A 70,841-nucleotide genomic window follows, 5' to 3' on the forward strand; every position below is an offset into this window, starting at 1 on the left:
TTTACCTGTGTCTGTCTGTGTGCTCTGTGACCTGACCTTACAGAGATGATGTTCTGCTGTCTGTGAAGGTTAGCAGCATTACCGAGCTTCAACCATGGTGACAGCAAACAAAAAGACACCTGACACAGGGACCCTGCTACAGGGACAGTGTCACGGGAACGCCTGCCAGAACAAAGATTTCTGTACCCACCGCAGCAGGAGGTGGACAGTAACTGTTTTATGATGAAGTTTTCCTAAATAAAGGCTTAACGCTGACTTTGATAGAGATGATGTGGTGTATTTAACCTGTTATTTAGCTGACACATGCACTTTAAGGAGCTGACAGCTCTTTGAAGTGCGTGTTTCTGCTTTTTAGAGTTTTGTGTTGGGGTAATAAAAACCAGTAAAAACTTTTTCATATATGTGGGCATGTAAGATTAACATCGCCCTCCATCTTGGGTTAGGGACACAGTTTGGCTTACACAGAATTGTTGCCTGTTTGTGAAGCCGAAGGGAAAATCTCTGAATAGAAAAACTGTGTTAAAGGCCAAAGTGAGTGAAGGAAGCTTCATCTGAAAAATAACACCTTCTCGTTTCTTAACCACGCGTCAGTTTTCCTTTGATGTGTGGTTAAAATGAAGCAACACTGAAGAAAATGGAGGCTTATAAACGTCGACATAGTTGTTCTTTTTTCACATCTGCAACCTCTTAAAGACCTCTTAGCTCTGTGTTTGTTCTTGACAAGAAAGAAAACTGGACTGTGGTTTATTGTAAAAACGTCTTTCAGGCTGAAGTCAGTTCCTGTAAAGTGAAAGTTTCTTTAAGCTCTGCTCATCTGGCTCAGGTTTTGATTATTGTTTATATGTTTGTGTTTTTGTCTTGCTGTTATTTACTGTTTTACTTCATGAAGTAATGAATTAGTTTCATAGTCGTGCTGCTGCCTTGTTGTTAGATCTTTATCATTTGTGGTTTATAGTTTTCTACTCTCTGTCTGTAATGGGTTTTACGATGAAGAGCCAAGCTAAATAATAAATAGAATGAAACAATAAAATTCTCTTTATACTCTGCGTGTTACTGAGCTTTGACTTCTTCAGACTTTTGTCTTCTTCAATTCAGGTTCTGTCAGAAACCTCAGCTCTGCTTCTGAAGGTCAAGTCTGAGCGTCTGTGAAGGTTCTCAGTCATCCAGGTCATCGCAGTCTAAGGAGCTTGCAAAGAAAAGCGTCTGGACTTCTTTAAGTTGCTTGAAGACGTTTCACCTCTCATCTGAGAAGCTTCTTCAGTTCTAAGGTCAAATGGTGGAGAGTCCCTGATATAAACCTACTGGGAGTTTCCCCCCAAAGAGGGACCTGATGATCCTCTACCTAATCACATGAGCCGAGGTGTGAAAACGGGTGTGGGTCCCAATCAGCCAGGGTTTCGGGTGAGCTCATTGTGAAACCTGGCCCCACCCTTTCATGTGATTTCCTGAGGTCAGATGGCCCAGGATGTGAGTGGACGTTAAGGCGTCTGGGGAGGGATCTCAAAACTGGATTATAGATGGCAGACAGTTGGTGTCGTAAACCCCCGCCTCTGTCAAGTCTGAGCATATTTAGTCTACAACAACATGCATATCATACATGATTACATATTTACAGCCAGTTAATGATCCAACAGGCACGTAGAGGTCTGTCAGTGTCCTCATCTATCTGTGCACTCTGAAATTAACCTGTGATCAGGCTGTGGTTTTGCTACTTTTCTCCTGGTGTTCATTTCCACAGAGTTTAGCTGCTGCATTGACCTGTCAGCGCCCTCTGCTGGACAGAAACAAGCATAGAGGATAGATGTAGACTTAATGCCACACAGGTGAAACTCACTCGTGTTACAGAAGCACAGAGGTCAGCAAGAAAAGGTGAGTTAGAGTTATGTCACGCAACAAAAGGAAAACGTGTGTGTGTGGGGGGGAACTATTTACTATATACAAGTGAAATTTCTAATCTACATAAATGGTTATCAATACCTCTGCCTCCTTTTTACTTCAGACAATCTGATTTGACTTTTCAGAGTAGATTCAAATCTGCAGGGAGGCGCTGTGAAGATTAGACACACAAAAATAAATAAATAAATATTATAAGGCAGTGAGTGTTAATTTCTCCAGTTAGCAGTAGGCAGGGCTTTTCTTGTGAATAGTGGGGGAGAGTAAACATATTTTGCACATGACTTATTTACTGGTAAATGGCCCTCCACGTCTTAGAAGTTGCCTGAAGCGAGGTAGCTGAAGAGTCTCAGCATCTTAACACTGAAGGTGGATTAATGTGGTGCTCAGGTGAAAGGTGGAGCTTCCTTTGGAGGTTTTTCCAGGCACGCCAAACTGGGATGAGTGCCTGGATGCTGGATCTGGTCCGAGGACTCCTCGGGATCTCAGGAGCTCTAATACAGAGAATCATGATGAGTCTTAGGCTACACTGCAGGTCTTAATGCTCAATTCCGATTTTTTGATCAAATCCGATTTTTTTTGTCTGCTTGTTCACACTACAAATAAAATGTGACAGCAAACGTGCTCTAGTGTGACAGGGCTCTAGAGTCCAACCAAATGTTCGAGTAAAAAAAAAGAAAAACAAAAGACTCTGAAAGTCTCCGTGTGGTCAACAGCAGACACACATTGTGCCCCTATCGTGGTCTAAACCAATCAAAGATAGTCAGGGGTGGGACCTCTCTGATTGGCCGTGGTCCAGTTGAAAGTGCAGGCAGATAGAGAGGTGAGTAACTTAAATAAAGCCATATCGATTCATTAAAACCTGAATTGACTTTTAAATATAATGTATTTGGCCAGAAACACCAGAATCTCAGGTTAAAGCTCACAAAACAATTTCAACAAACAGTAAATGAGAGCAGGTAAATGGATTCTGCACAAGGACGTAAACACAGAGCGCGGACCCGATGCATCAGAATTACCTTTCTCTTTCTCGGCTTTCTCACCCGATGGCCGTACACGGACACGCCGTCGGGGCTGAAAGCCGACAGCTCACTGATTGTGGTGCGTCGGGTCCACGCTATACTCTTTTTGGGCTAGCTTCTGAGCAGCAGGTTTTGTCTCTCTCCAACCAAAATTCACTGAACCAGCAGCAAACTACGCTTCACATTTGATAAACATCCTCATGAATTCCCTCTTACTTTTGCATTTTTGTCTGTAAAGGTTCTCAGTCATCCAGGTCATCGTAGTCTAAGGATCTTGAAAAGAAAAGCGTCCAGACGCATTTTTGCTTCCACCACATTATACGCTGCGATAAATGCACTCCCCAAGTGTCCCCTCTCCCCATTGCCTTTTTAGCGGCAGGCAGCAGCAAACAGGTCGTCAGAGGAGGCCGACGTGATGAATAAGTTTAACATTACCCACAATATTATCAAAGAGTGCCAATGCACAAGCACAAGATTGTTAATTAATCATTTATAAATCAATATTGTCTTTATGGACAGCAATTTTCCCCACAAAAAAGTGCACATGTAAAACTGCGGTGTTAAGCGATGTGGTTAAAAAATTTGGGTGCACCAGTGCAACCGTAGCAAAAGGTTAGTCTTGAGCCCTGTGTGAACCCTCAAAGCGGCCGCATGCGCAAAAAGAAGACGTCACACACAAGGCGCTGTTTAGGCCCAGAGACAAAACAATATTGTTTGACTGATGGCCCTTAATATAAAGACTTGTTCCAGACTTTACGTTTCCCAATTTTACTTTAAGTTGTAAAGTTATTTTGTTATTTACATTTGGCCTAATAATTATCCTTATTGCTGTTTTAGAGGCAGCACCTCCATCAGGACAAGCTCTATGTTCGCATCTACACCTGCAGGTGGCAGCATTGCAGCTCTGTGCTGTTTGCAGACCGCTCATGAAGCTGAAGAGGAAGTTGCAGAAAGCAAACGCGTTCCTGTCTCCTGCTGCTCACCGACAGCTGGAAACCTTCCTCACATGCTTGACCTCTGCACGTTTCTTCATGACTGCGCAGGTGAGTCTTTTCTCACCTGTGCGAGTTTTCTGACGTTACACCACGCTGACTGTATCACATTTACCTGTCAGAGAAACAGAAGTTCAGACTAGCTGCAGGAAACAAACATTCAAACAAAACTCAGACATGTGATCGGAAACCGAAGCCGAACTCCGGCTCATGTCACGATGACGTCATCAGCGGTGTTTAGACTGAAACGCGTATGTTTGGGGTGAAAAATGTTCAGATTTGATGTTTTTCAAACGGACTTTTGGAGGCGAACTAAGGGCGCCATGGCTGATCAGCAGGAAAAGGTTAATCAAACAACGAAAGGTCAAACTTGATCCTCCAAAAGGCTCCTCCCCCTTTCAGCCAGCACACCTGCGGTGGTGTCTGTCCTCCGTGTGTCTGCAGGTCTGCGCTGATGGTGAAATCTGGAGATGAAGGGAGAGGATTAAAAGGATAAAGACACAAAATTAGTTTGAGTATTTTATCAGGTTATGTTGAGGGGAAAAACATATCCGGTAAAAAGTTGTAACATTTGTATTTTTAACGAGTTTTTAGATGGTTTTAAGGAAAACTGTCATTAATATTTAAACCATTTCTAATATTTAAAAACATCTAAGGCATTAAAGTGATTTATTCTCCCATTGTCGGTAGAATAAGAACCATAAGTGTTGGGTATCTGCTGAGCTGAATGAAGAATCTGACCTAAATACCGGTTTGCTAACTTCCAGGAACATGCGTCTCCTGAATACCTCCATGCTCTGTCCTCCCTCCTGCTGCTGAACATATGAGAGTGTAGGAGTCAATATCTGAGGCATGCTCAGATGCGAGCCGCACTGAATGAATAAACACGTCTGTAACAGTTTCGGTAAACAACAAAGGCCTAATGTGATTTTTAACTTTAATTTTCAGGTTCATTTGTGATTAAATGTAATTTTAAAAGACATTCTGCAGGATCAGCACCAGAGCCCCTTTAAAGGGTGGGTTGGATAAGGGGACTTTACTATTATTATTATTGTATTATTTTAAAAAGGGGTCAGCAATCACAGTTTAAAGATTACAGTCCTTTATGATTACTAAACCTGAACTCTGGGTCAAATTTACAGGCTTATTTAAGGATAAACAAGCTACTTTAAACCAGTATGTAACCAAAGATGTATACACAGTACACCTCAGAGAAATGTAGCCACAGGTGTCTGTGAAGGTTCTCAGTCATCCAGGTCATCGTAGTCAAAGGAGCTTGCAAAGAAAAGCGTCTGGACTTCTTTAAGTTGCTTGAAGACGTTTCACCTCTCATCCGAGAAGCTTCTTCAGTTCTAAGGTCAAATGGTGGAGAGTCCCAGATATAAACCTAGTGGGAGTAACCCCCCACAGAGGGACAAAAGGACCCCCTGATGATCCTTTAATCGCCTGAGCCAAGGTGTGAAACTGGGTGTGGGTCCCAATCAGCCAGAGTTTCGGGCGAGCTCAAGATGGCCCAGGATGTGAGTGGGCGTTCAGGCGTCTGGGGAGGTAACTCAAAACTGGATTATAGATGGCAGACAGTTGGTGTCGTAAACCCCCGTCTCTGTTCAAAGATGGTCGCTCACAGTGGACATAGATGGCTTCTTTCACTCCTCTTTCAAACCATCTGTCCTCTCTGTCCAAAATGTGAACATTGGCATCCTCGAAAGAGTGTCCTTTATCCTTAAGATGCAGATGGACTGCTGAGTCTTGTCCTGTGGAGGTGGCTCTTCTGTGTTGTGCCATGCGCTTGTGAAGTGGCTGTTTGGTCTCTCCAATGTAGAGGTCTGAGCATTCCTCGCTGCACTGTACAGCATACACCACATTGTTAAGTTTGTGTTTTGGCGTTTTGTCTTTCGGGTGATACAGTTTCTGTCTGAGCGTGTTGCTGGGTCTGAAATACACTGGGACGTCATGCTTGGAGAAAACTCTCCTGAGTTTCTCTGATACACCGGCTACATAGGGGATGACAATGTTGTTGCGTCTGTCCTTCTTATCCTCCCTCGCTGGTGTCTGGTCTTCTTTTCTGTGCCTCTTTGCTGACTTTAAGAACGCCCATTTAGGATAGCTGCACGTTTTGAGTGCTTCCTTTACATGTGTGTGTTCCTTCTTTTTCCCTTCAGGCTTAGAGGGAACATGTTCTGCCCGGTGGTGTAGGGTCCTAATTACTCCAAGTTTGTGTTCCAGAGGGTGATGGGAGTCAAAGAGGAGGTACTGGTCTGTGTGTGTGGGCTTCCGGTAAACTTCGATGTCGAGGTTGCCATTCTCTTCAATGTGCACAGCGCAGTCCAGGAAAGGCAAACAGTCATCCTTTGTGTCTTCCCTGGTGAACTTGATGTTCTTATCCACAGAGTTAATGTGCGCAGTGAAGGATTCCACTTCTTGTGTTTTGATTTTGACCCAGGTTTCGTCTACATATCTGTACCAGTGGCTGGGTACTCTTCCTTTGAAAGAGCCAAGAGCCTTCCTTTCCACTTCCTCCATGTAAAGGTTGGCTACAATAAGTGACACGGGGGAGCCCATGGCACAGCCATGTTTTTGTCTGTAAAAGCCTTCGTTGTACTTGAAATATGTAGTGGTGAGGCAGAGGTCTAACAGTGTGCAGATCTGATCGGGTGTGAAGTTGGTCCTGTCCTCCAAGGAGCTGTCTTCTTGTAGTCGTTTTCTGACAGTCTCCACGGCCTCCGTGGTGGGTATGCAAGTGAAGAGAGAGACTACATCAAAGGACACCATGGTTTCATCTGGATCCAGGGTAAGTTTCTGGACCTTGTCAGTGAAGTCGGTGGAGTTCTTGATGTGATGTGGGGTGTTCCCCACGAGAGGAGCAAGGATGGTAGCAAGGTGTTTTGCAATGTTATAAGTGGCTGAGTTTATGCTACTGACTATGGGTCTGAGTGGGACAGCTTCCTTGTGGATTTTAGGAAGTCTGTAAATGCAGGGTATGGCATCCCCTGGGTAAAGGCGGTGATATGTAAGGCGGTCAATGATTTTGTCCTTTTCAAAGTCTTGAAGGAAAGCTATAACTTTCTTTTTGTAGCTGCTTGTGGGGTCTCGCTTTAGGGCTTCGTAGGTATTGTTGTCACTGAGGAGAGTAGTAATCTTTGTGTGGTAATCTGTAGTGTTTAGGACCACGGTGCACCTTCCCTTATCAGCTGGTAAAACAGTGATGTTGTGGTCTTTGCTCAGGGAAGCGACGGCCTTCTTTTCCTGTATTGTGAGGTTGGATGGAGGGACTTTGGCACTGGAGAGCGTGGCTGAGACTTTCATCCTGATTTGCTCTGCTTCTGTCTGTGATAATTTATTAATCCGTATGGCAGATTCTGTGGCTGTGATGAGGTCCACTATGGGCAACTGTTGTGGAGAAATGGCAAAATTGAGTCCTTTGGCTAATACTCTCTTTTCAGGTTCAGTGAGAATCCTGTCTGAAAAGTTCTTAACCCATTTCTCCTGACTGGCATCAGGTGTGTTTTCTTCTCTGGGTTGTGTAGGTTCAGGATGAGGAGTGTGTGTTTTTGAAAGCAAGGTGTGAAATTTCCTGCGTTGTCTTTCTTTTCCTTTAGAGTGTTGGACCCGCTGAGCCTTGTCCACAAACTTGTAAACCTCTTCTAAGATTGGAGAGGGTAGAAGGGTTTCCAGTTCCTGCAGAGTCTGGCTGATCTTGATCTGGAGGGCATCTATGGTGAAATGGACCTGTCTTATCCTTTCACTTAAAAAGTGATTTTTTGCTCTCTGTAGAATCAAGTCTGCTCTGTATCCCCTGACCGTGGATCCAAGGCGCAGGCTCTTAGGAACAACTCTGCTTTGTCTGCATCTTAGGTTGAAACGGAGATGGTTCCTATGATCCGCTAGTTTCCTTGATTCCCTTTCATACTCCCGCACCAGTTGAAGGGTGTTCCTCCCAAAATGTACGGCAATATGTCTGTGAAGGTTCTCAGTCATCCAGGTCATCGTAGTCAAAGGAGCTTGCAAAGAAAAGCGTCTGGACTTCTTTAAGTTGTAGCCACAGGTGTAAAGCTGACGTTTAGGGTAGAAAATTCCCAACACGTGTCCATTTGTTTTGCAGTGTTTGAGTTTGTCATGCTTTAAGATGAGCTTCACAGGCTGGAGAACGACCTCTTCAGTTTCAGAGAGACACGACGGGTATTTCCCAGAGTCTGGGCTGCACAGGCCCAGCCACTCTGGCCTCCTCACTCATGCTGGTTACTACAAATTCAACTGAGCTTACACTGCATTAACTCTGTGGGCGTTTAAGTTTTTTCATGACCAAACTGTATGAATTCATGTGATTTACAGTTGAAGGGTATCATTAGAAATCAGCTGAAGGCCACAGTGACTTTTTTGGATGGGCCTTGACCCCCGTTTATGTTTTTATGATGCTTTAGCGAAAGTCTCAGAATTTGTAATAAATCTGGAGAATTGATGAGTTAAGAGGGTATTTAAGGGAACAAAATCAGAAAAGTATCAAAAAATATTTATTTAGTATTTGGGGGATAAAGTATGTAATTAATTCAGAATGACAGTTTTTGGTTAAAAAACAAACAAATAAATAAATATTTACTAAAATGTTAAAAAAACACAAAAAAACTGCCAAAAGTCAGAATTGTGTGGTTCAAAGCTGACTTTGATATCAATATCTTCCATCATCATTATTCATTATCAGCTGTCACGATGATGAGTAGGAGGAGGAAGTCTTCATCATGTCTCCAAACACAAACAGGAAGCAGTTTGAGTTTTCCCGTGTTAGCAGAAATGTACACGCTGATGATCGGAAAAATATTAGAAATGCTTTGATCCTGAAGCTTTTTGATGTTTAGTCTCCAATAAATAGATTAATGAACAGATTTCCCAAACGTTTGTTAAGTGTTCCTGTTCATGGTTTCCTGGGACGTGTAGCCTCAGTGTTACATCACAGTATCTTTAAGAAAGTCTTCATTTTGAGCTGGCAAATTCCATTTACAGCTTCATGTGATGGAAAAACATCTTTTAATGAAGCTCCTGTTTTATTTATGAAGCACATTTTTGACACAAAAGCTTCAGATAAATAAATATAACACGAACTCCACACAGGAAACAGGAAGTTTGAAACCCTGAGAATGACTCAGAACTCACTGTTTAACGGTAAATAATCTGATGGATTCATAGTTTTTCTCCTTCAGGTGTGCGTGTTGTACTTCGCGAAAAGCGTTGAGCTGGCAGGTGTGAAGGAAGAGAAGACTGTTGCCGTGCCAACACCAATCAGCAGCCACGACCTTTGGAAGCTGTTGCTACAGCGGCACCCAAGGTAAAAAAAGAAAAAAAAAGCGCACATGAACATACGTGTGAAGACGAGTCAAGGTCTAACAAGTGTTTGTGTGTCCAGACTGTGCGAGCTGCAGGACGGCGTCGTGTTGGCAGTGCGTCAGGAGTACGTTCCCATCGGCAACCAGGTGCTGACTCTGGGAGACGGAGACGAAGTCGCCGTAGTGCCGCCGCTCAGCGGGGGCTAAGAGACTTGAGACTGTAAGTAATTACTGATCAGAGATCAAGAAAAAGGTCCATGTCAGGTATTTGCTCTTGCTTCACTGCACAATTTAAAAATCAAAGCATATTTTCCTGTTGTGACTTTAAATCCAATAAATTAATGATAAAGAGTCAACAAGTTTGATCTAAACCACCATTTCTTTTCAAAGATGTCGAAGGAGCTGAGCGATGTCTTCAAGCTGAGCCGTGATTGGCTGTCTGTGCAGGAAGTGGTCGACTCTGTCAGCAGCCCTTCGTGTGGAGCCATTTCAGTATTTATAGGTTTGTTCCCATTTACTTTATTTACTTACCTGGATGACTGAGCATGCATCAAGAAGCAATATGGCACGTTTCTTTTATTTTTAAATATTTTAGAGGAAAATAAGTCAGAAGCATTTGATAAAGGGGAAAGTGATATATTTAATATAGGATGGGGATGTAAAGTGTCAAATGCTGGAGAGGAAAAGAAAATCTAGCATATTGATAAAATATTTAAAATTTTACTTCTTATAACTACTCAAATTTGTGTAAAGGCATTTTAGAAAAACAAAAGCTGAATTTTTATTTAATGTTCCAATACAGCATTTCAACATTTCATGTAAAATTGTGTGAAATGCCAGTATTTAAGAAAGAAGGTAAAGTAGAAACATTTGAGGACAAAGCTGCAGTTCCATTATTTTAGGAAGCTCTTCTAGTTACTTTGTTTTCAAAACAAAGTATGTTTTCTTTTATTTTCTTTTAAACTACAACACTTCAGGGTAATGCTTTACAATAATTGGAGTAACTGTTGCAAAAGCCAGATAAAAATACTTTACTTAATAATAACATCTTGTTGCTATGTCATTTTAAATCTGTTGTTTGATTTGGACACGCTGGTGAGTACGTCGACCCCGGAGGGTTAAAATACTCAGCTTTTATTTCTGAAGCATGACAGTCAGATTTCCTGCTCAGTCTTAATATTTTCTACAAGTATTTCTCAAAGATATTATTAGTGTTTTGTATTTAAAGTTTAAAAAAAATAATATAGAGGTTTGTTAAAGCAGATCAATAACCAGTAACAGTCACAGCAATGAGTCGTCCTTTTGAGATCAAGCTCCTCCTCACTGTGTGTCAGACTACAAAGAGCTGTTTAGTGGTTCAGGACCAGGTGTGGATGAGGGGAAGACATGAGTCCTCACATTGCTGGCTATACAAATTTGTGCATGCGCCTGTGCGTGCTATGTGTGTACACAGGTACCACCCGCGAGGACGAGGCAGACGGCAGGAAGGTGGTTGGACTGGAGTACGAGGCATATGAGCCCATGGCCCAATCAGAGTTCAACAAGCTGTGTGCTGACATCAGAGCGCGCTGGCAAAGCGTGACACACATCTGCGTCCACCACAGGCTCGGGTGAGGACGCTAAATGTGGCAGGTTGGCGGGGCCACACTGGTGTTACATTTGTAGTTTTTAACTTAAATAAAAAATATGACACATAGCTTCCACCATCAGGTGGGTGAAGGTGGGCGAAACCAGTGTTGTCATGGCGATCTCATCTCCTCACCGCCATGACGGCCAGCAGGCGATCCAGCACTGCATCAGCCAGCTGAAGGCTAATGTCCCCATTTGGAAGAAGGTGATACCTCGGAGCCAGTCTGATCAGCGCGATCGACACATCATGTCAATGATTATTGATTATTGATTGTGTGCTTGTGATCAACAGGAAGTTTATGACACGCAGGAGGTGAACTGGAAGGAGAACGCTGAGTGTTCGTGGTCCAATCAGAAGAAACCGCCAGAAAACACATTGTCTGAGGGAAAACCTAAATAAAAAAATGTGATAAAACACAGATACTTGTGGTGGGCGGAGCCATAATTATATGTTTAGACCATTTGAGTTTAACTCTAATTCTCTTCATTTAAAACACAATATTTCAAAAAACTAATGATCATGTAAAGCTTAAAATGTTTTAAATTTGTATTTTTGTATTGACGGAGTCTGACGGTCACATAGATTTTTTCCCCCTAAGATACTAAATGTATGAATGCTGTAAAATCTTCCAAAATGAACTAAAAACCATCATCAGAACATGAAGAAAAAACTGCTGTAAAACTTAGTGTCCAAAATATCTGTGTTATCTTGAAGGTAAAAGCATGTCTGTGCTGTCATTTGGTGTGATACCAATTTATACCACAAGGTGGAGCAGTGATTAAGGTTAAATCTGTGTAACCTTGAGTGAACCACGTGAGTTATTAGATTATATTCGTATCTACAGTGGAAGGCTGGGAAAAGTAAATCTTGGGGAGACGGAGGATCTGAAGATGTAATAAAGGTTAAAAAAAAACAAAAAACAGTACGCACACCTGCTGATAAAATGCTGCCCTCTGGTGGTAAAATTTTCAATCTGAACTTTGCAGTTAAGATTAAACTGAAAAGCATCATCTTCCTCTGGATGAAGGCAAGCACACAGGTTGAAAGATTTCTCTGTAGTCCACAGGAGGAGGGTCAGTCTGGTGTATTGGTGTTCCAGCAGGAAGCAGGGCGTCTGGTTCACGCACAAAATATGAACCAAGAATTCCTGCGAGTGGTGAACGTGAACTAGAGAGAGGACAAAAGGCTGAAAATCTGATAAGATGTGAACTGCTGTGCCTTGAGGTGAAGATTTGTTCCTGTCAGTTTGCTGATTAATCTGAAGATGTTTCCTGTCCTCGTTATCGGGCGTCAAACAGACGCGACGCAGGCTTCGTAAAAACATTTTACAAATACTCACGTGTGACGTGAATGATTGAATTTATCGTAGATTAATTGGTTTCTCAAACAAAAAGCATAAAAAATGACCTGATATCAGTCGTCACCTCTGAAACCAAGAGACCATAAAGACAGTAGAAGGTCTGAATGTTTGACTCAGCAAGGGAAATATTAATTGTGGCAAGTTTAAAAGAACCATTCTTGTGCCTGCAGGCACTCCTGCAGTGAGATAAGATCATGATGACTAACAGGCGGAGTGTATCTGCATGTGAATCGTGTTTGCGATCGTGTCAAACAATAAAATCTCCTGTAAAACCAACGACGTCATCCAAGAAGCTTAAGAAATCTAGAGCACGTGGTCACCAGAGATAAAAACAAAAGGACATGAAGTAAAGCGTGTAACAGTGAAGCAGATAATAAATCTGCACAACAGCTGGTGCTCACACTAGCATACAGCACACCAGCTGCATTTTACCACAGTGGAGCAGTTTTTATGATATTTATAAATACAGGAAAAACAAATTGAAACCTCTGTCAGAATCATGGTAAGAGGTCGAGTTCCAGGGAAGAAAAAAGCTCTTAAGATGTTATTTTTGGACAGAATATTACATTTGTGTATTCAGTTATGTCCAATTCAGTTTCTTTTAATACCGCCATGATAAGTGCCCAGAGGTGTTTCAAGAGGGTTAATCTGTCTTCTACTGGGGGTAAGTATGTCACTGTGTTACGTTCCAGATCATGTTAAACTGATGCTTGTGTTTCCTTTACGTGAGTAGAGACGTTTGCTCCACAACAAAATGCAGGGAATATAAATTAGGGATTACAATTTCAGCAGAAAACAGGAGATAACATTTCTGTGTCTTTAAATTTTTATGTTTCCTCAAACGAAACCTGATCTCTACCCTTCAGTGATTCACTCTTTCCTTCACTGGCTGTGTGTGAAAACTAGTAGACATTCGAGTTACCTGCTCAGGTGATCAAACTCAACAGGCTCTGAACCTGTTGAGTCACCTGATGAAGGTGAAACTAGACTACTTCTTCTTTTTTTTCTTTTTTTTAAGAAAAGGTTTCCATAGGTCATCGCCTCTCATTTCACCCATTGCTAAATGGGTGAGGAAAATGAAGCAAGCATTGGGTTGCTGTAACTAACCTGATCAATTAATACATGCCTGCTTCTCACAGGAGCCTTTACGTTGGCCGTTAAATGATCGTGCACCTTTTATCTAACCTCTTTTTTTCTTAACATGTTCAGAGGATAACATGCCCCATATGAATGATGTATAAAACGATTCAGCAATAAATTAGATGTTTCTGAAGCAAACAGTGGACAATGTTTGGATTTAGTTATTTCTGTTAAGTTATAGAGATAGAAATTAAACAGAACAACAATATGAAACCATTATAATAAATAATTATGATTGCTAAAACACCATAAACAAATAAACTTTAGTTACCCCTAAAATGGGAAATTCCCGAATTCCGCAACTCAAAACAGGAAACACAACCAGGAACAAAAAAAATAAACTAGATTAACTTTTCAGTAGATGTTACTACAAATAAAAGCGCTCAAGGAAGTAGAAAAGCTAGGTTAAATGTAACAGCTCAGCAACTACAAGTCTAAATAAAAATACCAACAACAACGAGTAAAAACTAATGCGTTTGATGTTTTTAAATGAACAGCTTTACTTTGAAATTGTCCCGGAAGTCTGGTAACAGTTTTTATCCCCCAACCCTCCGCTATTCCGGTCAGCTGACCAAGAGTCGGTCTGCTGACTGTCAAACCCTCCAAGTCTGCACTGATACTGGGAGACTACCGTCACCGGGCCGAACCCTGCTCTGGCCATGTTATCGGAGCTCCTTTCTCGGGCAGCCACCTGACACCCTCCGCTGTGATCCGGAAGTGCAACGGTTAGCCTAAACACGCCAAAGTCGCGGAAACAGCCGGATTCTCCCTGTCTTCCGTGACCGCTCATCTGGTCGTCTCCATCCCGAGCCCGTGTGACTCCAGCCGGCCCACCTCCCAGGCAGCTTCCGCTGACAGCCATGGCCCTGCTGGACCTCGCCATGCAGGGCCTCGCCGTGTTCGGCTTCATCCTGTTCTTCGTGCTGTGGCTCATGCACTTCATGTCCATCATCTATGTGTGAGTGCATCGCGGAGCGAGGCTAAACATTGCTAACAGCTAGCCTCGGCACAGCTCCTTCCTTTATTTCTGTCTGTCCCCGTGTGATTATGTGTGAACGGGGTTAAACTCGGAAATAAGCCGACCCCCTGCTCCTGGGGACGGGTTTGTGGATGTATGACAGGAGGTGAACCTGCAGCCTGGACGGTTAGCTCTTGGGCGTTTTCCTGGTTACCGCTAGCCGGGTAATGTTAGCTCGGACGGGATATTCCGGTTACTGCGGTCCTTTCAGGTGGTAGTTAACTAAATCACGTCATTAATTATAGTTTTATAAACCGTGAATCGATAACAAGGAACCTGAAGTAACCGTATTTCATCGTACAGAACATTTTAAATGGCGGTAGATGTTTAGGTGACGTTTCTGTAGCTTATTACGCACCTAATTTCCTGCTTCCTCTTAACGCAGAATCTCACTTAATTAAAATAGGATTTTAGAATTTTCATTCAGCAGCCGCTTTTCTTACATTATGGAGTGTATGTTTAGTGTTGTATTTAAGTGTTGTGAGCCGTTGTTTAATTCGGCTGTAACCCATTTTATCTTTTACTTTTTAATTCCATGAATTTCTATGTTTTTGGTCATGTTTATACTTCTGTACACAGAGCATGACTAAATCAGTTAACTTTTAGTAGGACAGAAGATAAGCATCGTACATAGAAGCCATACCTTTGTGCAGCACCATAAGGGAAGCTGAAAATGAGCATGGGCTTTGGTGCTGTGGAATTTGTGGAACTTATCTTTGCAGCTTAAATTTTTTTTTAATGATTTGGACTCAACAGAGTGAATTCATGCTGCAGGTCTTATAGCAGCACCTGACCTGGCAAAAACAAAACAAAACAACATATCCTGTAAATGGACTTTAAAGTTTAGGCTCCTATTCATTGGTCTGAACATGGTTCGTTCATCTCCACCGCTATAGTAAAAGTTCCAGGCAGTCTAGGATTTAAACCCTTTAATTTGCCGGGTTTTCGTAAAGATTAGAAAACTTAAAGAAGTTTCTTTTAAACCCCTCCAGATCTTTGAAAGAGCAAAAAGCAGCTCAGCTGACTTACTGAAGGTTTTGTGAGATTTGCTTCCCCTGAAATTCTTAAGAAGTCATGTGACAGCTTCCTTTTTTTCAGTAGGGAAAGAAAATTGGAGCATACTTCAAACAAACATGGGAAATGTGTTTTAGTTGGCTGTTAAAGGTGAAAGATAACGCGAGTTGATCTGCACAAGGATGTGGAACTGTTGGAGGTAAACATGCTTCCAAAGTTTCTTGGAAATCCGGGAATCTGTCACAGTATGTTCATACATACAGTGTGTTCAACACGTTCACACTTCCCTGGAAGATGTAGGGAGGACTGCAGCATTCATGCCTGCTTTCAATGGGATTAATATTTGGAATGAAAATGACACATCACACATGCGCTCTTCTAAAGATGTGTATTGCCAGAAAATAAAGTTATATGTTCACTTTGACAACATGTGAATCTATACAGATAACATGAGGATGAAATAATTGGGAAGGCTAATTAAAAGCTGAGCTAGTTTGTTTATTATCTTAACATAAAATTATCTGTAAGGACAGCAAAGCCATGTGCTTTCACCTTGATCGCCTTTCCCTCACTCTTATCCTTGGATCAAACAGACAGTCACTGCCTTTGGTCTTATTCATGACCATTAACAGGACGTATGCTCAATGTCAGCATGACGAGTGAAGCAGCCTATGTGAAACGGACTCTCATGAAGAGCCTTTTGTCTCACAGGCAGTGTTTTCACAGGAAAACACCAGCTAAACTCCTTCATCACATAGTTTAAACCTAAAGTGATGCCTTGAGCTGACAGAAAGCATCACTGACAGAAGCTGAGAGAAAATGAATCATATTTTAATCTAAATGAACTGTATCACTTAGGAGTAAAAAGGAGCTTTTAAGCATGACAGAAAGAGTGGTTCGATAAAATGTTGATATTGACTGTCAGATAAACATATCAACAGCAAGAAAGTGCTTCTATGCACAGCTATGTGCGAGTGACGCCTGTACCACAGACCTCTGGGTGTGAAGCGTTTGTAAGGGTGGTGCCCTGTAACTCCGTCCTGATGGTAGAGGATATATTCACCATGAGGAGGGTGTGAGACATTGTTGAGGATGTCACACCTTTTTCCAGCACTTGGAACTCCCAGAGTTGCATCATACCATGTTGTTCCTAACCTGCAGTGTTTACAGACATATTAAGGTCTGCACAAAACACACTCTGTACTTCTGTCCACCTCCAACCATCTCCACATCAAGTACAAACCTTGTAATCCTTCTCTAAATGACTCAAAGCCATCCCGCTCGCTCTAAAAGCAAAAATTATCTCTTCTGTTTTCAAATGGAGAAAACACAGAGTAACAAAGTCTGTTTCATCTTCTCTCATCAAACCACCAATCATTGCACCTTCAGTAAATTAAAGACTTCAGATGAGTTAATGTACTGCATTCACAGAGTAATGAATGGAGATGTACTGCAGTACACCCCGGAGGGCCGTCGTGGCAACAGATGATACTGCAGCTTTCACTCTAACGTGCAGTGATCAGTCAGCTAAAAAGGATTGAGCACATCTGATGATTGTGCTGTGCAGCCTTTGATATGTGCTCTTACTAAATGCAGATGAAACATGGCACACACAGGTTTGGTCGAGATGACTGTGTATTTTGTGCGGTACATGTAAAAGAGCATTTCCTGTATGGCCTGTGCTTTTGATATTTTTGGTACAGGAACTGTTAATGAGGACTTTCAGGCTCTGGGAACTCGATGGGTCTTATGAATGTTCTTATGAACCTCAAATATGAGGTCTTATGAATCAGATTTGGAACAGGCGACTGAAGAAGACCCTCTTTCACTCCTGCTGCTTTTCGAATATTAATAATTTTAAAAGTCTGAGAAACTTCCTCTGCTTTTACATTTACTTCCTGGCCAGGATTGTTCCACAATATCAACTATGGTCTGTGTTGAAATCTGTTTGTTTATTGTCTAATTTCCTCTTTCTGAGGAGAAAGAAGCGAGTCGCCTTTGTTCCCCTGCAGACAGCTTGTTTGTGCTTCCTCGTTTCTGCTTTTACTTCTCCAGCTACCCATAGTTTATCTTTTAAAAATCTCTATGTTGTGTCAAAACTTTCCCTTATCAAAAGAGAACTGTAGAGCCTATGAAGATGCCGTAGCTTTCTGTGAGACAGTGCACTGTCATTATTCTTATCTCACTGATTGAAGCTCAGGTTTGCTGGTTTTAAGCGGCTGTGTGTAGAGAAGTGTTCTGAACCCTGTAGTGCCTTGTTTATATTTGCTAAAATATAAATCCAGGTCCCTCTCCTCTCTGGTAGGATGCTCTGAAGTTCCTCAGTAGAGTTTACAGGGTATTAGAAACAACATTTGGTAACCTACTTACCTAACCGTATCTTATCTCTGCTGCAGCCCAAGTATTTGCTCTCTGATTAATATAAATAAGCTATAAAAAACTTTACAATCTCCATAGATGGGTCTAAAGGACAAGGACAGAACATCACTATGATAGTGTGTAGCTGTTGCACCATCTGTCATTAATATAAATACAGACACCTCCACCTGCTTTTTTTCACCACTCCATTCTTACAGGATCGCTGAACGCTGTGATGTGAAGGGAGGAACTCTTTGTGTCCTTTACAAAGTTCATTTCAATTTGTTTTTCTAATTTTGTAAATGTGTTTTTGGTTCAGTTAGTTCCCAGTTTTTATTTCTTTGGAAGTCTGGTTCTTGTTTTTATTTTAGTAACTAAAATCTCTTAACAGGCTTAGTTTGAGCTCACTAGGAAAACCTCAGTCTGGATATCGTGTTTGCGCTTCCAGTTAAAAGGCCATCATTGTCCTCCCTGGATCAGAACACTTTGCATTAATTTTAATAGTTAAAGTAAGCTGCTGGAGCAGGTCTGACACAGGAAAATATACTAGCTCCCTTCCAGTTAGCGCTGTTCGATATAACGATATATATCAGATGACGATATAAAAACGTCTGTCGTTGCATTTTACGCTATCATTTGTTTCGTGGTGTCGCAAAATAAACTGTTTACGGCAATATTTCTTCATCGTTTTGGTGGTCACTGTAGCGGCTATATTAATTTCTTAAAGTTCTCTCTTTCTCTTATATTTAATATAACCACACTAGAGACGGACAAGCGCCTGTTTTTATGCGTTGTGGTTAGCAACAACGATGGTAACAGCATCGCGTGTCCGCTTCTTTATGTTCCACATAAACCTTTCACATAAAGCTCAAGATCCTGTTGAGACTTTTCAAAATAAACTGAATCACGTGAAAGAGCAGATTATTTACAGATGAGAAGTAAAAAAGAGCCGGCAGGTGCTAAAAACTAAACCGTAGACTCAAACGTTAAAACAGGCTTTTCTCCACAGCACGCCGTGTAATAAATACAAAGAAAACGGCGGCCGTTACAACTTATGTCTAAAAATGTATAGTTTCATGCGTCGGTTAAAACACTCGACTCCAGCTACATGACTTGCAGCAGGAAACACTTCATGCAAGTCGAGCTGCCTGAGATTCCCAGAATTTACAGAAAATGTTACATTTTTGTGATTTATATCGTTATCAGGATGATAGAATTCTTATATCGGGATATGAGATTTTGGTCATATCGCACAGCCCTACTTCCAGTACAACAATAAAGTTAAATAGAACCTGGAGCTATAAATCTTTACCTTTCCTTTGGCCAAACTGATTTCCTAATAATAAAATAAAACACTGAAATAAATCAAAGGTCACCCGTTAGATAAAACGCAATCTGTATGAATGAATGATTTTATTTTTTTAGCCCAGTGATACATCACAGTCAGATTATGCTAACAGGAACTTTTTCACCCAGGTGCTGCAGATTTTCCATTCTTGATAAACCCAGAGACTCAAAATAGATTTTAAAATATGTTGGTTATGATGTTCTCTTTAAATAATGTTTTTATTTGTTTGTTTTTTCAAATGTTTCTTTGATTTTTACCTGCTGACCTTTGACCTCTTTCTTTCAGACGTCTTCACCTCCACAAGAAAAGACCAGAGGTCAAACAGCCGTTCATGCAGCTAGCTGGAGTTTCTCTGCTGAAGCCACTAAAAGGAGTTGACCCGAACCTGATCTCCAACCTGGAGACATTCTTTACACTGGATTACCCAAAGGTGAAGCCAAATACTCCCAACCCAGATAATTACCCCTTAGTACTCCCCCCAGCTAACCTATCATGACTGCCTGACTACCAAGACTCCTACTGTCCCACCCTACAGTCCCAGTTACCATCCCACTGTCCTGGGCTACCATCCCTGTCCTTCCACAGACTGACCTTCCATTGCCTCAGTCTACCCTGTAACATTTACTAACCTTTGAGCTCCAATAATAAACATCTGTCTGCTGTTGTACCGCTTCTCAGACTAATTGAAACATCTGGTTTTACAGTTTGAAATCCTGCTGTGCATTCAGGATCAAGACGATCCAGCTGTTGACGTCTGCAAAAAGTTGTTGGGAAAATACCCGAATGTAGACGCTCGATTATTCATTGGTGAGAAAAAATTACTTTAAATTATGCTTCTTTTTTTTTTTCTTTTTTTCTTTTTTCTTACATGTTTTTCATCTGTTAGCAGCTAACATTAGCATGTGATGTCTCTGGTTCTCAGGAGGGAAGAAAGTTGGAATTAACCCCAAGATCAATAACTTGATGCCGGGCTACGAAGGAGCTAAATATGGCCTGGTGTGGATCTGCGACAGTGGCATCAGAGGTCAGTTCTTCACCACTGATGTGATGGCTATCATTGTTTTCATTGTTGATTCTAAAGCTAACTCCCTTTGTGTTTGTGTGTTGCAGTGAAACCGGACACCCTGACAGATATGACTAATCAGATGACAGAGAAGGTGGGACTGGTACATGGGTTACCGTACGTTGCCGACCGCCAAGGCTTCGCTGCCACACTGGAACAGGTAAAGTCACACTAATGTAATGGGAATTATTTTCTTTACTTGTCTTGATGCTAACAAATGCTAACACTAACCTGTTTCCAGGTGTACTTTGGGACATCCCACCCCCGCTCATACATCTCGGCTAATGTGACTGGGATAAAGTGCGTGACGGGTATGTCATGTCTGATGAGGAAGGATGTTCTGGATCAGGCCGGCGGATTGGTCGCCTTCGCCCAGTACATTGCTGAGGATTACTTCATGGCTAAAGCTATTGCTGACAGGTTGGCACGTTAACATTAGCACCCTGTCGATGTTGCTGTCAGAGCTTCACTTCACACTTATCCTATCTCTCTGCAGAGGCTGGAAATTCTCCATGGCGACACAGGTGGCGCTGCAGAATTCTGGATCTTACTCCATTGGCCAGTTCCAGTCCCGCATGATCAGGTGACCTCAGTACTCATTACTGATTGATTAGTGATGGTTTTTAAATGTTTTTCCCTCCATTTTGCCTGTTTTTTTTTTTTTTTGGTTTTTTTTTTGGTCCATGACCTGCAGCAAGACATAATTTTATTTACATTTATTGTGTTCTTTAATTTCTTACCTGTTTTGTTTTTCACAATAAGCCATTAGCATTTAGTTTTTATTATTAGTTATAAGCAGCGTTATTAGGGGCGTGGGCTTTTGACTAAAGAGTGGTTGTAGCTGTTGGACCATAGCTCATAATTCTGAATCTCCTCTTTGACCTGAATCCTCAAAGCAGCTGATATTAATCAAGTTTTATGTCTGCAGGTGGACGAAGTTGAGGATCAACATGCTTCCCGGCACCGTGCTTGAGCCTGTTTCCGAATGCTTCCTCGCCAGTCTCATCATCGGCTGGGCCGCTCATTATGTGTTCAGGTACACAGTTGACCACACAGGGATGAGGTCATTGGTTGACTGGGCGTTTACTGTTCTTTAGCCTCAATCACCAAAAAATAGGTTAAACATTTATCACCTGGACATCATCCAGAGAAACTACAGTGGGGCAAAAAAGTATTTAGTCAGCCACCGATTGTGCAAGTTCCTCCACCTAAAATGATGACAGAGGTCAGTAATTTGCACCAGAGGTACACTTCAACTGTGAGAGACAGAATGTGAAAAAAAAATCCATGAATCCACATGGTAGGATTTGTAAAGAATTTATTGGTAAATCAGGGTGGAAAATAAGTATTTGGTCAATAACAAAAATACAACTCAATACTTTGTAACATAACCTTTGTTGGCAATAACAGAGGTCAAACGTTTACTATAGGTCTTTACCAGGTTTGCACACACAGTAGCTGGTATTTTGGCCCATTCCTCCATGCAGATCTTCTCGAGAGCAGTGATGTTTTGGGGCTGTCGCCGAGCAACACGGACTTTCAACTCCCGCCACAGATTTTCTATGGGGTTGAGGTCTGGAGACTGGCTAGGCCACTCCAGGACTTTCAAATGCTTCTTACGGAGCCACTCCTTTGTTGCCCGGGCGGTGTGTTTTGGATCATTGTCATGTTGGAAGACCCAGCCTCGTTTCATCTTCAAAGTTCTCACTGATGGAAGGAGGTTTTGGCTCAAAATCTCACGATACATGGCCCCATTCATTCTGTCCTTAACACGGATCAGTCGTCCTGTTCCCTTGGCAGAAAAACAGCCCCATAGCATGATGTTTCCACCCCCATGCTTCACAGTAGGTATGGTGTTCTTGGGATGCAACTCGGTATTCTTCTTCCTCCAAACACGACGAGTTGAGTTTATACCAAAAAGTTCTACTTTGGTTTCATCTGACCACATGACATTCTCCCAATCCTCTGCTGTATCATCCATGTGCTCTCTGGCAAACTTCAGACGGGCCTGGACATGCACTGGCTTCAGCAGCGGAACACGTCTGGCACTGCGGGATTTGATTCCCTGCCGTTGTAGTGTGTTACTGATGGTGACCTTTGTTACTTTGGTCCCAGCTCTCTGCAGGTCATTCACCAGGTCCCCCCGTGTGGTTCTGGGATCTTTGCTCACCGTTCTCATGATCATTTTGACCCCACGGGATGAGATCTTGCGTGGAGCCCCAGATTGAGGGAGATTATCAGTGGTCTTGTATGTCTTCCATTTTCTGATGATTGCTCCCACAGTTGATTTTTTCACACCAAGCTGCTTGCCTATTGTAGATTCACTCTTCCCAGTCTGGTGCAGGTCTACAATACTTTTCCTGGTGTCCTTCGAAAGCTCTTTGGTCTTGGCCGTGGCGGAGTTTGGAGTCTGACTGTTTGAGGCTGTGGACAGGTGTCTTTTATACAGATGATGAGTTCAAACAGGTGCCATTCATACAGGTAACGAGTGGGGGACAGAAAAGCTTCTTACAGAAGACGTTACAGGTCTGTGAGAGCCAGAGATTTTCCTTGTTTGAGGTGACCAAATACTTATTTTCCACCCTAATTTACGAATAAATTCTTTACAAATCCTACCATGTGGATTCATGGATTTTTTTTTTCACATTCTGTCTCTCACAGTTGAAGTGTACCTCTGGTGCAAATTACTGACCTCTGTCATCATTTTAAGTATACTTTTTTGCCCCACTGTATATTGATCTGTGTGTGTGTGTGTGTGTGTGTGCTTTAGATGGGACATGATGGTGTTCTTCATGTGTCACTGTCTCGCCTGGTTTATATCTGACTACATTCAGCTGACCGGGGTCCAGGTAATATCACATACTTCTAATTTAAAAGGAATATTTTTTTTCAACAACAATTACTTTTTCATTTTTAAGAATTCAGAAACACAAATATGAAGCTGCCAATTACTGATGTTTTCCGATTGATTTAATAATAATATGAAAAATATGAATGTTGTCTTAATTTTCTTCCTTTAAATAGAAAAGATGACAGTTTAGTAAGTAAGGTTAATTAAATTAAAAAAAAAAACTTAAGCCAATTAAAAAATAAAAACATTAAAAACTGGAACAAAAAGATTAAAATATTTGAAGGTTCAGTTCAATAAATAATCGTAAAAATGTTTAGATTTAAAAGTTGTTGTTTTTTTTAATGAAAAACAATACAAACAAATGTAAGAAAGTTAATAAATTTAAATGAAATTGAAAAATAAGGAGATTTTTTTTTTAAAAGTGTGACTGATTACTGGTTGATGACATCACCACAGGGCGGCCCTCTGTGCTTCTCGAAGCTCGACTTTGCAGTCGCCTGGTTCATCAGGGAGTCGATGGCGGTGCAGATCTTCCTGTCGGCTCTGTGGGACCCAACCATCAGCTGGAGGACTGGACGCTACCGGCTACGTTGCGGAGGCACCGCTGAGGAGATCCTCGATGTCTAGTTACCTCGGTGACGGGCCTCATCTGCCCCTCCACCCTCACCTCCTCATTACAGCGAGGAGAGGAAGAGACTGATGTTTGTTTTTGTTTTTGTTTTTCTCTTTTTTTATGAGGAAAAACTGAAGAGTGTGCATGTGTGCGTGTGCACATGAGCGTGCGTGTGTGTGTCTGTGTGTGTGCGTGTTTTAACTATTTATCTTTCTTTTGGTGCTAAAAGCTGAAAGACGCCAGAACAAGCCAATGAGAGAGCAGGAAGCAAGGAAATATGTGAGCGACACATGCACTGAATCATCTGGTCTCTGATCAGAGCAAGAAAACAGGACGACCGTGAGCCAATCAGGACAGAGGACTACACAATACTCCCACCTGATTGGCTGATATTATTTTGCATGGAAGGTATTGACGGGCATAAAATAGGCATGAACGAGAGCAGACGTTTTACTCTGAAAGTCCTCTGTGCTGTCAGATATTTAAAAAACTACTTAATTTGAGACTGCAGCACAAACTTGAATGTGACATTCGTCACATTCACATATCAGAAGAACAAGAGTCAGCTTTCACTGTTTTTCTATTGCAAAGCCTTCTCTTCTTCGGTGGTTTTTGAAAAGCTGGAGCTGGAGGACTGTGCTGTTTTCAGAGTAAAATATCTGAAACCTTCTGATTATCACGACTTTTATCCGTTTCCATTGTTTTACAAAAGTAAACAAACAAAAAAAACCTTTTGGATAAAAGAGGAAAATCTGTCCTGGGTGGTTCTGACTGGATGAGCTGAAGTCGTCCAGTTCTGGTTCTGGAGTCATAAAGAGACTTCAGCTGAAACTAATCTTCAGCTCCGGAATCATCTTTACGTGAAAGGTGAATTATATTCAGCTTCTGAGCCTTGTGAGTCACTACAGGAAAGCAGCTGCTTGGTTTTTGCTTCTGTCCATAAAATCTGTGCAGCTTTAGGATAAACATAAAAAAAAATGCAAACATGAGCAGCTGAAGGACTTGAGGCCGCTGACTGTCGTTTAGGAAAAAAAATGAAGTGAACAATGAACAAGTGAAGTTTTCTCTTAATTCATCATTAAGTTATTTGAAGAAAAAAAATCCTTGTAATGAAATGAAATCGTCAGAATGTCATTATTTTGTCATTGTGAAGGTGCAAAGGTACGGAAACGTGACAAATTATTGTCACAAAATCAACAAGTTCAATCATCAGTTCAGCTGCAAAACCCATAAACGGTAAAATACTCTTTAGTCCGATGTGAGATGCACATCATTATTAAAAATAAAAATAAATTAAATATTTCTTTGCCATTTCATTTTAAATTGTTAAAACAACACAAGTATAAAATTGATCTAAATTTTAAACTGAAAAGATTAGAAAACTTCTAAAGGGATTGTTGTCTTCTTGAGTAAAATCCAGAAACAAAAAAAATTACAGTGGGAAAAGAGTTGTCTTAATTAAAAAACTAAATTACCAAATGAGACAATAACTTTTCTGGGAGCTCAAATGTCTTTTTCTCCCCTGATTTAATCTCTGACCCTGGAAAACACTTGGGAATCTAGCACTGAATGAATTCCAGTATTTTTTGTAAGGAACGGTCGTAGCATTTCAAGAATTTCTCTTAATGTAAAAAAAAAAAAAAAAAAAAAAATGACCAAAAATCCACATTTCTGAAGTTTTCAGTCTGAACACTGTGTATGTGTGTGAGGATATGAGAGAAAGTGTTTCTTTAAGCTCAATGTTAGCGTTTAGCTGTTACCGTAGCCACTTGCGGTTTGGTTGATGACATCACTCTGTCGGATGAACCCTCGTGGCCAGTCAGATGAATCATGTTTGTTTATTGTTGTTGTTGTTTATTTTTTCTAAAGACTTATCTAATGTGGAACAGACCAATCACAGTTCACAACTGTGTCACGATAGGAACAATAAAGTTTTATCTCAACCTAAAATCTGTAAGTGTTTTGTGACAGGCTCAGTTGATTGAGTGGGGGGAGTCTTTGGCAGTCAGATGATTTTATTTAATTATTCAGTGATTCATGCTACAACTTCCTGTCAAAGTTTCAGAATAAATAAAAATTAACAAACTTTGTTTTGGAGCAGAGTGCGGCTTAGCTTAGCGCTGCCCCCTCCCATCATGCACTGGTCCATGTTAAAAATATTTCATATAATAACAATAAAGTCCCACCAGCTCCCACAATGCACCACAACTACTTTACATCAGCTGATACATTCAGGTATAAAAACAGTTTGTTTTAACAAAAAGTTTAAATAAAAATCAAAATAAAATCCCAACATTTTAAACAACCATTTCTAACCTTATTCTGAAAGGGAAAATATATTTTGAAGATTTCATGTTTTCACATACACGCTTTTTAATCCCAACTGTTTATTAATTAATTAACCAAGGCTAGAATAAATATGTAGACAACTGTAAACAAAAATGCTTTCAAAACATTAGCAGGGAATGTTATTTTGAAAGGCAATAGTAGGTGGGTTTATCGCAAAATTCTTTTTTTTAAAAACGGTGTGGTTTACATTTAAATTTAAATGAAGAAAAACAGTTTTCTAGGCCATTCAAACAGGAAGTGATTTCATAATGGGGGCAAATGGATTTGTCCAATTAAAAGGCACAGGAACTTTGGCTTGTTTTGACCCCACCCACCCACAACGCTTGTAACAATTTCACATAAAGTGCTTAAAATCTTTAAATAAGTGGAAAAAAACTCCAATATTAAAAGAAGTAAATTAAAAATGTAAAATGGGGAAAGTTGAACAGAAAATGAACTAAATGGCAGCGGTAGGCAGGTCTGAGGTCAGAAGGCAAACTGGGAATCGGCAGCTTCCTGTATTTTGTGGCTTTTTTCCCATTTTAAAAAAAAAAAAAAAAAAATCGAATCCAAACAGAAAATGAAAAAAATTATTAAAATAAGGGAGTGAAATTAATAAAATTAATTCAGTAAAAGATGGGACATTTGAAGCTCAACCACTCACAACTCAGCTTAATATACACACATACACACACACACACACACATAAATACCCACGCACAAACACACAGAAAGCCTTACATGTTGTACAGTATAAATACATTCATGATTAAAAAACCCACCCAAAATGTTGACCACCAACAAAAATATTTTAAATGAAGTAGAAAAATTCTACTTAAAAAAAAAAAAAAAAATCTAAAGACACACAAAACAATCCATCACCAAAACCTCCAAACACCACGTAAAAAACCAGAACCCAGCATAATAATTCAGAAAATAAGGCACAGAAGAAGATTTGAGATCGCAGCTTAACCCTAAAATAATAATTAAAAATAATAATCATTAACATAATTCCAGCCAATCAGACGGCAGTGTGCAGAGAGGCTGAAAATTCAAAAATAACAAGGCGGAAGTTTGTGAAGAACGAGAAAAATAAAAACCTGAAGTAAAAAGAAAAACGTTGGAATCTGAATTTTAAACATAAAAAAGGGTCAAATCATTTCATTTCATTTAAAAATATCTATAATAATTTACTTAATGCTCATTGGTAATTTTAAATAAAGATAAATTTAAAGTAAACCTTTGATAAAAGGCAGGTTTTTTCCTTCTTTTTTTTTTTTTTTTTTTACTTCCTGATTTCGTTTCCTGCATCACATTAACAAACACAAACTGACGTCACCTCCATGATGGACTTCATTACCCACAATGCACTGCTACTCAGTCTGCTCCGGAATGTGCTCTGTAACCTCTGTAGCCATGGCCATGACCCTCGGTTGTGACATCATTTGCCACCATGATACGAGGCTTGCTGTAGGCACAGAAAGATATCCCCGTGGTCTGTCTGTCTGCGCCGCGGGCCAATCAGAAGCCCTGCGCTCTGAGCGGCCGCTCAGAGGTCAAAGGTCAGATGGTGGACTTGGAAAAGGACACCCGGAGGTGCTGGTTGTGGTCCAGCTGGTGGTCGTGAAGGGCGATCAGAGCCTCAATGGCTTCCTCCACCGAAGCCAGCTGCATCAGCGCCATCTTCCTATCCTTCCTGTGACATCAGAGGAAGTGACATCATCACCCACAACCCATCAGAAAGGAGGGAGAGGAAAGGAGTACATAAACACTTACAAAAAAAAAGTTTAAAGAATTTTTAATATTTTTTTTTAACATTAGAAACTGAAGAGAAAACTGAACTTTTTAAACAGTTTATTTCATTATTTTTTTCTTTTTTCATTATTTCGTAAAGTAAACATTTCATACAGTAAACAATTATAGATTTAAATAATATTTTATAAAAATTTACATTTAAAATTATTCAGTAACATCTGTATTTAAAAAATATGTTTTTTGTTTTCATTTAAATAGTATTTTTCTTTTTAAATAAATCATAATAATCTGCCTTTTTCTGATTGGTTAACAAGCACAAATCAGTGAACGGAGTTGCTTTGTTACTTACTGGAAAAACTTGAAAGCTTTTACTGCAAATCCATTCAAAGAAAATAAATCCTTCAACGCCTCCTCGCTCACTGAAGAGCTAGGAAACAAGGAAACAATGAAGGACAACGATATTTAAATGCATATCAGTCTCCAAGAGTCAAACACATCAAACAGGAAGCGAGGCGGTCTTACGGGATGTTGGAGAGGTGCAACGTTGCTGACGGAGGGAAGATGTTGTTGAAGTTTTTGGAGCCCGGCTTTTTGAAGCGGTGGAGGGCAGAGCCTGAGAAGTCCCGAGTCAGTGCTTGTTCTTCTTGCCCAGCCCCTCCGCGAGGCAGCTGCACCACCGGGTGTTTGGACAACGTCACCCGGATCACGTTACCATGGAGACGCTGCCCGTTCAGGTGACTCATCGCTGTCATTGAAGAACAAAGAGATAAACAAGAATTTGTCTTCTGCTCATCCATTACAGTATTAAAATCATTAAAAATACAATTCCGAACTTTTCATTCATTATAATTCAATTGACCACTGTACTCCCGTGCATTTAGTCATTATTCATGACAATATTTATTATTATCAGGGCTCTAGAGTGCGACCAATTTGGTCGCAAATGCGACCAAATTTCTCCATGGTGCGACTAATAAAAAATACTTGGTTGCACCGGTGCGACCAAGTAAAAAAAATACTTGGTCACACCGGTGCAACCAAGTATTTTCTCGGAAAAAAAACGTTTCAGCAACCCTGAAAGTCTCCGTGTGTTCAACAACAGACACACATTATGCCCATGTCGTGTTCTAAACCAATCAGAGATACTCAGAGGCGGGGACCTCTGTGATTGGCCGTGGTCCAGATATTCCTGCAGACCTACTTGTGTTTACGTTTGAAAGTGCGGGCAGATAGAGAAGGGTGAGTAGCCCAGGTCAGAAGTGTATGAAGTTGGTATTGAGAAAATATGAAAAGAACAATTGATAACTTTTTCGTTAAGTTAAGGCCTGATCAGTCCAAAATTCTGAGCCAGCGCTCTGACACGGAGCCATCAACCTCTCCGTTTTTGTCAAACACTGGTCCGGAGACGGCATCAGAAAATGAGCCACATACGATCGACTCCCAGCCGGAGTCCACTGAAAGTAAAAGTGAGAAAATGTATAGATTTCGAATCGAGTGGCTTGACCAGTTTCCCTGGCTAAGATACAGCCAAGCTGACAATATGATGCACTGCATTTATTGTCGCGAGTGTGGAAAGACCATGGCCGGCAACACAGCATTTGTCACTGGTGCTAATACGTTTCGAATTGAAACGCTGAAAAAGCATACAGCATCGAGAAGACACATTATATGCCGCGATAAATGCTCTGCCAAAATGTCCCCGCTCCCCACTGCCTTTCAGCGGCAGGCAGGTGTAAACAGGTCATCGGAGGAGGCCGAGATGATCATTAAGTTTAACATCGCCTACAATATTGCAAAAGAAGAAGTTCCGTTTACTAAGTTCAAGTCAGAAATAACTCTTCACAGGAAAAATGGCTTGGACATAAACCCCACATACAGCAATGATGTTGCGTGCGCCCAGTTTATAGGCGTAATCGCTGACACACTGAAAAAAAAGACGTCAGTGGAAATTGCGAACAGTACATACATGGCCTTCCTGATCGATGGAGACACAGACATCGCCACAAAAGAATGTGTCATTGTGTACGCTCGTATCTTGCAAAAAGGAAGACCAGCGAATATACTGATTGGACACATTGAGGTCCAGCATGCCCATGCCCAAGGTAAGCCATGTCATGTCACGTAGCCTATGTATATGATTAATAATATTACGTCGTGTTACTGAATTAACCATATCTAGCATGTTCTTATCATTGAAAATTAAACATAGCAATAATACATGAATATAGAAACTCAAACTGAAAAAGACTGCATTGTAAACTCTTGATCTGATAAGTAAATGGTATTTTTTTTTTAAATTTGTTTAGGAATTTATGCTGCCTCAAAGAAAGCATTTGCTGCTCTTGGGGACCAGTGCAGTAACTGGTTGGATAAAATCATTGCTATGGGGGCTGATGGAGCTGCTGTTAATTTGGGCAGCAAAGGGGGTGTCAAGTTAATCATTTTGAAAGGTTGTTAGTTAATCATTTACAAATAAAAAAAAAACGTGAACATGTAAAACTGCGGTGTTAAGTAATGCAGTTAAAAAATTTGGGTACGCCTAAATTTTGTGCTGGTGCGCCTAAATTTTATTTTTAGGCGCACCAGTGCAACCATGGCAAAAAGTTAGTCTAGAGCCCTGATTATGCTGAATTAATCATCATCACAGATTAATTCACTGAACTGGAATTAAAAACTAAAGTAGCTCTGACCTTCTGTATCATCGCTCACAGCGTCATTAAAAATGAAGAAAAAAAATGTTAAAATGAATTAATTTTGTTTTTTTTTAAATGAACTGAATTGTTTCAGACCGAGTTGAGCCTGCGTGGCGTCGCTCATCTGAACAAGAGCGTTTTCCTTCTTGTTGAAGAGGATTTTCACTCTCTGAACGTCTCCGTAAACACCTGAAAAAACATGAAACAAAACTGTCAATGAATCAGCACAGAAACACCTTTCAAACACGTTAAAGAAATAAAATCTGAGTTTTCCTACCGAACAGGATGAAGAGGCAGTGAGGCGTGACGTTCTGCAGAAGGTGAATAAAATTAGTTCAGTGGAAAATATATGTTTAAAGATTATAACTTGAAGTTTTTGACTAAGTATCGTTCCTTTCCAATTCCACCGAAAGCAAAAGAAAATCAATTAAAAAATTTAAATGCCATATATCTGTCCAATGACTTCTTCACAAGAAATTCAATATACAGGGTGGGCCATTTATATGGATACACCGTAATAACATGGGAATGGTTGGTGATATTAAAGTCCTGTTTGTGGCACATTAGTATATGTGAGGGGGCAAACTCCTCAAGATGGGTGGTGACCATGGTGGCCATTTAGAAGTCGGCCATCTTGGATACAACTTTTGTTTTTTCAATAGGAAGAGGGCCATGTGACACATCAAACTTATTGGTAATGTCACAAGAAAAACAATGGTGTGCTTGGTTTCAACGTAACTTTATTCTTTCATGAGTTATTTACAAGTTTCTCTTCGTTCACAGCCATTGACATGTCGAAGAGGTTAACACGTGAGGAGCGGATCGAAATTGTTGATATCTGGTGAACGCAGTAACCGGGTCATTGCAGCAGATTTGAATGCAATACACCCTACGAGACCACCCATCTCCCATGCTACAGTTAGCAAACTGCTTGCTAAGTTTCGTGAAACTGGTTCAGTGTTGGATTTGCCAAAATGTGGACGCAAGAAAACTGTCACTAAGAAACATCAGTGGCTGTCCTAGCTTCATTCAGCAAGAGCCCACAGTGTAGCACTTGCCGCATGTCACTGGAGAGTGGCATTAGTCGAACATCCCTTCGGCGGATATTAGCTACTCACAAATGGCACCCTTACAAACTCCAGCTGCTGCAGCATCTCAACGAGGATGACCCAGATCGGCGCACAGAATTTGCAGAATGGGCAAAACAAAAATTGGAACAGGACCCTCAGTTCACGCAGAAGATTTTGTTCAGTGATGAGGCAAACTTTTATGTGAATGGTGAAGTTAACAAACAAAACCACCGCTATTGGTCTGACACTAACCCACATTGGATGGGTCCCTCCAAGACTGTTGGAACAACAAAAGTGATGGTTTGGTGTGGTATATGGGGTACAACGATAGTGGGTCCATTCTTCATCAATGGAAACCTCAAGGCCACTGGATATTTGAAATTGCTACATGATGATGTGTTTCCCTCTTTATGCACTGAAGCTGGCACGTTCCCTGAGTTCTTCCAGCAAGATGGTGCACCACCACATTATGGGTGCCAGGTCCGAGCATTCCTAGATGAACAGTTTTCTGGAAAGTGGATTGGTCGTCGTGGGCCATTTGAATGGTCCCCAAGGTCTCCCGATCTGACCCCCTTAGACTTTTATCTTTGAGGTCATCTGAAGGCAACTGTCTATGGTGTGAAGATACGAGATGTGCAGCACCTGAAACTACGGATACTGGATGCCTGTGCTGGCATTTCTCCTGCGGTGTTGCTATCAGTGTGTGAAGAGTGGGAGAAGAGGGTTGCATTGACAATCCAACACAATGGGCAGCACATTGAACACATTTTATAAGTGGTCAGAAACTTGTAAATAACACATGAAAGAATAAAGTTACGTTGAAACCAAGCACACCATTGTTTTTCTTGTGACATTACCAATAGGTTTGATGAGTCACATGGCCCTCTTCCTATCCGATTGTTCAGTCTGACGTCACTAGCCGTGTCTGGGTCTAAACTCCGCTGCAGGTCCATATATCAAACGATCACTATGGCATTACTGAGAGTTGAAAAACTGTCTAAAGTCTTTCATCTTTAATAAAATGATCAGCGTTCTGCTCTACCAGGTGTAACAATTGAGTTTAACATCCAGGCATCCATGAAAACGGAATTTATGACATTTAACGGCGTTAGAAGTTAGCAGGGAGTTAGCTCGCTAGCTTCTATCTAAATACAATATAGCATGTCCTCACTGCGGGGTTTTGGAAACAAATTAAAACGTACAGCTCTGCTATCACTTCTAGCATAAATGAAGACAGAAAACTAAACAGCAGTGACGTTTGTAGGGTTACTGAAGTTTGGCTAGCTGGTATATAATGATGTGCTACGAGACCGCTAGCGACACAGCTATGTTAGCATAATATAAACAAGCTAACTTTTTTTCCCGCTCGATAAAAGTTAACGTGAGTGTTCTCGGTGGTCAGGAACAAATGTAATCACATGGCAGGATGCTGTAAAAGGACCAAACTTCAGCCAGGAGAACAACTGAGATAATCCATCCATAATATGAGGTTAGTCATTCATATACTGCTGCATGGGCTGGGCTGTAGTTACATCCTAAGGTTTTAAAAACTGAGCTTAAATAAATGATTAGCGGTAATAAAAGCCGAGGGAGGTTAACAGTGATCACTGACTGTTTTAGGAGCTTTTTAAGATCAAATAGAAGAAAATACATAACATTAAACATGTTAATAACACAAAAGCCATATTAAACGCAGACTACTTTAGACCCGGAAGTAGGATTCGTCGCGTCATCACTGAACAACCGGATAGAAAAAACAAAAGTTGTATCCAAGATGGCCGACTTCTAAATGGCCACCATGGTCACCACCCATCTTGAGGAGTTTGCCCCCTCACATATACTAATGTGCCACAAACAGGACTTTAATATCACCAACCATGTTATTACAGTGTATCCACATAAATGGCCCACCCTGTAGATACGAATGCATGCACTTTCTGCTAGGGCTGCTCAATTAATCGAATTTTAATCACGATTACGATCTGGGCTTTCAACGATCATTAAAAATGACTGAGCCGATTATTAGCCCCTCCCTCATTTATCCGCGACACCTTAAAGGCCGGTCCGTGAAAATATTGTCGGGCATAAACCGGTCCGTGGCGCAAAAAAGGTTGGAGACCGCTGATTAAGAGGACCTGAGGGAAGCTCGGAAAGCTAAGCAGAAGTTATTTGGAGAGTGACTGCCGTTGGTTGAAAAGAGAGTTAAAAAAAAAAAAAAAACTTCAGTGGTGTTGCACACTATTTTATATTATTTTTTTAAAGTCATTGTTAACCCTTTAAAGCCGGTCAGAGCAGTAAGCTCCGTTTTGCGTAACTATTGTTAAATCCCTGTAGAACCTGAACCGTGTAAGCTAGCGCAATAATTTGTTTTGCATATGAAACCGGAGGAGTTGTACTTACATCTTATGCCATCAGCTTGTCCTCGGTCACGGTTTCGTTTCACATATAGCTTTGCAAAAATTGCATAAAAAGCGCTTGCAGGAACAAAAACATAATATTCCAGAAACACGCTTTGCCGTTCCTATCAGCTGTTCGTAACACTTCCCACAGTGAAATGATGCACATGCTGTTTTCTTTGCAAATTTGCATCATAGGATTGTTTTTTGTTTTTCCTGCAGTATATAAAAATTGCTGTATCTCCAAAATAAAACTATGAAGACACTCAAAATAAATTTCCTGTGGTGGGAAACTATTTTTTGCAACTTTATTGTATTTAAAGTTTTGAGGGATAAACCTCTTAAATTTCTCCAAGTAGAAATATATGTAAACAAAACAAAAGCGATTTTCAATTTTTTTTGTAGTTTATTGCACTTTTTTGCAATTTATGTAATTACTATGGACTTAATGCATACATATTATTAAAATATGGGCTATAACAGTTGTATTGATGTATAGCAACTTGAAATGCTCCCACAAATGGCACTACAGCATGTAAAAAAATAATATAAGCTCTGGTGGACTTGGTTCTATAGTAGGTCTTAAAGGGTTAAATAAATATCGTCAAATAATCGTGATCTCAATTTCAGTGAAAATAATCGTGATTATCATTTTTGCCATAATCGAGCAGCCCTACTTTCTGCAATACTGATATTAAGACTACAGAGCATCTTTTTTATTCATGTGAAAGTTCCAGATCTTTTGGGGATGATTTTCAGTACTGGCTAACCTCCATAAATATTGACTGCCCTTCTCTAACCTTTCAAGTATTAGATTCTAGTTGCAAAATTTTTCATTCACAAAGGTCGCTTATTGAAAATTACTCCGATTTTTGCTGGATTTAAAAATGAAGTGCTGCTGTGGAAGGCTTCATTAGACAAGTGTAACTTAAATAAAGCTCACACCTTACTTGATTGTATGTGCGTACTTTTGTTTTTTACTTTTATATGATAGATCACCTTACTGTACTTGTACTTGTATGTTTACCTACAGCCACAATACACACCCCTCGTCCAAAGGCAGCCTGTCACAACGCGCTCCATCCGGAGATGGACCCCAGAAAAGGAGGATGCTCTGAGAGACTGCTATGACACCACAGACTGGGATGTGCTCCTGAGCCCACATGGTGAGGACATAGAGGGGGCGACACACTGTCTTACAGACTACCTCAACTTTTGTGTGGACACGGTCGCCCCTGCTAAGACGGTACGGTGTTATCCTAATAACAAACCGTGGGTAACACAGGAAGTCAAAGCTGTCCTCAACATGAAGAAGAAGGCTTTCAGGAGCAAAGTGAAGGAGGAGATGAAAGCAGCACAGCGGGAGGTGAAACGCTGCCTGAGGGAAGCAAAGGACACCTACAGGAGGAAGGTGGAGCAGAAGTTGGAGAGGAACAATATGAGGGAGGTCTGGAATGGTGTGAAAACCATCACAGGCCACAACACCAAGAAAAGCACAGTGGGGGGGACTGTGGAGAAGGCAAACGAACTTAACAACTTCTTCAACAGGTTTGACCAGCCCACAACCCCCCCACCCTCACCTTCACTACAGAGTCCTCTCCCCACTCTCCTACCTCCCTCGCTTCCCCCCCTTCCTGACACCATGACACCCCCCTCCTCCAATCCCTCTCTCAGCAGCAAGACATCTCCCCCCCTCCCCTCTTCCCAAACATCTCCCAGTGTCACAGTGGATCAGGTCAGGAGACAACTGAGGAAGCTTCGCCCCAGAAAGGCAGCAGGCCCAGACAAGGTGTGTCCTAGGATGCTAAAGGCGTGTGCTGCTGAACTTGGGGAGCCGCTACAACGAGTCTTCAACCTCAGTCTGCGACTGGGGAGAGTGCCCGCCCTATGGAAGACATCCTGCATCGTCCCGGTCCCCAAAAAGAACCGGCCCAATGAGCTGAATGACTTCCGACCGGTGGCACTGACGTCACATCTTATGAAGACTCTAGAGCGGCTCTTCCTCAACTTCCTCCGACCACAGGTACAACATGCCCAGGACCCACTACAGTTTGCATACAAGGCGGGTGTCGGAGTGGAGGATGCCATCCTGTACCTCCTACACAGAGCCCACTCACACCTGGATGGGGGAAAAGGCACGGTCAGGATCCTGTTTCTTGACTTTTCCAGTGCCTTTAATACCATCCGGCCCTGTATGCTTCAAGAAAAACTGAACAGGATGGAGGTGGACCCCTGCCTGGTGGCTTGGATCTCCGACTACCTCACCGACAGACCACAGTACGTCAGGCTGAAGGACATCACGTCTGACACAGTGGTCAGCAGCACAGGAGCACCACAGGGAACTGTGCTGTCCCCTCTTCTCTTCACCCTGTACACCTCTGACTTCTGCTACAACTCTGAATTATGCCACATTCAGAAGTTTGCAGACGACACAGCCATCATGGGGTGTATCTGGGATGATCAGGAAGAGGAGTACAGAAGTCTGGTGAGGAACTTTGTCGCATGGAGTCACACAAACCACCTGCAACTCAACACCTCAAAGACTAAGGAACTGGTTGTGGACTTCGGGAGGTCCAGAGAAGGTCCACTGCCGGTTCAGATAGAGGGGGAGGAGGTGGAGGTGGTCAACAAGTACAAGTACCTCGGGCTGTGGGTGGACAATAAACTGGACTGGTCATGCAACACAGAGCACCTGTATAAAAAAGCCCAAAGCCGACTGTACTTCCTCAGGAGGCTGAGGTCTTTTAACATCTGCAGGAAGCTCCTGAGGATGTTTTACCAGTCGGTGGTTGCTGGAGTACTTTTCTATGCTGTGGTGTGCTGGGGGAGCAGCACAGCAAAGAGGGACTCATCCAGGCTGGAGAAACTGATCAGGAAGGCTAGCTCTGTGGTCGGCATGAAGCTGGACACTCTGGTGACAGTGGCAGAGAAAAGGACATTAAAGAAACTGATGGACATTATGGACAATGCCAGGCATCCTCTGCACACGGCCATTAACAACCAGAAGAGTCTGTTCAGTGACAGGTTGCTTCTCCCAAAGACAAGAACTAACAGACTTAAAAACTCCTTTGTCCCACACGCCATCAGACTGTTTAACTCCTCTCTGGAGGGGAGAGGGAGGGGAAACAGGAGGACAAAGGAGGGGGGAACAACTAAGCTGTAGTGCCTCTTCACCTCACTGTGCAATACCTTTTGTGCAATACTTTTGTAAATAGTCAACGGTGCAATAGACTCAATACTTGAAATGTGCAATTCACTTGTATTTTTATTTTTATTCCTATTTATTCTATTTATCCCCTTCGTATATTTTATTTATATTGTCTCTGTATTTATATATATGTGTGTGTGTATAACTCTGTAACTTCTGTCGGTGCTGTGCTTTTTTGGAAATCGAATTTCCCAGAGGAACCCACCCGAGGGATTAATAAAGTTCTATCTTATCTCTCTCTTATCTTATGCTGCTTTATGGTATTTCTGACCTATACTGTTCTTTTGTTCTTTATTCGATGGCTGCTTTGTTCTTAACCACTTGTACTTGTATGTAACTTTTTGTTGTCATGTAAAATGAGTGCTGTAATTGTTATTTTGTTCAAAAACAAAAAACAAGTTAGCTCAGTGAGCTGTGCTCTGATTGGATAGTGGTCGTGTCCAAATTCATGGGCTGCATCCTCCTGAGGCCGCATTTGTAGACCGATTACGTCACAGCGACACGCCGAAGGCTGTCCAAATTCGTAGACTCATCCGAATGTAGCCGACAAATGCGTCCTCCTTTTCCCCGAATTTTAAGGATGGGTCGGGTGTGTCCTTCGTGGCCCACCATATCCCAGAATTCATAGCGCGGCCCAGCCAAACTCCAGTTTCCAACAATGGCGGCCGCTACTAAGTTTTAAAATTACTCATACTAATCTTTCAGGGTCACAAAATAAACTTTTAACATATTTTCAGGCGAGGAAGTAGTTGTGTAAACTTCAAATATCTGCTCGGTTTATCAAGATATCGCATATTTGCAAAAGTGCTTCGAGGTTTTCGGAGGCGTCTGCTACCCACCAGCTCGATAGCTAGCCGGGAGCTCGAGGGTCACTGAAGCCGCCGAGAAGGGCACAACTCCCGGCACATCATTTTCAGATCACCGCGGACTTTCGCTGCTCGGGTTAAACGTAATATATAAGTCACTTAGACAACCTAAAAATGTTATTGTTGGGCTTTTTTCAGTGTTTTGTTTGTTCGTGAGTAAATCGGTTTGGCTGAGATTAAAGTTATTAGATAAGATTAGATAAAATAAAACTTTATTAATCCCCCGGGTGGGTTCCTCCTTGGTTTTTACACAGCTGACTAAACGTCAAACAGAAACCTGATTAAACATAAGTATGAGACAGTCGAGAATTTACGCCAGTGTCCCGTTATATTTTAGATAGCAAGGAGCAGACGGCTGAGTTTATTAAACTCCACCGAGACAGCGGTGACGCTAATCAGAAGGCTAGACCGTCCAATTTCACGGCCGTTTACTTCCGGCCTACCCGACCTTCTGAGGACCCGGCCCACGTAGACCGCGAAGGCCGGTGTCCTCAGGAGGATGCAGCCCATGAATTTGGACACGACCAGTGACTGTGTGAGCTAGCATGTGTGACCTCTGACCTCTGGGTTCAGGTTCGACACCAGCAGCACCGAATGGACAGCAGGAGGCGCCATCTGCAGCGAGACGCGAGGATGAGACACTAGCGAGCCGGGGACGGGCGCCATGGACAGACCTGAGGACGGAAAACACCAAAACTTTATTTCAGTGGTTTCCATATTCACGCTCAGCGCATCCAGCAGCCGGATTATTAAACATGGACTCATCTTAAAACATGTAAATGTCAATGGTCAAAGGTGATGTTCATGTGCAACTCACCTGTGTGTTGGTGGAAAGTGGGTGGGAATGCCGCTGCTCCATACGGAGGCAAAGCTACACCTGAAACACACATACAGGTTAGCTCACTAGCCCCGCCCCCATACAATGACTCTGAGGTCTGCATAGAGTTATAGAAATGACAGCTGCTGGTCAGTCGAGGTGTGTGCGCTTATTGAGTTGTAATGAATTTGTACAACTGAAACACCAGCGTACTTGATGATGTCACAGGTCCAGAGTTCTTTCGGCCGTCCCCTCTTAATTTAACTGTGACTAATATGTTATGAAGCTTAACTTTAATCTCAGCCAACTCGATTTACTCAGGAACAAATAAAACACTGAAAAAAGCCAAACATTAACATTTCAAAGTTATCTAAGAGACCTATATATCATGTTTAACCTGAGTAGTAAAAGACCGCGGGGGGGGGTTGAAAATGATGTGCCGGGAATCCGCTGTTCTCGCCGGCTCTAGTGATCCTCGACCTCCCAGTCTGCTATGGAGCTGGTGGGTAACAGACGTCTCCGAAGACGTCGGAGGCATCAGGGAATATTTACGGCTTGACTTATCACGAGTACACGAGAACACAAGTACGCAAAAGTATGCATATTGAGACAGGCCCTTACTCTTACCGAAGGTGGCGGCGGGCTCTAGCTCTCCGCTTGGCAGGTCGGCTCTGGTGAAATCCCGACTCTTGTCGTTGTTGTACTTCACGTTGAGCACGCTCAGTTTGGAGAAGTCGATCCTCAGCGTGCAGCAGCCGTTATAGATGTTCTGACCGTCTAGAGTCTGACAGACAGAAGGACACATACTGTGATCTGACTGGACCCGCACCAGTTCAGACCTAGAACTGGAGCTGGATTTCTAAATGTGTGTGTGTGTGTGTGTGTGTGTGTGTGTGTGTGTGTGTGTGTGTGTGTGTGTGTGAGAGAGAGAGAGAGAGTGAGAATGTGTGTGTAGGTGTATGACTCACAGCCTTGGCGTGCTGAGCATGCACGGTGTCGCTGAACTGCAGGAGAGCCTGAAACTGGTTGTTTCTGGTGAACGTGATGATCTTCAGCACGGAGCCAAACTTACTAAAGATCTGTGGAAAAATTTTATTAATACCACCAAGAACTGTTAGAAAGGACATGATAATAAAAACTTCAATAATAATAACAATAATAACACTGATGATATCTGCAGTCCTGACCTGCTGGAGGACCTCCAGAGTCACAGGGTAAAATAAATTCTCCACAATGATTCTCAGGACGGGACTCTGACCTGGAGCTATGCCCCGGCCCTCCCCACCTGAAGCCATGTTCCCAGAGTGCACTGCTCCTGCATTCATGGCCTGCAGCGTTGCCTGAGCCCTCTGTCAGCAAACAAACATATTATTGATTGTTTAAAGGACCATCTCGCTGCTTTTTGTAAACAGATGACAGATCAAACTTCAAACAAATAAACAGACACCATGGGTGGGGCCTGAGCTGCTGCTCCTCACCTGATTGGTCATATTGTCAGTCTTGAGCTCGCGATGGGTGGAGTACTGAATGTAGACTGGCTGACTCCTGATGGAGGGAGTGGCTGAGGTGTAGTAGTTCACCATGGTAACAGCGGCTTCTTCTGACGCCATTTCTAAAAACGCCTGAAAAGAAAAAAAACGATTACTTAAAAATTTCATGTGTTCCTCTCTGTGTGAGTCTGTCACGGTGGGACATCTTTTCTAAGCTAACATTAGCTAGAGCTGCTCTCTGTAGAAAATTTGTCCATTCACACAGAAGGGAAAAAAAGATTTGCTTGGATCATGTGACAGGTGTAAACAAAATAAAGCAGTGAGGGAGCAGTACAAAAGCCTTTCATTACTTTAATCCACGCTGAGATCAGACCACAAAGGAGACTGAAGAGAACACAAAGCCTCAGCCATCATGTGTTTGACTTTCACTACCTCACAAATTACACAACACAGTGAACCACACTGCTGTGCAGAAGTCTTGAACCGCCCCTTATTTCTGACCAGTTTTGGAAGACTGTTTTTTGTTTGTAAACCCGCTCTCTGTGAGCCATTCAAGAATGAAAATGCTCCAAACACAAAGAGTAACAAGTGTCTATGCACAACAGAAAACTTAGTGAGGAACCAGCTTTAAATAATTTTAGACTCTTTGTTACTCGCCTGTTACAGCCTGTCATAAAAACACACCACTCAGTGGAAGAGTGGCTTAGACCCTGCCTAACATTCACATACACTTGTTGCACTCTGATGGATGTATCGTGGGTAATTTAGGGTTCAGTATCTGTCCCCCCGATACTTCCACATGCCTCAGAGCAGCTGCAGGTGGAACCATTTATCTCTGCACACGTTTCACTGAACCAATTTCCCATCGTTCCATCAAAATACAAAGAAATGAGGGCTGACTTGAAACTTTTGCACAACACCATATTACAACACAAGCTGAAATAAGAGTTCAGCTCTGGTGCCATGACTCACACCTGAAACATGTCATTACTTGTTTCCATGAACATGTCACTGTTAGTGACAGACCCATGAGACGATTATTAAAATAACTTGTAGTGTCCAATGCATCAATGAAGGATTATTTCTCTCTGGATGAGAGGTCAGCTGTAAGAACCTGAGAGGGCACTAAAGCAATGAGAAGCCATTAAAAAAAGACAATCTGAGTCACATGCGGCGTGATGACATAGACAAGATAAAATACAAATAAACAGTGTGCTGGTTGGCTCAGCTGGAGCTCTGCATATACAGGGTACAATCATATTAACTGTTTTTACTAAGAAACAAAACTGACATGCCCATTTTCCCACTAAATTTGAATTCAACAAAGAGGTGTTGTGGGCGGGAATTCATTTTGCTCCGTCTCTCCGCTCCTTCACTCTGATGTCCAGAGGCCTGCGCTACAAAGCAGGATTTGGTCTTATCCATGTGACTTCAGGTTTAACTCTTTTTTCTGTTTTTCAAAGGTGGTTCACTTTTTACTGGGATATATCGCTATGGTTACTTATGCTGCAAACAGGCTATGTTCCAGATTACACATCAACAGGTGTGAAACTCCCACCTACTGACTAATCAATTCTCTGGAAAACAGCATCGCCACTCCTGGCAGAGCCCTCAGACTGCTGCGCAGAGTCTCTCTCGCGGAGAGGGTTGGACCAAGTGACCCTGAATCCTCCCTTAGTTATGATGCAGTAGGTGTAGGCTGCTGGGGGATTCCCATTATGCACTGAGTGTTTCTTCTTCACTCACTATGTGTTAATAAACCTCTCTGAAATTAATCATTAGTTATTATTAATCTCTGGCTCCCCTCCACAGCATGTCTTTGTCCTGTCAAACCGGTCGCTGCACATGGCCACCCCTGCCTGAACCTGTTTCTACTGGAGGTTTCTACCTGTTAAAAGGGAGCTTTTCCTTCCCACTGTCGCTTAGGTGCTTGTTCATAGGGTTGCTTAATTGTTGGGGTTTTCTCCGCAGTATTGTAGAGTTTTTATTTTACAATATGCAAGGTGTGAGGTGACTGTTTGGTGCTGTACAAATAAAACTGAACTAAACTGAATGTCTCTGTGCTTCCCCAATGAGCATCAGTATAAACATAGATTGTTAGATGCAGCTTTACTTCTTTTCTTTTTTTTTTACCTGTTTAATGCAAACAAGTTACAACAACGTTATTATAGTATTAAATGGACTAAATCTGAAGTTGATTCAGTTGAATGAAATAGTCTAAAATCTGTGATGATTTTATCAGTGAGAGCTGCTCCACAGTTTGCAAAACGTCTTATTTTCCTAGACATCAAAAGTGCCTGGCACGTGTTCATCTGTCTGCTCTTCTATTCCTCCTAAGCAGTTACATTTTGTCGAATTTATGAGAAACAGTGCCATTTCCAAAAGCCTTCCATCTTCTAAACAGATACCTTCCAAACTCGTCCCGCCTTTGTACACAACTTATTTGTTCTGATTGGATGTCATCTTGTTTTTATTATTTGACAAAAGTCTCGATACATTTTATCATCATTTTCATGTTTCTGCACAAGCTTTTATTTAGATATTGCCTTGTTTTCGTCAGAAAAAAACATTGCAGTCGCACATTCACACAGTCACATTTTAACTGGCGTTCTTTCCAGGCTTTAAATAGGCTAAGCTGTTGTCCAGTCTAACTGACCGAAGCATTTAAAGCACTCACGCCTTCATAAAGCGCTGGTCCTCCACCACTACTTTCGTTAAGCAGGTATCTGTATACTGTGTTCAATCTTGTTAGATTTTTCTCATATTACAGCTTTATCTCCCTTTGCAGCTTTGTGTGACTGCTTATCCTGATTGCAGATGTTAGGGTAAGTGAATCCAGACGAAGGAAAGATAGGTGGGTACAACTCGCGTTGGGGGTGAGGGAAGGGAGACAGGATAGTGAGGGTCTATTGTAGGGTCTTTACCTTACGACATGTTGTGATTTGGTGCTGTATAAATAAAACTGAACTGAAGTGAATAACAAAGTGCCTTCTTGTGGCTAACTAAAGAGCTATATAATGACACACAGTGATTACTCACTCAGTACAACCTCACAAACCCCCACACAGCTACCAAATGTGTTAGTAATAAATTTGGATGCAAGATGACGTCGCAAGCAGTCGCAGCCGAACGCCGCTCTCAACAATTTAGTGGATTTCTTTTTATTTTGTGTATTTTTATTTCACTTTTCCTCCAATTAACAAGAGCACATGTGCTGTACAGTAAAACTGAATTGCTCAGGGTTCTAAACCACATAAACCTGCACACTTTCACCAGCAATGACTTAATAATAATAAAGAACAGGTTAAGAGGAATTCAGACAGTTGTGTACTGCGCACCTTGCTGGCATCGTTAGCGCTCACCTGATTCTTTGTCTTCAGTGTGATCAGCTGACTAACTCGACCAAAGGGAAGCGCCAGAGAAAGCACTTCCTGTTCAGAGACGTCAGGGGGAAGCTGACGCAGGTGAAGGACCCGAGATGGGACGCACTGAGCACGCTCTGAAACACACAGTCTATCAGTGCCATCCACTGCAGATAGACAGAAACAGACAGGTAAATTATGATGGAAAGGGTTCAGGTGGGAGGAGCTTCCCTTTCATAGACTTTCATAGACTCACCTGTGGACAGGTGAGAGGAGCTCATGTTCTCAGAGCTGCTGACAGACGAGCTGAACTCTGACTCCTGGAAACAAACACAATAATCAGTTATTGAAATGTCAAAGTTATATCACATTTCATCAATTTATTAATGAATTTATCAAATCAGCAGCACATGAACCTCCATATTTAAAATCCTGTCTTCTTTTGCAATTTTTTTTTGAGACGTGATTGATCTTTAAAGCCTGTTTCCTGAGACAGACTGCAGGAGATGATTGATGACTTCTTCATTTTCAGCTCTGAGCTTCTGTTTAACTTTACCGCTAACATTTTAACCATTAACCTTCTCCCGGGATCAGTTAAAGAAGCTTCGGGCTCTGCTGGTGACATTTTAGAACCCCAAAGTCGAACTAATTAACAGAAAATGAAAGTAATTCCTCTCTGTTTGTACACAGACAGAGAGGCTCTTTGCGTGAACACGCACATATCGCGAGATTTCAGGTAATAAAACACCGCGGCTGTCGCTACTGTTGCCCCGTGACACTTTCACGCCGAGCCGAACAGAACAGAGCAGAGTTGCACAGCACAGCGCACGAGCAACTAAACAGCGCGCGAGGAGCAGGAAAACGGGGCTCTGGGAGAGCATTTCAGTAAACACCAACAACAAACAGGCAGGGAGGGGCGCATCTGAGGCTCGCGCAGGTGCGGTTCAGTCACCAAGGAAACGAAGGGAGGAAGGAAGGTAAAAGTGCGGTGGGAACGGTTCCGAGAAGGTTCGGGACGGTTTCCCGTTCTCACCCGTCCATGGTCCGTGCTGAGGAAGAGGAGGAAGCGCAGCAGAGAAGGAGTTGTTTTGGTCCGCGAGCCTTCGCAGCCAGGCAGCCACCAAGGAGAACAACGAGCTCACTTCCCGTTTGGTGACGTCACGACAGAACATGGCGTCTGGAGGACACACCTCAGATAAAAAGAAATACAATAATTATAAAAAATAATTATAGTAACAATTAAAAGACTTAAGAATAAGTCAAATATATTCATTGTATTTAAAACAATATCAAATACATGTACAATTAAAAATACTATTACAAACAGATAAATGTAAAAAGATTTTACAAAATGACATTTAAAAGAAAATGCATGTTTTGTATGTAAAATTAACATAAATTAAAATGAAAAATAATTCCTGAAATATGGAATAAAATAAAAAGTACTTAGTTTATTTTTTTTTCAAAGCAAGATAAATAAAATCAATTTAAAATTGCTTATCAATTATAACTCCATTAAACACATTAAATAAATTTAATTTCTGCCTTAAATTCAAAATATGGTATAAATTTAAATAAATACTAATAAAAATTGCTTCAAGTAAAATAAAAATGTAATTTATAATAAAATACATGTTGAAATGTATTAGGCCTTCATTCATGTAAAATAATATGTGTTTGAAAAAATCTGAAATTCTACATTTGAAAACAATCGCAAAAATTATTGCAATGCAATTCTACCAGTTTTGGCAGCTTTTATGAAAATAGAACAAAAAAAGCTCTACTCCTTTTATTTAAAAAAAAAAAAAACAAAAAAAAAGAAGAAGCACTTTTTTCACACTTTTTGTTGAACTCCTGAGTGTTCTTGTTTGGGTGCCTAATATTTAAAGGGGAGAGCAGTGTTGTACTATTTTAGACTGTCATATTTGGTTTCCCTGCCATGGCTGTTCCACATTGGACTACCACCTCTAGTATTAGTATATTTTGGAGAAATTAATCGGACTGTTGTCTGAAGTGTAATCCTTTTTCTTTTTTCTTAACTTTATCTGACTGAAGACAGACCAGCTGTAGCCACTATGACATCACCCATCTACTGTACAGACACAGATACCTGCTAAATGCTGAATTGTAGAATTTCACTCATCAGAACTCCACCTCAGACTTTTAATGTCTGTTAGTACATTTGACTCCACAGCAGATTTTATAACACTATTTAATAAAAAGCTCCAACCGCTCAAACACGGTCCACAGGTCCAGTAAAAGGGACTTAAATTAGCTGAGGTGAAGCCTAGCAGGTAGCTAGAAACTACAGCACCTGTCTGAGGACCACCCCTAATAATGCAAACTCTAAGCCTCAATACAGTTTAATCAGGTGAGTTATAAAGGTGAAGATGCAAGGAGCAGAATCTGATGGTGAAGGTAGTGTTTAATTACCCAGGGTCAGCCGTCCAAAGCAACAGACAGTGCACAAGGAAGGTGGAGTGGACAGAGATGAGTGGGTGATGTGTGAAAGGGAGAGTTGATAAGCTCGTAGTGAGACCTGCTGTGATGGATGGTTCAGGGATGGTGGCACTGATTAAAAGAGGCAGGAGGGTGAGCTGTTAGATGTTAAAGATGAGATGTTAAAATCTCTTCTTTTGGTGCTGAGCAGGATGGGCGGGATTAGAAAAGGGCACATGAGCTCAGGCTCAGCGGTTTGGAGACAAAGTCTGAGGTGTTTTTGACATTAGACCTCAGACATTTGATGGATGTACTGAAGGAAAACATGCAGAGAATTGGTGTTTGAGGCCCCTAAAGGAGCGGCTAAAGAGGAAACAGGTGAGTTATACATGTAGTTCTGAAGAGGACCCTGGACAGACACCAAACCTCCTTGTATCAGTTTGTAAACATCAGTGACAACAGTGCAAACTGTTCCCTGTGTCCTTTTTGGTCTAATTGTTTTTGTTTTGTGTGCCCAGCCTTGTCAGTCTGTTGGAAGCACATATCTGGGAGGGGATGAACAAATTTCCTTTATTTGTCTCTTGATGAAAAAAAATTAGTTCATGGTGCCACAGGTGGACAGTTTGTTCCTGATTTTCATTACATTTCCTGCTCAGACTAGAAGTTTTTGTTATCAAATATCATAACCCAAGATGCTTAACTCTGTCCAAGCATGATTACAAAAGTATCCTCACTGTCCAATATGTTTCTCCTGCAACATTTTAGCTTCATGGTCACAGTCTGCTCAGCACTGCCACCTTCACCTTCACTGCAACCTTCAAAATATAAGACCTTATATAAGGTCTTATATTTTATATAAGGTCTTATATTCTGAAACACAGGAACTCTGCCAGTTTTTAGCACAATTCTGTTTTTGATTTCTTGTTTGTTGATTCAACATCTGCTAACTCTTCAGTTATTGGTGCAAACCAAGATTTCAACTCACTTTTATACACACACACACACACACACACACACACACACACACACACACACAAAATATAAATATATGTGCGTGTGTGTGTGTGTGTGTGTGTGTGTGTGTGTGTGTGTGTGTGTGTGTGTGTGTGCATATATATATTAATAAATGACAAATTAAAAAGGCATGAACATTTTTTTGGATCGAAAAAATACATTTTTATTAATAGAGATTTCACTACTGAGGTTAAACATGATATATAAGTCACTTAGATCACTTCTAAATGTTAATGTTTGGTTTATTTCAGTGTTTTATTTGTTCCTGAGTAAACCGGTTTGGCTGTGATTAAAGTTAAGCTTCATAACATATTACTCCCAGTTAAATTAAGAGGGGACAGCAGTAAAAACTCCGGACCTGTGACATCATCAAGTACGCTGGTGTTCCAATTGTACAAATCTCGAGTCTGTACTCCCGTGCGTTCTCGGCGAGTAGTACTTGAGAATTGAGAAAGGGCCTCTGTCTTGCTAGCTTGCGCTGCGCTCAGGGGATCTGCACTCGACAGTGCAGCCTAGGCGGAGTAGTCGAATGCAGATCCACTGAGCGCTCAACACAGACAGCATCGTCAGAAGGAAAGTTGATAAAATAAATTAAAAATTTTGTATTGTTCGATACATATGCATACCGAACCGAAAGCACTGTATCGAACGGTTCAATATCGATACGAGTATTGTTGCACCCCTAATATATATGTATAATAAATTGGTTACAAGATAGCTTTTAACTTCTTACACAGTGTGTCTTTGTCCTGTCTTCCTGCTCTAATGGCTACCTATCCCTGTTGTAGGTTTCTTCCTGTTGAAGGGAAGTTTTTCCTTCCCTTTGTCGCTAAAGTGCTTGCTCACAGGGAGCCATGTGATTGTTGGTGTTTTTAGTTTTCTTTGCATTACACAGGTCTGAAAAAAATAAAATAAAAATTCAGCTGCATTGGCGGTCCTAGCCTGTTTGGCGCCCTGGGCGAACACTCCCTCGGGTTGTGTGAGACTTTAAATCATCAAACTGTAAATTATTATAAATTTTAAATTGTTATTGATCCCTTTACCCCTGGTCCTAAAGTGTATATTTATTTTCTCACTCTTCTTATATTTATTGTTTGTTTACTTGCACTACTGTAACTGGAGCCTCGTCATCTTGTCTCTCTACTGGACTGTATGTAGCGGAGATGACAATAAAGTTTACTTTGACTTCAGCAGCAAGCAGGCGCACCGAGGGCTCTCGCGCTCACTTTTCACATACAGAATTTGGAAAAAACATCGGTGCAAATTATAAGTCTGTATCATGATCTCTGGTGTTTTCGTGTTCGTTGGTTTGTTTTTTATTTTGTTTTATTTTCCGAGTTGGTTATTAGACGCTGCTCCAGCCAGCCAGAGAATCCCCCGCCGCCCCGCCCTCTCCTCCCTGTGCCGCAAGCAGCAGGCGCACCTCGCAAACGGAGGGTGCCCTTACTCCCAGCAAATGGGCGATAGAAAACCGATCGGTACCTGCGCCATTCCCACTATGCGCTGGCTGATGTCGGGGCAGCATGAGTAGCCTACGAGCAAGTTTTTTGTTTTTGTTTTTTGCCGATGCCCGTGATGCCGCCCCCACCACGATGCCGCCCGGGGCAACCGCCCGTGTCGCCCGTATCAGAAACCGCTACTGTTCAGCTGCATGGAATACTTTTGGTAAATTTCATGTTTTTTAGGGTGTTGACTCAAAAAATGATCTTCAGTTGCCTCCATGACGTACAGTTTTCTTTTGTTTTCTTTTTGTTTTTTTGCAAAACATGAGGAGTTGACATTATAAAAAGCACAACAGCAATGACAAAAATCAATATTTGATTTTCAATACTATGCATAATTTTTCTGAGATTCCTTACCTTTCCCTATGAACAAAACAAACCTGTTGGGGATCATCTGAGCTCCTCACATCGCCAAACCTACGATACCCTCCCACTCCTACTGACCCCCCTCAATTTATTTCATTTTCTAGAAATATTACATTAATGTAAGAAATAATTATTGGTTATGGTTTTTTGACTCAAGTATACGATACCAAATTTCAGTTTTAAAAGGGACATTGCACGCTTAATTAAACTAAAAACGTGAGTTCTGCTAGCAAACCTGACGAGATGGAATTAAAAAATATATATTTTTGAATGTTTCAGTGAGAGGAAAATCTAAGAAACAGTCAAAAAAAAAAAGGTTTTTGGTTGCATACATGTGTTAGTGTCGGGTTTACCTTAGACTGCCACCGTTGGGATTTTGTACTATATATGAAAACAATTGAACTGAACAAAATGCAGTATTTTACACAAGTGAATGAATTTTGAGCAAACTCTAAGCAATTAAAAAAATTATAGTCCGATTGATGCATCTCGTCGGTATGCGGACCGGAAGTTATGTCTGACTTCCGGCTGTGGCGTGGGGCGCTTGAATTGGGTGAAAGGTGAAGAAGACGACCCGCAGCCAATTTGTGCACAAACTGTGATCGCTTCCTCTACATTTCAACTCACCTGAGCCCCACCATGCTCCAGAACACAGGGTGAGTGCCTTCTCCTGCACGCAGAAGTCCATTCAAAAGTTCGCTGTGTAAAGTCCGCGGTTCGCCCGAAGTGTCGTCACGGAATGCTACGCAGCCCTGGAACAAGCGGAGGTTTTAAATTAATAAAATGGTTCGATTTGAGGGTTTTAACGCAGCCGAATTAATGATGAAGAGTTCCGTTGTGTAAATCTGCTATACTTTGTTCTTCTTCTCTTGTCGTCTGTCTTTTTGAGCAAGGCATTATGAAGTCCAAGGTTATTGTATTGGATCTGGTGGAAACTGCTTATTCACAATGAGATTCTGCCCTTGCATGCAAACAGGCTGTTTCTGTTCAGAAACTTGTGTGGTCTGCATTTATTAACCACCTGATTTAGAGTTCAGAGCAGAGAAAAGCTGTAGAACTGTAGTGTATGTAAACAGTTTTAAACTGGTACCTCACGGGAGAGGAACTGAGCTGGTGGCATTGCTTTAAATTACAGGATCTTATCTGCAGCGTCTGGTCACAGGTGATCAGTCTGAATTCAGCTTAAACATTTAATTAGCTGCATCGGCATCCACTCGACAATCCCAAGGAATCAACCCACTAACGAGTGGCCATTTTAATATAAATAAACGTTTTCGACCATAGTGGAGCCGAACTAACTGTTATAACTGTGTCTTTCATAAATAATTCGCAATTTGGCTGTACTCTGTCTGCCCTTTGACCTTTGAGTTGTAGCGTTCAAAGCGTCAGATGTAGGAGTTTGTAGCAGCAGCAGCAGCTACCGTGTAACTACCTCTGTCTGTTAGCTCCCGGCCTAATTAAACACTCCCTCCTTTATTTGTTTTTTAGCAGGAAAAGTTTGCCTGAAGCTCGTTTTTGGACTGAGACTTATTCAGATGATTTTTTTTGTTCGAACAGCCGCTGAACGCTAGTGTAGTTAAGCTAACCTTACAGGAAGTGAATTTTCAAAATAAAACAATGTTGCTGTGTAGGTTTTACTATTAAAAACCAACAGAAACTTGCATATTTGGAATCGATAAACAATTCAGAGTCCTGTGTGTGTCAAATATATACATTTTATTAATTTAATCTCAAATATGGCCCGTACAAACCACCACCTGCCAACTCAATGAAATTTCTTTAGATTTTTTTTAAAGAAATTAACGCATTCCTTTGTTTCCTATTTTAAGAATATTAAACATTTAATTAACTTAAAACAAGAAATAAAAAATGTAGGGCGGATTATTTAGGTTCTTTTAATTTTCTTCTGTCTTATTTTCACTGAGGGGAGAAGGGAGGTCTTGGCATATAGGTTAACTTTCTTCCTGCTGCAGGAAGCTAGCTGGCTGCACGCTCTTCATCACTGGAGCGAGTCGAGGAATCGGGAAGGCCATAGCTCTGAAAGCTGCCAGAGATGGTGCCAACATCGTGATTGCTGCCAAAACTGCTGAGCCCCACCCCAAACTCCCCGGGACCATCTACACCGCAGCACAGGAGGGTGAGGCGCTGACAGGTCAATAAGGTAACGAGCAACCTTTGTCTCTGAACTTACATTTTGTGTGTGTGTGTGTGTGTGTGTGTGTGTGTGTGTGTGTGTGTGTGTGTGTGCGCGCATGTTGCAGTGGAGGCAGCGGGCGGAAAGGCATTGCCATGCGTGGTGGACATTCGTGATGAGCAGCAGATCGGAGATGCTGTTCAGAAAGCCGTTGACGCATTTGGAGGTAAAGACACTTTTTCAAAATCACCTTTAATCAGAACAGGAAGTAAATTCTATCCTGGCAACACACCACCTTATCAGTGACATCATCAGTTCTTGTCTGATTGGCAGGCATCGACATCTTGGTGAACAATGCAAGTGCCATCAGTCTGACAGGAACTCTGGAGACGCATATGAAAAAGGTCGACCTGATGCTGGGAATCAACCTGAGAGGAACTTACCTGACGTATGAGCACATACCTGCGTTTGTTTTTTTTAAACAGGAAGTGAGCTAAGACGCTTAAAGCTACAGCAACTCATCCATCACACGCAGACACGATTGGTAGTTCCAGGTCTGTGACAGGTGAGAACAGGTAGAGCAGGTAACCAGCTTGTCTCCTGTAAACTGTGAGTTCACATACAGGAAGTATGTTTACAGTGAGGAGTTACAGGTGACTGTTTGAGTGCCAGAAAGGCTGATCAGGGTTAATCATTCAGCTCTGAGTTGATAAAAGAAAGCTGTCATCACTGATTCACCATGACAACGGGCAAATAAAGAGCAGAGTCTGCATTTTTAATCCAGTGGATCAAAAAAAGATGATGTTTCCATGTGACCTGATGATGATGTGAGCACAACAGCATAGTTACATTTCTTGTAGCTTTAAACCAAAACGGTGTGACTCCCAAACACACACTACACCTCATGAGAACACGTACCACCAAAGTAAACATAAAGGTCGTCAAACGGTTTCACCAACAAAGTTTTGAAACTGACGGAGTGACACAACTCTCCGGTGGTGTTTTTGTCCTGCAACCTGTTGTTTGCCAAGTATATTTGTAAACCCCTGCACCGTGAGCTGAGCTGAAGTGCACTAAATATCAAAGAAACAAGTTTCAGTGCTTTTAGCGGGAATAAAGTAGCCACATGTTTTTATCAGCTCATAGCAGAGGAAGAAGACCACACTTTAGGAGACGAGCTGACACCGTCTCATCAGGCTGTTCAGAAACGTGAGTGAGTGGAGCGCATCGTGGAAATGCTGCTGGTGTCCTTTAATTTTCCACCAGCAGGTTGTTAAACGTTGCACTGCTGTAATAACCGATTTGCATGATTTATAGAAATTGTTCAGATCATGAAAGATTAACTTATCAAAGTGAGTTCAGTGTTCACTTGAGTTCAGTTTACATTAGTAATGTGTGTTTCACCCTTTAGGATAATTGACGAATGGAAGGAATTTTTCTTCACTTATAGAAATCGTAGACATGGAGCAGGGAAAGGTTTCACTGGATCACTGAAATAAGACATCTGTTGCTATTTCTTTAAATTTCCATATAGTGTGGTTAAAAGTCAAATTCTCTGGGCACCAAACGTCTCCTTATAGTTTCTGCTTTCAAACACTTCCCTCACATCATGTTTCCCACCAAGTTGAAGGTAGAGAAGTCACAAGTAAGAGGTGCATGTCTGTTTAAGCTTCTTTAACCCTCTGTCCTCAGATGGTCCTGCTGTAAAGTTGAAATGACACTAGGTGGCACTCAATGAGCATAAATGGGTGCTACAGCAGTCTTTCTATAACATCATAATCTAGCTCTCCATAAACACTCCTGCCTGATAACTTCACGAGCCGCTGGTATGAGCGGAGCATGATGGAAGCACTCATTAAACAGGTTTGGTCTAAACACCAGTCGTGCTTGTAATCTACCACACTATCAGTACACTGCTCTGTGTGCGTCAAAACACGATGTGCTGTGATTTGGGTGTCATTACTTAGTATTGGAGTTGAGGAGATGGACGGTTTGCATTTTGTGAGTCAAGTTAAGGAGGAGTTAAGGAGCCACGTGTCCTCAGAGTTTCATGAGACTGGAAAAACCAGAACTCGATGCATGCTGAAAACCTTCCAGTGCTGCCAGTACTCCTCAGCAGGCTGAGCAGGTTACACCTTTGCCCCGAGACGAATTCAGAGGCCTTGGTTTGAGTTGGGCTCAAGCTATTTGCTGTGTTTGTGTGTTTACGCCTGCGTGCTCTCTTGTCTAGCCTGTCAAAATACAGGCTGAAGAGCCCAAATAAAAAAGAGTGACTGCGTATAGGACTCAGATAAAAACAGATACTTTGGTGACTTCGAGAGTCAAACTTAATATTTTTAGACTCTGTTGAACATTTAAAATTTTGCCCTGCAGCATTTAATGACTGCATCATATTTGAACTTGGAACGGTGTCTAAACAGCTCATAGTGCAAAAACTATTTAAACTGCATTTAGTCCAGTTTTAGATTAAGTCATTTCAGATCAGGGTGAGCTGATGGATGATGGTCAGAGTGATCAGTGACAACTCGATTTTTAGCCATTTATTCGGTACACATCATTATTTCAGGCGAAACTTTCTCATATCCATCAGTGAAAAGTTGGCTGTGAGGCCACGATGGACAGTTGGTATGAGTACAGGTGTAAAAGGAAACTCAGGGCAGATGTTATGAGTTAATCTTGCTGCTCAGCTGATATTCGCCCACATCTGTTCACAGTAAAGAGAACTCATGCATCGCTGTGAACATGTAAACGTGTCTTCATCCTGGGAGTTGGGAATAAACTCGTGGTGTGGGCTGATGAGCGCTTTGTGTGTTTTGGGTTTCAGAGGGTGAACGTGTCGCCCTGTCAGCTGCGTGTCACTTCCTCCTGCCTCCCCTCAGTATCACTCATGAAAGTGACTTTAACATTTAAACTTAAAGTCATTTGTGTAAGGTTGACAGTCCTGTGAGGGGGGGGAAAAGATGCTCCTCCTTTTAAACTGATACTGTGTGAGATCTGTGTTGTGGGGCAAAGCATGACAACACCAGCAGAGGGCAGTATGAACTGGAGCAGAGTGTAGCGTATTCATGTAATCAGATACAGCTTTGTCTTTCAATGATTAGAAAACAAGACACTTAGGAAAACACTTGTGTTACTGGAACAGGTTTTCAAATACATGTGGACAGTAACATGTATGTGGTCACACGTGTTTGATGGGTCTGTGTTTCAGGTCTAAGCTGGTCATCCCTCACCTGCTGAAGAGTCAGAATCCTCACATCCTGAACCTGTCGCCGCCTCTCAACCTGAACCCCGTCTGGTTCAAGAACCACACCGGTAACTATAGCAACTATCTGGCCCTGTGTCCCATCATGCATCTGTACAACCTTTACATGTCTGATTTGTTTTTTTTGTTTGTTTTTTTTAAAGCCTACACAATGGCGAAGTATGGCATGTCCATGTGCGTACTGGGAATGGCTGAAGAGTTCAGAGGTCAAATTGCCGTCAACGCCCTCTGGCCGAGGACGGGTGAGCAGCTGTTAGCATGCTAACAATGCTAACACTTATTCTGTAATATTAACCCTGCTCTGTGTTGTTGCCATAGCGATTCAGACAGCAGCCATGGACATGCTGGGGGGAGAGGGTGTCAGTAAACAGTGTCGGAAAGCTGACATCATAGCGGACGCTGCCTACGCCATCCTGTCCCGTCCGAAAGATTACACGGGTCACTTCCTGGTGGATGAGGAGTTCCTCAGAGAGCAGGGCGTCAAAGACTTCGACCAGTACGCTGTCCAGCCGGGTCACCCTCTGCTGCCAGACTTCTTCCTGGATGAGACTCCAGAGTCACTGGTGGAGAAGATGGAGCAGCACGGTACAAACAAACACACTGCTGCCTGCCAGGCACTGGCTGTGTCCCAATTAAGAGACCGCACGCTTGAAGTACGCGCACTACGCGTACTACGTACGGTGCGTACTATAAGTACGAGAAGTGCGGAAGTGAGAGGCTTGTGAAATGGGACGGTCTAGCCTTCGTTGCGCTGTTCAGGTTGCCTAGCTACCATGATACTAACCGCGAGAAACGTTTCATACAGCTTTGTTTGACAGAAATGAAGGAGAAAAATGTTTTCTTGGTCATTCATTTTTGTCATGACATCACTTTGATTAGTTGAGTATCTGAGGCTGAGACCACGGGACTGTAAAACATGATTGTTGGGCTTCATTTCTGTACTGAAGTCATTTCAAGATTAGTGAGTAAATAACAATTAGCTAATGTTGTTCATGAGACTAAAGTCATCTCACTTTGGTAATGTAAATATTAGAGATGTACCGATCCGATATTACGTATCGTATCGGTCCGATACTGACCTAAATTACTGGATCGGATATCGGAGAGAAATAAAAAAATGTAATCCGATCCATTAAATATCAAAAAAGCACCTCACAAAACTTGCAACACGGCGTAACTCGGCTCATAACCGTAGCACGTCGGAGCAGTGTGTCACGTGATAGAGCGGCTGTGGCGTGCGAGATCTGTTGTCTGGTTCAGCATTTGGAGCCTCGCTACCAAACTGGCATTCATCTCCGAGGAAGTTATCCCAGAGAGAAGTAAAGCAAGTGTGTAAGTTCATCTCTGAATGTTTGTAAAGCATTCCAGCGTTAAGCTTAACAACCGATATATGGAGCGACTGCCTCTCTCTCTCTCCCTCCCTCTCCTGCTGCTACTTCAATCGTGAAACTGATCAATGATCAGCTGATCGGCTTTTCTGTCACGAGTCCGTCTCTCTTGTTTGTTTATCGCCCACTTCGCGCCAGAAAGAGGAAACCAGCGGCTGAACAACACCAGCACGTTTAACCTTGATAAGCTGTTGTTAGAATTTATTTAATATTACTTTCTACTCCAGGATCCTTTTCTACGTAGCTGACGCTGGTAACTGTGCAGGGGCGGATCTAGCAAAGTTTAGCCAGGGGGGCCGATAGGGCATAAACAGGGAAAAGGGGGCACAAAGACATACTTTTCTTTCTTATTCTCATTTAAAATGTTGAGCTTTTAATAAATAATTATCTGAATCTTACACCCAAAGTTTTAATCTGATGTAAAAAGTATAGAAGTCCATTACTGTATATAGTAACGTTAAGTCTAATATACCCTAGTAAGCTATAGTACTTTTTCCTTTGGGAAGGTACCATCTGTGCAGTCTGCAATTCTGTTGAAGAAAGATGTTGAATCTATTTAATTATTCTTGAAAAATAATTGATTTCTGTGCATTTTATTTCACACTTCATCAAATTAAAGTTTTTACGTCGATTAAGCATCATGAGGTGGAGGGTGGTTCCCTATTTATTTATTTTTTTTGCTGGGAGTTTGCAACCCTATTAATTAGGTTGCTTACTCTTTAAAATACCAGAATAGGGAGGATGGATGGAGTAGGTTTAAGTTTATTAGATTGATCAGTATTGAACTATGAAATATTTTGGGTGCAGTGTAGTTTTTGCATACAGGTATAACAGAATAGCTTTAGTGTTGTTGTTTATTTAAACTTGAGTATGAACTTATACAAAATGCAGCAAGATATTAAAAAAACAGTTTTAATTAAAAAACACACTATATCGGATTCATATCGGTATCGGCCGATATCCAAATGTATGATATCGGTTTCGGACATAAAAAAGTGGTATCGTGCCATCTCTAGTAAATATAATATGGCCAATATTATATGTATTGTCAGATTATTATGATATATATAGATGGATAAATAGATATATATTTTACAGGATATATTACAGCAGTGAGCTTGAACTCTGTGTCAAAGATTCAAGTTGCAGTTATTTATATTTCCTGTCACATTAAATCTTCACTTAAAGACAAGTATCTTTGACAGTGTATATATAGATGTATCATATATAAGAGACAAATATTGTTCTTTTATTATTGTTGTTGGCAACACATTTGGCTCATTGCTTACATATATTTATAAAAAGAAAATGTACAAGCTGTGATAACTGTTTCTGATAAAATGAAGAGTAGACTGATATATGAAATATTCCTTTATTAGGTGAGAAAATCAGACCATGTCATAACTGCTTTAAGTCATACAGAATAGATATCAGAGCCTTAAACAGGCTGACTTCTGCTAAATGGGTCAAACTGGGCAGAAAGTATACAAACACATAACATCCTTATAGAATATGATGTAACACTATAGATCAACTTACCTCAGAATATATAAAGCATATAAACAATTACAGCAATATGATGCAACAAACACAGCAGTGCTACTGATCCAAAATACTCAAAGCTTCATAGAACTGGAACAAACATTTATTTTTAGGTCCATTCTGCTGCTGATACATACTTTAGGTTTCTGAATATTAAACTTGTTGCTGCCTTTCATAGTGTGTAACTTGAAGGCCCTGAGTACTTTCTCCCACACTGAAAACACTGGAATGATACAATTATTTGAACATTACCTAATAAGACTGATTCAGGACAGACAATTAGTTATAACTTTCCTAGCAGTCCTTCACAAACAGGGAACAGTCTGTCTATTCTCTCCATCTGTCAGCTGCTGCTGGCTCTTCCTCCTCCTCTTCCTCACACACTGCTGAGTTTGTCCTGGTGGATCATCAGGGGTGCAAAGCCTCACAGATGATGTGCAGCAGTGGGTCCCTCAGTCTGTCCTCACTCTGGACACTTGCAGTTGTCACACATGGAAATCAAATGTGTATCACAGCTCAGGAAAAAATAGCACCGAAATAAAGCACCGAAATGTGCGCTGCTTTTCGGTCTGGTTACTACCGTTTATGTCAGAACCGGTGCCATCATGGCACCGGACACCGGTACCCATCCCTAGTTGTCACACATGGAAATCAAATGTGTGATAAGCTGCAGGATTCAAACACAAGTGTAACGTATAAATACACGTTCATACTTTTATTACACAATCAGAGAGAAAGAAACAGAGAGAGAGTGCAGGACAGACAGACAGGTGTCTCAGGTGTACACACTGCTACAAAACAGCACAAGAGAATTCAGTGTTTGTGTTATTACGAAACAAGAAGAGTTCCCAGATGGTGCAGTGGACACATGTGTGACTCCTGTGATTAAAGCATCTTTCTTTCAGCTTAACGAGTGAACCGTCAGCTCGTTCAAACACACGTTAAAGTCCGTTTGGCTCGACACCACCGAACAGAGGCAGCAATATAACATAGCTAACATTAACAGTGCAGTGAATCCTGCTTGTGCCGTGATATTCAGGACTGCAAACCGAGCAGCATCACTGACTTTCAGCCTGTTGTGTTTGTGGATATATGACTGACTTTAATTATCCACAAAATCATCACAATCTCTGTAAGATTAAGGTCGACTATTGTATTATTATATTTTAAAGGCTTTAAAAGCAAGTTAACGCTGAAAGTACAAACATCGCTAATGTCACATAACTTTGCCGACATGTGGCCAACAGTAATGTTTTAATGTTCTTCATTATTAAACTTTCGCACATAAATAAGTGACACAATATTCAGTACTTGCTTTTGACAGTTCACTCTTCGGCCGCTCCCTTCTGCCGTATTTTGCGGCAAAATTATCCACACCCACCGCCGCGCTATGAATTGTGGGCTATATGGGACCACGAAGCGTGCACCGGACCACGCTTGATATTTGGGGAAATCGACAGCGCATTTGGAGTACGCATTTGAAGTACACTTCGAATTGGGACAGCCGTCGTCGCGTGGCGGTAACGTAATCGCACTCAAAATGCGTACTTCAAGCGTGCGGTCTCTTAATTGGGACACAGTCACTGTAACGAATAGAACACCTGTCCTGTCTAAGAAATAGATCAATAAAGTAAAAAAAAGAATTATGAAGGGACTCCGTTAAATAGGAAAAACAAAGGAATTCAACAAATTCAAATCTAAATAAAATGCAGTGCAATAATTTGTGTTAGGAGAAATACTTTCAGTCACTGTGACATTATCAAGAATAAATGGGAACATTAAGTTTATTACCCTGGAGCTCTTTTAGCCAGTCACCTGGTGAAAAGACTAAAACTAAAAAAAATAAAGACGTTGGCTTTGACTTTGACATCCCAGCAGCCCCGGGGTCTTTACCATTTTTAACACCTTCTTATTTTTTCCTAGGGGCAACCCCAGCCTTTAAACCACCATCCTCATCATCAGCCACGCCCACCTCTGGAGGCCCAGTGGAAACCACGTTTGATGCCATCAAAGGAGTCATTAATGAAGACGTTGTCAAGTCTACTCAGGGCATCTATCAGTTTGACCTGTCAGGTAACAAGGAATTAAAGGGGCAAGTCCAGTGGGCGTGTCTTTAACATTTATGTCCATATAAAGAGATTCAATGGGCGTGTCTTCAACACTTGTTTATGTTCATATAGGAGAGCACACTGGTGTTTGGTTTCTGGACTTGAAGACTGGCTCGGGCAGCGTGGGGCAGGGTGAGCCCCCCACCAAAGCTGACGTTGTCATGAAAATGGACTCCAGTGACTTCAGCAAGATGTTTTCAGGTAACCTGTCACCATGGCAATAAAAAAAAAAAAAAAAAAAGACTATAGGAAACATTAGTGAAGCTGCAGTTTTGTTATTTCAGGAAAACTGAAGCCCACGATGGCATTCATGTCAGGGAAGCTGAAGATCAAAGGAGACATGACGCTGGCGATCAAGTTGGAGAAACTCATGAATCGCATGAACAAGGCCAAACTGTGAAATGAAACCCCACCCACATGTATACAGGCCCCACCCTCTTGCTCTTTGTTCCTGTACATGTTGCCTTAATAATAAAAACACATTAACACCTCAATAAAGCAACCTTAATAACATCCAGGGTGTGTCCAATACCTTCCTTCAGCTGAGTTCAGACAGCCAATCAGAAACCAATGTCCACTATAGGCTCCAGCAGTGACTCAGCCCCACGTTAAAATGCCCAGCTTTACAGCAGAAATAAATGTGTTTACAGCCTGATACAGAGACTGATTTGATCTATTCCCCTCGATAACAGCTGTTATGACAGCAGCAGGCAAGTACAGCCAGATATCAGACACCAGTACTGCTGCAGCAGTACTGTTGCTGGAGTGCATGCAGGGGATTAACGCAGTACTGACTATTTTTAATAGTTCTGTGTCTTTCACATTTTGAAGTGAAATGTGTTTTCATATCAGTAGTTATAAACACTAACAGATTATCAGATTTTAATTGCAAAAAAATGAAAGAAATACAGATGGGTGTAAGTTGATGATTATTAATGGGCCAACTAGAAGTTTCCTTCAGAATTAATTGATGGATGTGTGTCTTTGGTTTGACCCTGTTTAATCCTGAATAAGGTCTTATGTGAATCTGTAAAAGCATGAGTAGCTTTGATACTATTTACTATTTTATTTAGATTAATTTCCAGTTTTGATTTACTGCTAATAAATCAGTTTGGGATCTGCTTACCTGGTTGAGCAGGTGGCCCATGTTGGGTTTAAGTACAACCCTAATCCTGCATGTCTGTTCTCTAATTTGTTCCCACTTTCCTTTCTACCTTATTCTGTCTTGTCCGAAATTAAATCAGGTTAATTTCTTCATGGTGCTAAAAACAGAAACTAATTTTAATTACACACTAACAAAAAAACTCAAAGATTCCTGAGTGCATCAGCTTTAAAATGTAAAACCGAAGTTAAAATGCACGCATTTTTATTCATACAAATCGGGAACACCAGGGGGCGCTGCTGCTCTGAAGGCGCCCTGATTGTCTCTGACTTTAAACTATGACGCTGCCAGTGTGCATGCAGGAAGGCTTCAGTGAAACTTTAATGATTTAAATTTCCTGTGAGCTCTTTACGGTGGCCCCGTAGTGTAAAACACAAAAACTAAAAACTTGACTTTATAGAACATCTGTAAACAAATGTTTGTAGGTAAGACTGATGCAATAGCATGTCCACAAATGTTTGATGGGTCATCTTAATTTTAGAGGCTTTTTTCTGCTTCAATTATTAGTGTTTTACAGATGGCTGCTGGACCTCTCTTCTGATCTCCTCCTTACATACTGACAACAATTTAAACCACAATTTTCAAATTTGCAGTCATAAATCCATCAGACAGCTGCATCTTCTTGTCTGACTACCTCAGCCTTTTTGCCCTTTTTCCAGGCCTTAACAATGTCTTCTTGACAGCCACCATTCTGGCACCATTTCTGATGAGATTTTAGTGAACAGCAAACAATCAGCAGAAGGTCCAGATGCAGTGTCAGGTTTTTGTTTTTCCAATTCCATAACTTTCACATACTGTTTGTCCACTGCAGTTTTTTTAGGCCTCATACTTCTTCTGTCCTCCACTTGTCCAGGCTCCTTAACATTTTTAAGGACAGCACGGCATGCAAAGATAGGCTTAGGCTGAAGGCATTTTGGGAATCACCTTGTTGATGCAAATATATGGCTATCTAACTGTGTTGTCTTTAGCACTTTTATTCAAGTAAGGACATGAAAAACACGTTGCTACAGAGTGATAGCAACATCAGGAACAAGGAGCAGCAGGTGAGAACTAGCTCATTATTACTGTCTGCCTTTTTTTTTTTTTTTTTACGTGCCAGTTGGGAACCAAAAACTACTTCTATTTAGAAAAGGGTGCATTAAATTGTATCACTTAACAAATGTCAGTTATCAATACTGTAGTTCTTGATATCATGAATACTCTTAATATTTATGTTGGTAAGGCCTTCCTGTTATTTAATTTACATTTGTATTCTCTGCCTTCTGGTGGAAATATAACTGCGTATCACCTGCATATGTGGCACTGACCTGGGACTGTTTTATTGTGACAGGTCAGCCCTTTTGTATCTGCTTGTCACTCAGCTATTGCTGGAATGTCTGGTTCAGCATAGATAATGGCACACACCAAGGGCGTAGATTTGGCATGGACGGAAGGGACATGTCCCCACCAATATCCAGCGATTATTGAATTGTCCCCACCAATAATTTGATCTCTTCGAGTAAAGAAAAACAACCCGATAGAAAGAAAAAAAAAGCGATCTGTCAGCATCTCATTCACCCAGAGGTGCAGAAAGAGTTAAATTACGTTCTCTACTGGAGTCCTACACTGTAAAATCTAATTAGTTCCCAGAACTCAAAAAAATTGAGGAAACTTGTTGCCTCAAAAAAATTGAGTAAAGCTTAGCTAAAAATGACTAAATTAGGACAACTTATTTATTTTGAGTACTCTGTACAAGCTCATTTGTTCCCAGAACTCAAGAAAATTCGATCAAGTCTACGTAAGATGACCAAGTTAGGGCAACTTACTCATTTTGAGTACAGTGTACAGCCTTGTTAGTTCCCAGAACTCAAAGAAATTGAGGAAACTCGTTGCCTCAAAAAGAGTAAGTAAAGCTTACTTAAGATGACTGTTAGGACAACTTACACATTGCAAGTCTGCAGTATTAAGAATAACTTGATATTTCTGACTGTACAATTTTAATTGTTTACCTACTGACAAACATTTCAAGTTCAACTAAATGAAAAAACAATTTGTGGTAACCTGAATATGATTAAAAATAATTAACAACACTTTTTGTAATGATGTTAAAATCAGCCCAACTTTTATTTTCAAACACAACAAAGTATAACAGCCAACATACTGGACACTGTTCTGCTGAACAACAAACAATTATATTGCCATCACTGTTATAATCTCACAATGAAACAAAGTTTCAGATGTAATTATTCTGAAAATAAGTTTAGGCCTACCACAAGTTTGTTTCGTACTTACATTACTTATATAATCAAAATAAAATATTTGTTGTTCTGTCACAAGTGCAGTCTCTGATTTAAACAACACATTTGTTTTTCATTCCAACACATGAGCTGGAATGTTGTAATGTTTTAAGGATGGCTTGTTTCCAGTCCAGGCATTACTGCCTGAATGACTATCATGGATCGAGGTGATCCAAATGTAAGTGCAGAAGAAAGTCTTTAACTTCCCTGAAGTACAGTGGCAGTGGATGTGGGTTGGAGATGCAATGAGCTTGAACCTGCAGGCGACCATCTTCACTGACCACACCATCTGTGACGGAGGACTCATCTCTCCTGGTGTCCTGCAAGCAAACAATCATATTTTTTGGAACATGAACTTAATTGCTTTCTTAAAACATTTTTTTCTGCATTTGGTATAAAACAGACTCCAATTTAGACAATCTCAGGCTCCCTCCCCACCAGAGAGGTGACATTCAATGTCCCAATTGTCAGTCTGGATAGCCCTGACCCCCACCCGACACACAATAATGTCATGAAAGCATCGTTTTAAAAAGGGCTATGCAAACATGGCCAATAACTTTCATTCTAATGATGTGCAAAATGATTTGGGAACAAAACAAATTTTGCTGTTAGAAAACTTGCAGACTTCACTATATACAGTGTAGACCCTCTAAACTAAGTTTGGGGGATGTGATCTTTCAAGAAATGCAGACCAAACTGTTATTGTTTGTTTATTTACACAGCATGTCTTGTAGAATTAACTGGAGTCAACAGCAAAACTTCCCCAAACCAAAGCACAAATAAAACAATAAGTAAAACAGGCTGATCTAAAGTATGATTAAAGTTCAGCCTGATTAATATAAATGTCACTGACAGTTGCTAATATATTGGAAAACCAAAATACTTACCGCTGAGTTGATGTCTTTCTGTCCAACAACAGGAGTGCTGGTCCCGAGCCTCAAAGACAGTAAGAAGCAAGCAGAGGGAGAAAAAACAGAACATTTTTCAGAAACTGATTTGATCCTTAATGGCTGTGCAATTATTGTAACATAGAGATTGCTTATGTTGTTAAATAAAGGCTAGATTTGACATTAATAGATGCCACAGATGTTCAAAAGCTGCCACAAAGCATGAAAAAAATGGACGTCTCCGAAAACGTTAGAGCATTTTTGCAAATATGTGATGTCTTGATAAATCGAGCAGATACTTAAACTTTACACAGCTACATTCTTGCCTGAAAATATCTTAAAAGTTTTATTTTGTGACCCAGAAAAAGTAATAAGTTTTTTAGCCGCGCTCCTCCGCCATTGCCACGCTTACAAGTACGCACATACGGTGGCCCCTAGAGACAAAGCACGTACAAACTCCAAAACACTTGCAAACTCCAAAATACATGCAAACTCCAAAACACTTGCAAATTCCAAAACACAACGGAAGTGCTCCAGGACGCTAGGGGCAGTGTTGAGCTTTTGTTACCTAGTAACTACAAGGCCGCATTTTAAGGCCGATTACGCCACAGCGACATGACGAAGGCTGTCCCAATTCAAAGGCTGCTCGAAATACGGCCCTCAAATGCGTCCTTAATTTCCCTGAATTTTAAGGATGGGTCGGTGTAGCCTTCATGGCCCAACATATGGCAGATTTCATAGCCCGGCTGTGGTGTGGATAATTTTGCCGAAAAATACGGCAGAAGGGAGCGGCCGAAGAGTGAACTGTCAAAAGCAAGTACTGAATATTGTGTCACTTATTTATGTGCGAAAGTTTAATAATGAAGAACATTAAAACATTACTGTTGGCCACATGTCGGCAAAGTTGTGTGACATTAGTGATGTTTGTACTTTCAGCGTTTACTTGGTTTTAAAGCCTCTACTTCAAAATATATATATAGTTGGCCTTAATCTTACAGAGAATCTGGTGATTTTGTGGATAATTAAAGTCAGTCATATATCCACAAACACAACAGGCTGAAAGTCAGTGATGCTGCTCGGTTTGCAGTCCTGAATATCACGGCACAAGCAGGATTCACTGCACTGTTAATGTTAGCTATGTTATATTGCTGCCTCTGTTCGGTGGTGTCGAGCCAAACGGACTTTAACGTGTGTTTGAACGAGCTGACGGTTCACTCGTTAAGCTGAAAGAAAGATGCTTTAATCACAGGAGTCACACATGTGTCCACTGCACCATCTGGGAACTCTTCTTGTTTCGTAATAACACAAACACTGAATTCTCTTGTGCTGTTTTGTAGCAGTGTGTACACCTGAGACACCTGTCTGTCTGTCCTGCACTCTCTCTCTGTTTCTTTCTCTCTGATTGTGTAATAAAAGTATGAACGTGTATTTATACGTTACACTTGTGTTTTGAATCCTGCAGCTTATCACACATTTGATTTCCATGTGTGACAACTAGGGATGGGTACCGGTGTCCGGTGCCATGATGGCACCGGTTCTGACATAAACGGTAGTAACCAGACCGAAAAGCAGCGCACATTTCGGTGCTATTTTTTCCTGAGCTGTGATACACTTCTAGCCAATCATTTTACGTTTCCGAGGATAGTAGGCGGGCCCAGGTACGTACGTTCTTTTAGAGCACAGCTACAGATTAAAAATGTCCAAGGCGAAGCGGTCAAAAGTCTGCATATTTTGCTGTGAAGTACAGCCAAACTCAGCAGCCTGCAACAAGTGCTTTGAGCTGATACTGTGATACTGTCAAAGGAGGTAACACCTCAAATCCGATGAAACACCTGGCGACGCATAGCGTTTTTTTTAAAAGCCCAGAAATGCGCCGTATTTGATAGCTTGCTGCGAGACCTCACACCGAGCACATCTACTGCGGGTGGGTTGCCTGTTATGCAACATCCCCCAAAAACACGAAGAGGAGAGTCCTGGCCCGTAGCCCTGCCAGTGTAGCAGAAATGATGAGGATGATGACGGCAGCAGCAGCCGTTCTTTTCTGCGTGAGTAGCTTAATGTTGTTCATGTGTAATTTACGTTGAGTATGCTAACCACGTTATTACATTAATGCATGTAAGGTGAACTAGCAAACATCATCATAGCTACATGCGGCTGTCTTCTTGTTTGATGGCAGATACTCCCTTCACCCTGGCCAAAAAGGCTAAAATGACCAAAGTAAAAGTGGAAAACAGCTAAACATGAGAGGTTTTTGGACAAAGTTTGTGTTTTTTCCATTGTTTAAGCACTGCTTCCAGCCAAGAGTGATACCATATATGCCCTATAGCTGCAGAAAAGGCTAACATGGTTATCTTTTTACAAAAAACAGCTGAACATGAGAGGTTTTTGGACCAATTTTGTGTTCTCCATTCTTTAAGCACCGGTTTGAGCACCGTTTAAGCACCGGCACCGTTTCAAAAGTACCGATTTGGCACCGGTATCGGATAAAACCTAAACGATACCCATCCCTAGTGACAACTGCAAGTGTCAAGAGTGAGGACAGACTGAGGGACCCACTGCTGCACATCATCTGTGAGGCTTTGCACCCCTGATGATCCACCAGGACAAACTCAGCAGTGTGTGAGGAAGAGGAGGAGGAAGAGCCAGCAGCAGCTGACAGATGGAGAGAATAGACAGACTGTTCCCTGTTTGTGAAGGACTGCTAGGAAAGTTTGAAATAACTAACAGTCTGTCCTGAATCAGTCTTATTAGGTAATATTCAAATAATTTTATCATTCCAGTGTTTTCAGTGTGGGAGAAAGTACTCAGGGCCTTCAAGTTACACACTATGAAAGGCAGCAACAAGTTTAATGTTCAGAAACCTAAAGTATGTATCAGCAGCAGAATGGAGCTAAAAATAAATGTTTGTTTCAGTTCTATGAAGCTTTGAGTATTTTGGATTAGTAGCACTGCTGTGTTTGTTGCATCATATTGCTGTAATTGTTTATATGCTTTATATATTCTGAGGTAAGTTGATCTATAGTGTTACATCATATTCTATAAGGATGTTATGTGTTTGTATACTTTCTGCCCAGTTTGACCCATTTAGCAGAAGCCAGCCTGTTTAAGGCTCTGATATCTATTCTGTATGACTTAAAGCAGTTATGACATGGTCTGATTTTCTCACCCAATAAAGGAATATTTAATATATCAGTCTACTCTTCATTTTATCAGAAACAGTTATCACAGCTTATACATTTTCTTTTTATAAATATATATAAGCAATGAGCCAAATTTAGTAATGCCAACATACTGAAGGAACAACATTTGTCTCTTATATATGATACACCTATATATGCACTGTCAAAGATACTTGTCTTTGAGTGAAGATTTAAGGTGATAAGACATATACAGTGGGGCAAAAAAGTATTTAGTCAGCCACCGATTGTGCAAGTTCCCCCACTTAAAATGATGACAGAGGTCAGTAATTTTCACCAGAGGTACACTTCAACTGTGAGAGACAGAATGTGAAAAAAAAATCCATGAATTCACATGGTAGGATTTGTAAAGAATTTATCCGTAAATCAGGGTGGAAAATAAGTATTTGGTCACCTCAAACATGGAAAATCTCTGGCTCTCACAGACCTGTAACGTCTTCTGTAAGACGCTTTTCTGTCCCCCACTCGTTACCTGTATGAATGGCACCTGTTTGAACTCATCATCTGTATAAAAGACACCTGTCCACAGCCTCAAACAGTCAGACTCCAAACTCCGCCATGGCCAAGACCAAAGAGCTCTCGAAGGACACCAGGAAAAGTATTGTAGACCTGCACCAGACTGGGAAGAGTGAATCTACAATAGGCAAGCAGCTTGGTGTGAAGAAATCAACTGTGGGAGCTAGAGCAGGGCGATATGGCCAAAAATATTTATCACGATATATATTTGAAAATTTGCGATAACGATATAACCGACGATATAATTGATGCGAGACAAAATACAACTCCACAACATTACTAGCGCAAAAAGACAACCTTCCATTTATTTTCACTTAAACAAGAAGCTGGTTTTTATGTACATTAAAGCTTTATAAAAATGTAACAGTGCAAATGCAAATTCCTTGCTGAAAGTTTAACCAAAAGGCATTTCCAGTAGAAATGGGCTGACATATCCTGAGCATAACCATGTATAATATCCACTGAAGTTAAAAAGAGGTGCTTTGCAACATTAAACTGCAGTGTGCATTACGCATTTTTCGGACCATAAGGTGCACGGGATTATAAGGCACATTAAGCGAAACAAAGCAGTCAGATAAATCAAACTTTATTAAACTCATTCTTCTTGCTTCCTCCACTTCTGTACCATTGATTCATTAATGTTGAATTCTCTGGCAGCTGCTCTATTCCCATGTTGCTGCAGTATATTAATGACTAACCTCGTATTGTGGATGGATTATCTCAGTTGTTCTCCTGACTGAAGTTTGGTCCGTTTACAGCATCCTGCCATGCGATTGCATTTGTCTCTAACCATGAAGAACCTTCACGTTAACTTTTATAAGTGGAAAAGTGTTAGTGTTCGTCCTCCAGCTTCACTGTTTATGTTATGCTAACATAGCTGTGTCGCTAGCGATCACGTAGCACGTCATTATATACCAGCTAGCCCAACTTCAGTAACCCTGCAAACGTCGCTGCTGTTTAGTTTCCTGTCTTCATTTATGTTGGAAGTGATAGCAGAGCTGTACGTTTGATTTTTTTCAGAAATCTCTCAGTCAGAACATGCAATATCATGCTTAGGTAACTAGCGAAACTAGCGAGCTAACTTCCGCTAGCTTCCTGCTAACTTCTAACTCCGTTAAATGTAATAACTTTTGTTTTCATGGATGCCTGGAAGTTAAACTTTATAGTTACACCTGGTAAAGCAGCAATGCTGATCGTTTTATTAAAGATGAAAGAATTTAGACAGTTTTTAACTCTAAGTGATGCTGCAGTGTTGTTTGACCTGAAGCATACGGAGTTTAGGACCCAGATTACTCCCAGATTTAAGAGCATCTTAGTCCGACAAATATGACAATAACAACGGCTGCTTGCATGTTCTGCAAAAAAATGTGCTTTGTTGTGTATCTGATGGATAAACACCAAACCAGTTCCACATCACGGAAGTTGCACCATTTTTACAAACCAATTCTGGTTCATCTGTTTCACTCAACAATCGGCCATGTGCGTATGAAAACAAAGGCACTGCGCATGCGCGTTTTACTCCCATTCTATCGCGATATTTCATTTTCCTATCGTTGCCTAACATTATACCGGTATTACCGTGAACGGTATAATATGGCCCAGCCCTAGTGGGAGCAATCATCAGAAAATGGAAGACATACAAGACCACTGATAATCTCCCACGATCTGGGGCTCCACGCAAGATCTCATCCCGTGGGGTCAAAATGATCATGAGAACGGTGAGCAAAGATCCCAGAACCACACGGGGGGACCTGGTGAATGACCTGCAGAGAGCTGGGACCAAAGTAACAAAGGTCACCATCAGTAACACACTAAAACGGCAGGGAATCAAATCCCGCAGTGCCAGACGTGTTCCGCTGCTGAAGCCAGTGCATGTCCAGGCCCGTCTGAAGTTTGCCAGGGAGCACATGGATGATACAGCAGAGGATTGGGAGAATGTCATGTGGTCAGATGAAACCAAAGTAGAACTTTTTGGTATAAACTCAACTCGTCGTGTTTGGAGGAAGAAGAATACTGAGTTGCATCCCAAGAACACCATACCTACTGTGAAGCATGGGGGTGGAAACATCATGCTATGGGGCTGTTTTTCTGCCAAGGGGACAGGACGACTGATCTGTGTTAAGGACAGAATGAATGGGGCCATGTATCGTGAGATTTTGAGCCAAAACCTCCTTCCATCAGTGAGAACTTTGAAGATGAAACGCGGCTGGGTCTTCCAACATGACAATGATCCAAAACACACCGCCCGGGCAACAAAGGAGTGGCTCCGTAAGAAGCATTTGAAAGTCCTGGAGTGGCCTAGCCAGTCTCCAGACCTCAACCCCATAGAAAATCTGTGGCGGGAGTTGAAAGTCCGTGTTGCTCGGCGACAGCCCCAAAACATCACTGCTCTCGAGAAGATCTGCATGGAGGAATGGGCCAAAATACCAGCTACTGTGTGTGCAAACCTGGTAAAGACCTATAGTAAACGTTTGACCTGTGTTATTGCCAACAAAGGTTATGTTACAAAGTATTGAGTTGTATTTTTGTTATTGACCAAATACTTATTTGCCACCCTGATTTACGAATAAATTCTTTACAAATCCTACCATGTGAATTCATGGATTTTTTTTTTCACATTCTGTCTCTCACAGTTGAAGTGTACCTCTGGTGCAAATTACTGACCTCTGTCATCATTTTAAGTGGGGGAACTTGCACAATCGGTGGCTGACTAAATACTTTTTTGCCCCACTGTAAATAGCTGCAACTTGAATCTGTACTGAGGCTCAGTATTTGGCACAGAGTTCATGTTCACTGCTGTAATAGCTAATAATGATTAATATAATAACTATAATATTGTCCATATTATATTTACATTACCAAAGTGATATGACTTTAGTCTCATGAACAACATTAGCTAATTGTTATTTACTAACTAATCTTAAATGACTGTTCAGTCCAGAAATGAAGCCCAAAAATCATGTTTTACTGTCCTGTGGTCTCAGCCTCAGATACTTATCAAATCACACAAAGCTCATGTAGAAACAAACAAACAAATGAACAAAATATGTTCTCCTTCATTTCTGTCAAACAAAGTTGTATGACACGTTTCCAGCGGTTAGTATCATGGTTGCTAGGCAACCTGGGAAGCGCAACGGAGACTAGACCGTCCCATACAGAAAAACTTGCCGTTTATTTTGCAAATCAAGCTCAACACTGCCCCTAGCGTCCTGGAGCACTTCCGTTGTGTTTTGGATTTTGCAAGTGTTTTGGAGTTTGCAAGTATTTTGGATTTTGCAAGCGTTTTGGAGTTTGCAAGTGTTTTGGAGTTTGCATGTGTTTTGGAGTTTGCAAGTGTTTTGGAGTTTGCAAGTGTTTTGGAGTTTGCAAGTGCTTTGTCTCTAGGGGCCACCGTACGCACAGGCTCCGACAACCTGCGACAAATGCGATCCTCCTTTTCCCCA

The 70,841-nt window shown here is 41.3% G+C and overlaps 5 protein-coding genes across 5 annotated transcripts; 4 read left to right on the plus strand and 1 right to left on the minus strand.

Moving 5' to 3' along the window:
• Positions 1–3,864: 3,864 nt before the first annotated feature.
• mocs2 (molybdenum cofactor synthesis 2) lies at positions 3,865–9,432 on the plus strand. The gene is made up of 3 exons (XM_085357889.1): positions 3,865–3,958; positions 9,103–9,227; positions 9,306–9,432. Exons 1-3 carry the CDS (start codon positions 3,947–3,949, stop codon positions 9,430–9,432), a joined length of 264 nt encoding a protein of 87 aa, XP_085214015.1. The 5' UTR covers positions 3,865–3,946.
• Positions 9,433–9,615: 183 nt separating this feature from the next.
• On the plus strand, positions 9,616–11,254 carry LOC146628533 (molybdopterin synthase catalytic subunit). The gene is made up of 4 exons (XM_085357888.1): positions 9,616–9,727; positions 10,679–10,835; positions 10,936–11,059; positions 11,147–11,254. The coding sequence occupies exons 1-4, from the start codon at positions 9,616–9,618 to the stop codon at positions 11,252–11,254; spliced, it is 501 nt and encodes a 166-aa protein (XP_085214014.1).
• Positions 11,255–13,935: 2,681 nt separating this feature from the next.
• On the plus strand, positions 13,936–24,854 carry ugcg (UDP-glucose ceramide glucosyltransferase). The gene is made up of 10 exons (XM_085359591.1): positions 13,936–14,313; positions 19,379–19,523; positions 19,798–19,900; positions 20,016–20,117; positions 20,204–20,316; positions 20,398–20,576; positions 20,653–20,739; positions 21,085–21,192; positions 22,927–23,005; positions 23,464–24,854. The coding sequence occupies exons 1-10, from the start codon at positions 14,216–14,218 to the stop codon at positions 23,632–23,634; spliced, it is 1,185 nt and encodes a 394-aa protein (XP_085215717.1). The 5' UTR covers positions 13,936–14,215; the 3' UTR covers positions 23,635–24,854.
• Positions 24,855–27,009: 2,155 nt separating this feature from the next.
• LOC146628535 (polypyrimidine tract-binding protein 3-like) lies at positions 27,010–44,686 on the minus strand. Its single transcript, XM_085359590.1, has 14 exons — positions 44,639–44,686; positions 43,862–43,925; positions 43,606–43,772; positions 40,232–40,375; positions 39,941–40,102; positions 39,722–39,832; positions 39,381–39,537; positions 38,754–38,813; positions 38,498–38,610; positions 30,674–30,707; positions 30,493–30,585; positions 28,226–28,448; positions 28,053–28,130; positions 27,010–27,644 (listed from the first exon to the last, which is right to left on the minus strand). Exons 2-14 carry the CDS (start codon positions 43,884–43,886, stop codon positions 27,512–27,514), a joined length of 1,500 nt encoding a protein of 499 aa, XP_085215716.1. The 5' UTR covers positions 43,887–43,925; positions 44,639–44,686; the 3' UTR covers positions 27,010–27,511.
• A 4,767-nt stretch (positions 44,687–49,453) lies between these two features.
• On the plus strand, positions 49,454–60,165 carry hsdl2 (hydroxysteroid dehydrogenase like 2). The gene is made up of 10 exons (XM_085359592.1): positions 49,454–49,582; positions 50,900–51,063; positions 51,188–51,286; positions 51,394–51,508; positions 54,269–54,372; positions 54,466–54,564; positions 54,641–54,907; positions 59,176–59,325; positions 59,433–59,561; positions 59,645–60,165. The coding sequence occupies exons 1-10, from the start codon at positions 49,566–49,568 to the stop codon at positions 59,758–59,760; spliced, it is 1,260 nt and encodes a 419-aa protein (XP_085215718.1). The 5' UTR covers positions 49,454–49,565; the 3' UTR covers positions 59,761–60,165.
• The last annotated feature ends 10,676 nt before the right edge of the window (positions 60,166–70,841 follow it).

The sequence above is a fragment of the Diplotaxodon limnothrissa genome, linkage group LG7 (assembly GCF_057381915.1).
Source record: "Diplotaxodon limnothrissa isolate DT_005_m linkage group LG7, D_limnothrissa_male_GT1.1, whole genome shotgun sequence".
NCBI lineage: Eukaryota > Metazoa > Chordata > Actinopteri > Cichliformes > Cichlidae > Diplotaxodon > Diplotaxodon limnothrissa.

Excerpts from the sequence above, each read along its gene's own strand:
- mocs2 (XM_085357889.1), top strand. Across the intron at positions 9,228-9,305 it reads TTGCTACAGCGGCACCCAAG|ACTGTGCGAGCTGCAGGACG; the intron begins GTAAAAAAAGAA and ends TTGTGTGTCCAG.
- LOC146628533 (XM_085357888.1), top strand. The coding sequence starts at position 9,616 with ATGTCGAAGGAGCTGAGCGATGTCTTCAAGCTGAGCCGTGATTGGCTG. Across the intron at positions 9,728-10,678 it reads AGCCATTTCAGTATTTATAG|GTACCACCCGCGAGGACGAG; the intron begins GTTTGTTCCCAT and ends GTGTGTACACAG. Across the intron at positions 10,836-10,935 it reads TGCGTCCACCACAGGCTCGG|GTGGGTGAAGGTGGGCGAAA; the intron begins GTGAGGACGCTA and ends TTCCACCATCAG.
- ugcg (XM_085359591.1), top strand. The coding sequence starts at position 14,216 with ATGGCCCTGCTGGACCTCGCCATGCAGGGCCTCGCCGTGTTCGGCTTC. Across the intron at positions 20,118-20,203 it reads CTGCGACAGTGGCATCAGAG|TGAAACCGGACACCCTGACA; the intron begins GTCAGTTCTTCA and ends TGTGTGTTGCAG. Across the intron at positions 20,740-21,084 it reads TTCCAGTCCCGCATGATCAG|GTGGACGAAGTTGAGGATCA; the intron begins GTGACCTCAGTA and ends TTATGTCTGCAG.
- LOC146628535 (XM_085359590.1), bottom strand. The coding sequence starts at position 43,886 with ATGAGCTCCTCTCACCTGTCCACAG. Across the intron at positions 30,708-38,497 it reads TGTCGAACCTGAACCCAGAG|AACGTCACGCCTCACTGCCT; the intron begins GTCAGAGGTCAC and ends CACCTTCTGCAG. Across the intron at positions 27,645-28,052 it reads AAAGCTTTCAAGTTTTTCCA|GAAGGATAGGAAGATGGCGC; the intron begins GTAAGTAACAAA and ends CTGATGTCACAG.
- hsdl2 (XM_085359592.1), top strand. Across the intron at positions 51,509-54,268 it reads CTGAGAGGAACTTACCTGAC|GTCTAAGCTGGTCATCCCTC; the intron begins GTATGAGCACAT and ends TCTGTGTTTCAG. Across the intron at positions 59,562-59,644 it reads CTTCAGCAAGATGTTTTCAG|GAAAACTGAAGCCCACGATG; the intron begins GTAACCTGTCAC and ends TTGTTATTTCAG.